The 72,089-nt window shown below is 37.6% G+C and overlaps 1 pseudogene; it reads right to left on the bottom strand.

The window, feature by feature from the left end:
- Window positions 1-20,076: 20,076 nt before the first annotated feature.
- LOC117719641 (large ribosomal subunit protein uL30 pseudogene) lies at window positions 20,077-53,528 on the bottom strand (annotated as a pseudogene).
- Window positions 53,529-72,089: the final 18,561 nt, after the last annotated feature.

Raw genomic sequence — 72,089 nt, 5'->3', positions numbered from 1 at the left:
CAATTATTTTATTTCAGAATTGATTAAGTACAATATTTGCCCTAATGAATCTGTAGAAGCTTGACTGAGATATCCTCATAAGTTTTAGGCACTTGAATATTTGGTCTTGTCATGGACTACTTGGAGAAGATTAGGAAGTGTGTTTTTACGGGGGGCAGTGTTTTCAAGTAACATTTACTCTTTTTGTATGAGCAGATTGTCTTTAGCCTGACAAAGAAGGGAGAGTTTGTATTCTGAAGTACCCACAAATGACAATAGCAATTTAATTTTACAGAGCTTTGTGTGTGGACGTCAGGGAAACATAACCAGTTTATTAAGAAAATTTACCCATTTCAAAGTCTATCTATGAAAGTAGCAATTCACTTAAGATAAAAAGTCAACCTATTCCTTCCTTTGAAAAAATTCTTCCTTTAATACATATTTGTTGAAGAACTAATTAATATGTAACAAGCATCACTGGATACAGAGTGATCTTGGTGAATGAAATAGACATGCCCATCCCAATGTGAATTGTATCAAGGGAAAAAAAAACGGGTCCCAGAGATAAAGGACAGAGAGGGGGCTTGTGACGCATAGTGCTCAGGTAAGTCTATGAAGAGACATGACATTTCAGCTTGCATAGGAAGGCTGGGAGGGAATCATAGCTGGCAAGAACAAAGGGAATAACATGGCCAGAAACTCTGAATTAGAAAAATATAGCAAGTAAATTCAAATTAAGTTAAGACTGCTGTAGCACATTAATCAGGGGACAAAGAGGTAGGAGAGTTGGTGAGGAATACAGCACCTTGTCAACTCTAATAGGTAGATGAGATGGTGTTTAAAATAAAGTAGAGCTGCAAAAGTTACCAGGCAAGTATGTTAACGATGGGTCTATAATGGGTGGGATGGAGTAGCTAATTATGTGAATAAGCAAGAATATTGAAGTCAGGTTAGGTAAATCAGGTAAGAGATGCAGTGGCTTGCATGGTACAGTAGTAAAAACAAAGAGATGTATTCACGTGAAATACACTAATGCATGTACATATCCTGGTATGCATGCATGTAATTACTTGATCCAAAAAGGAAAGAGTGAGGCATGACGAAGGAAAGAGTCAGTGTAGCAGATGATTGACTGGCAGTAGCTTTTCTAGATAAAATGTGGGGACAGAAACTGTGGGTGATTGGAATCTAAAGCTTTCATTAGTGTTACCATAATATATAATGACTCTGAGCCATGTACATGATGACATCTGGTAAACAGAATACAAGTCAGAAGTCCAGAGGAAAGACCAGATATGGGCACAAGTGGGAGATGTTTGTTATATAGATGCCATTTGATAGCACAGTGCTAGGGAACTTTTTTAAATCACAAACTATAGAACAAAACCACCCGTGTTCCAGTGTCATGAATTCTTCAGTGGTAATGCCGTAGCAAACAAAATATTGCACACATAAACTGAGAAATACTCAGATGGTAGAGTTTCAATGTCAAAAACACTAATACCCCAAAGAAGGTATCTTGAGAATCAAATCAGTCAATGTGACATTGTCTCTGTCTACTAATACAATATCACAAAGTTGCAGAGGCCAAGAGTCTTCATCCTACAGTCATCCAAGTGCAATGGGGTAGTAGGAGGATCATGAGCCTAAGGGACGGGAGTCTCAAAGGGTTAATATACTTAGCATCTCCAAGTGTTAATGTCACACAGAAAACATTTTCCAAACATATGTTGTTACTTATCTTTGGCTCTATAATATCCACACTTTGGGTACATTGGATAATTTTGTGATAAAAACATTTAATTTTTTTATTCGAAGTTTGCATTCATTCCTACTAGACAATTTTTGTTTTTGTCTAAGCATATACTTAAATATAGACTGGGGCCAATGTGCTCAGTGAAAGCTCCAACACAAATCACTCCATGAAGAGGAGCCAAATATCCTGTTCCTACTAGGGAAAGAACAATTATATTTATTTACATCATTTTCCCATTGTTCAGTTAGTGAACATCACTGTTCAAGCTCAGAATCTTATTCCCTTCAGTTAGTATAGCTAACAGCTCCACCAAGTTTCTGTGTGACATTAGTCATCCTCACAGGGGCAAAACTTGAAATCCAGAGAAAATCTCACCCCACACCCATCAACAGTGTCACCACATTCAAATGGTTTGAGATTTTCCTTCATCCTTGCTGTGATTCCCCTCCACAACAGAAAAGGCAAACCCATGAAAGTTGAAATGTAGGGTCCAGGTAAGTCTGTGGTATTTGAAATACAGAACCAAATCAATGCCCCCAGTCCGTAGACCCACAATTTATCACACACAATACACCATGCCTCTACACAAGCCGTCCAACTTCTAAAAAAATAAAAATTACCACTGAGAAAGCTGTGAAGGCAGTACACATAAAAGACTACTCTTGATGAGGAAGTGACTATCAATGAGAACATGGACATTTGTTGCATCAAGCTTGAAGAGACACAGGTCATAAATCTCTTTCATCTTTTTGCTAAAGCTAGAGTCAAGTAAAGAAGCAAGTTCATTCATTAAAAAAATGCTTTTGATTGAAATGATTTCATTTGGTAACAAGTAATTTATCATGTTTTTTTTTTCTTTCTTTTTCTTACCAGGTTTAGTTTGTTTTTCCGTCCTTCATGATCTGGGTTAAATCTTTCCTCGTACCTCATAGGTGTTACTTGAGGTTTTTGTTTTTGAAGGGGGTCAGACCAAACTTCTAAGAGAAATGTAGATGTGGGGGAGAATAGTTTGCGGGAGAGAAAAACAACAATAAGAATTCATAAATTTTGAACAGAAAAAAAAAAAAAAAAAAAAAGCAGCTTTGCCTGTGTGCACCCTGCTCCTGCCTTCTATGTACCAATACTGCCCTCTCTCGCTGATTCACAGCTTCGGTTCAACTTTGGTTTCTGGTTACAACCTTACAAACAAGGCATCTCGCTGAATCTCACAAGGCTTCACCTAAGGCAGACAGCAGAGTTCTTCTGTGGCTCCCGTCCAAATCTGTTTTGCTTTTGAGACAGTGTATTTCCTCGTGTTGTTTCTGTCTTCCTCCTCCTCTGAAGCTTTGTCTGCATTTGCTTCGGTAGGAAACAGCCTCTCAGGAGTATGAAGGAGCAAACTTCACTCCCTGCAACAGGAGCTCTGTGCTCCTGGAACACCATTCTGACAGGGAACCGGGAACTGCTATCCCTTTCCTGAAAGGAGGACTAACTCCTCATTCAACCCTTTGCCAACTTGTGTTCCCGCCTCCATCCTGGCTACCTGCTGAACTTTGGAAACCTTTATAAATCAGACTCTAAGCCAAATGTACTGTGTCTGGGTCCTCAGAGTCTCCCCGTTGAAAACAAACAGCAGCCTGAGGTTGGCCAGGGAAGACAGAGAGGCTGCAGTGGCTTCAGTTATGCTAGGAATCAAAACATTTCCACATACTCTAACTTCGTTTTAGTTTGGAAAAATAAAACTTGCAGTAAGAATTGTTTCATGTTCTCTGACGCTACACGAACAACGATAGACACTCGAAGTGCAAGACTCTGACTGACATAGCTCATTAGTCCTCTTGCCACCCACATGATTGGCATTTTCATTAACATCAAAGGGGTAGGAGTCCGAGGACAGAGAGAAGCATTGAAGAACAAAGGATAATTTGAGCATACAGTGTTATAGTTATCAGACTGGTCCCAGTAAGCCAGTCTTATTTTAAGCTGCAAGCTTCTCTTTAGGTACTGAAGAAGGCACAGACCTAAGATAGAACATGAGAATAAGACAAATCTGCAGAGATACAACCTCCTGAGTCAAATGTGACCTTCAGTTAGGATGGAAGGTGAAGGAAATTTTCTGATGGAGAGGGTGATGTGACGAGCTCATTTCTCTGGCCTCTTGGGATTACTCCCTGCGTATTGTGGACTCTGAGTGATGCCTAGCTCTGCTGCCTTGAATGAGTTAACCAGAAAAGGACTCATTTGTTAAATGGGTGATAAATTCCATTCATAGTAAAGGTTTGTATCTTTAGTTGGTACACTGTTGCCTTTTTTTTTTTTTTTTTTTTTTTTTTTTTTTTTTTTTTTTTTTTTTTTTTTTTTGCCCCTGCCTTGAAAACCCTGCTTCCATGCCTCGGGTAGACTAGAGATGCTAAATTTTTCTGTACAGTACAAAAGAAGGATCGTGTGTGGAAGGGAAGGTTGGGAAATTCCAACTCATTTTCTCAGAGAGAAGCAGCTTTTTTGCTCTTCAGCAACTAAGAAATAGAAAGAGGCGCAGGCAGCATCACTAACCAACAGACAGATGACTATGGACCAGCTGGAGGAAGGTAAGGCAGATTAGACATGATTAGAAAATAACTTTGAGAAGGATGCTTCTGATATGCAAGGTTACTCCAAGTTGCCATTTTCTCTGCCTGTCATTTATACATTTTAAGATAGCTTGTATCCTGCCTTGTCTCCTCACTTACTGAACATTTTAGAGAAGCCACCTTTATTGGTCATTGAACTGGCTCATTTTTGCATTGTCATTATTGATATATACCTATATCACTGATAGGATTTTAGAAATGACAAAACAACTCTTTCAAATGGCTAACCCATTGTCTCTCCTCACTGTACAGTGTAGACTATGGAGCTAAAAATGGCTGACTTGGGCTGAATAGACATTGCTGTTTTCTGTGCTCACTGTAAAGAATCAATTTCTAAGCTTGAAGTCATCAGGTGTTTATTCAAATCCTATGGTTGTGTTGTAAGCCATCTGGGTGACCTTGGCTTAGTCACTTAACCTCTCTGACTCCAGTTTCCTGTGCTATAAAAATGGAGGCCATAATTCCTGCCTTGCCCACTTCACCATGTGGCCAACAAGATCAAATGAAAGCCTGCGTGTGAAGGCTCGTTGACTACAAAGCTCTACCCAGCAGCAAACTATGGTCATGAAGCTGAGTCCTGGTGGGCCTCTGTGGCTTGTGAACCATGTGTGCACATGCTGGGTCTGGTCTGTCATTACTTCTAAATATGGCTGGTCTATTGGCTTCTGAAGTTTCCACATGAAATATCATCTGTATATTTGCTCAAAGCCTCTGCTCTATGTCCTCAAATAATCGGCCATTAAGTGTTATACTCTAAACCAGTAGAATCTGCGCTCCTGACCTTGTACCTGCGACCTGCAGAAGTCCTATTGTATCTCAGAGATAAACGCACCAAACTGCGATGTGCTTAAAAGATATATTTAGTGCGCAGGCATTTCATTTGTCACTGAGCAATTTTACAGTGTCTGATATAAGCTGGAGATTTTATGATCTATAATCAAAGGCTTCTGCAGGCACCTCTCCTTAATTTGGATCTGTGACAGTATTAAAAAATGGGACTTTCATCTTCGGATCCATTTCGCTCAGTGGGATGAAAGCAATGTGGGCTTTTAAGTGCAAGTCACTTAAAATTTTTAGACTGTCCTTAGTAACACAAGAACCCTTGACACAGACTTGTACTATTGACAAGGAAAATCTTACTGTTTTTTACCCCTTTTGATCACTTTGGGGTCTACTTGCAGGAGACTGTTGTTACTTCTTAAACGCAATACCCTACGGGTCTCACAGGCAAGGGTTGAAAGGGTTTTTCTCTTGTAATTGTACAAGAGTCTCTGTCTTTGAAGTGGCCAGAGCAAGGTGGAGATGGACTCTCAGGATGTCAGAGCTGGTCAAGAACATTTGGAGATATTTTCTTTCCAGTCTCATTTCACTTATGCAAAAACTGAGCCTCAAATAAGTTGAGGGTTATATCAGAAGTCATACTTACATGCTTGGTCAAATAGATACTAACATGAATATGTGGCAAAAATATATTTTCCCAAATTCAAGAGAAACACTACCTATTATGAATAACCTGTCTGCCCCAACACATTTTCATGGATTCCTACAAGGAATTTGAGCCAAGGAATCTCACTACATGATATCCATCGCCTTTTCCTGACCTACTGGACAGCCCATGAAAGAACAGTGCTCTTTTCTCAGAGATGTTTACCGATCTTAAATCTCACCTGGAATCTGAATTATATTACCTGTCTACTGCGTGAGAGCCTAGCATGTATGTGCAAACAAAGGAAAATCCACCAGTATTACTTGCAAACTCATCTTTCCTCCTCACATTCCCTTTGGCAATCTAAAATATATAGCTTAGTGTGGTGATTAATTCTACATTCATCTCTCCAGTCTCTGTAATACTGGCATTATGTTCTGAGTCTTGAAAAGGCTTAGAATGTCCCTCTTGCTTAGTATGTATAAATGGTCACCTAGCCCCTTAGGTTTGGTCTCACTTTGTAGACTCTAGTCTGTGTTCTCATGGCTTCCCATCTAGAGAAATTCAAGCTGATACAGTCCAGGCATCTTGCATCTAACCTCACACAAAACAAGCATATATTATGTAAAGGTGTAGAAAATAACAGTCTAGGAGAAGAGGCACCATCTTAGCATCTAGATGCTACAATTCACAAAGTATATTAGATACATAGGAGAGCAGATTGAGAGGGATGGCTAGAAGAAGAAAAGAAAAGATGGCAGTCAGGCTGTGTTTGTCATACATCATGGAGAGCACCTAAGAGCAGTCACTGATGAGTTACTGGAATGCTTTTCATAACAGGCAAATACCTCCAGGTCTTCGTACTCTGCTTCCCCAGTTTGATTGCAAGCTGCAGTGTCTGTGTTGCTGCCTTTCATCAGGATGTGTGATGTGTAACCCTGTCCTGAACAGTGCCTCTGAGTCCCACTATTTCATGGTTGCTCTATCTTTGTAGAAATGTCTGCTTCGTAGTACGAATATGCATAATCCCTCTTTTAGTAATGCTTCGAGAATCCTATTAGGAGGACTAGTTGGTCTCATGAAGCCTCAGAAGATATTTTTAGGCTCAGTTCTCCTAGTAAGAGTATGAGTCTCATGGGTCCTGAGATGGTTTTCTGTTGGCTTTGTCTCAGACTTGGTTCCTGAACTAGACCATGAACTAGCCAAAAGCAAGCATACACCAACAGTGAGAAGAACTGCCTCTCTTCTAACATGGTAAGCGAGTTGGTATTTGGCATAGGTTCTTTCATTCTTGGACAACTAATAGGCAGTTTAATGAGAAACTGAATACAATGGTAGACTGGATGAATGACCCGGAGAGACAGTTTCTAGGTAACCAAGTTTCTGTAGTGAAATAGTTAGCTTGGCTATTTAGACATGTAAGAATGTATTTATTCATGAGGGTAACATTTTTTTCTTCCTGAGAATTCTAAAACATGCAAGATGCTTCAGAAAAATGTCAGCATAAAATAATGGACAGAACCTAGTGCTGCCATTCTGAAAGCAGGATTCAACTGGTTGCTGAAAAAAAAAAAAAAAAAAAGTCTTAGAGTGAATCAATCTCCTGGCTAGACCAATCCAGACCTTTCTCCCTTGTTTCCAGGAGTGCTAGTAGCCATTTGGCTGGATTCCACAGTGAGGACAAACATGTCTTTGAGCCGCAGGCTTCACATCTGCATAATGACCAACACACTGAGGAGGATAAGAAAAGCTTGCCCTCAGCATCCTTAACAAGAGTTTTGAACTTGATACCAAATAGATAACAAAACTGGTGTTCCTTGAATGTGAAAATAAGGATAGTAGAGATGAGGTCAGAGTCTTGCTCATTTTAGAAGGATCCTGAATCTGTAGGAGTAAAAGTAACCAAGGCTGCATAATGCAAGATAAGGAAGCTTTAAGCCCTAAATCTACACGACAGGATCATAATCCATGTCTCATCTATCTGTGTGTATCTCTCTAGTCTCTTTTCTTTCTCTTACCCTCTCTCACCCCTCTCTCTGTCTCTCTGTCTCTGTCTGTCTCTGTCTATCTCTCTGTCTCTCTTCCCCACACCCCGTGTATGTGTGTGTGTGTGTGTGTTTTGCTGTGAATTGAACCAAAGAATTCAAGCATATTCTATATGATATTCATCTTACCTTTGAAATTCAATTACTTCTGAACTTGCCTCTTTGGCTCTTTTCTTAATTTGTTAGATAGCATGGTACTATCAAATGCTCAATATGGTCCTTCCCTCACCATGCTAATATTCTATCTTCCCAGTTGTGAAACTATTATACATGTAGATTAGATAGATCGATAGATAGATAGATAGATAGATAGATAGATGGTAAATAGATAGGTGTTACATAAATATGTGGTAGAGAGGAGATCAATATACAATTGATAGATGATTAGTGGAAAATTGATATAGATTTCAAGTTAAATATAGGTTGGCCATGTAGGGTGGGAGGGAAATACTAGATAGTCACAATCATCTGGACTATGGACCATGTCCAGAATAAAAGCTGGATTGGCAAAGAAGGTGGATTATTGAATAGAGGGGATCTTGGTTTCTTTATGACTGTATTATAGTCAAAGAATCCTGGGCTAAGTGTAGGGTGTGGCTGAGCATTCAGCCCTGGTCATCACAGTCAGCACGGTTGCCTTTACTAAGGGAGCCATTTCATCAGCTGTGTATATATGGTTAATCAGAATACAAGATGGAGTGAACAGCTTCAAAATAATAACAAAATTAAAAACTGAGAGTATTGTCTTTTATTATATTGAGAAGCAATGATTTGTAAATCCATAAGAGTATTATTACATTAGGAGCTCATTGTCAATACTGTCTTACCCCTTTGAGAAAAAAAATTCCATTAATGTTTAACAACTCTTCATGTGTTCCACTTTTTCTTAATGTATTAGATTATTACAGTTATTTTGAACAACAACAACAAAAAAAACCCACTTAAATATAGGGTGGTGGTAAATGTAAATGCCAAATGTAGTGGGTAAAACCAGCAGAGCCATCAAAAGTGGAGGCCGTCAAAGCATTTAGTGGCAGAGTCCACTATGTCTCCTTTGACAACCAGTTTATTTGCAGTCTTAAACATGACAGGGACAGTATACTCTCTGGCTCTTAGAAACTGAGCTTTGGATGGTTACATACTCTGGAATACAGCTGGTTAAATGAAATATTCATTTTATCTTTCAAAACACAGACTGTAAGTGTGCCCAATGCCCACTGGGAGGTATCAAAGAAGATAAATTATTGGAAAAAGCAGATTTTGCCTTCTTCTCTCTAGTTTCTATGCTTTCTGAACCAAGCCCCCCTCTCCCCTGAATTTGGGAGCATACTAAGAAGATAAGTACAGATTTATCATTTTAGCCCAAATGGATGTTTTCAAAACAAGTTGCAACATTGGCTGCCAGTCACAGGCACCCTGCACTTCCTGGTAGCATCGTGCCAAACCCTTTGTCCTCTTGGGCACCTTGACATTCTAATTGTCAAAAAGGACTGGGTGGGGATCTCACATCAGCTTTGTGGAAACCAAGGTATCAGCATGCAAAGAATATGCGGGTAAACAGTAACATTTTTCAAAAAGGAAACCTAATTTTCTGGCACAATGATAGGTAAATGAATTTTACTACAAATAATTCTCCTTTCCATGTTAGCCGTTAGTAAAATCACAGCCCCATATAAAAATGTCGCCACATGAGACTTCAAAAGGGCCTGGCAGTGGTACCCACATAGCAGTTTTGAAGCTAGACTCAGAAATTAAGGAGGAATGCCTTTCAGCCTGGGTCCTGCTTTTCTGTGGGACCCCAGCAGGTACCTTTTACAGGGTTGAGGATGGGGTTCACACCTCTAAAGCTATGTGTGTATATGTGTGTGGGGTACACTTAGGAAACATTTTTACATTTTGTTTTAGAATTTTATACATGAATGCTGTATCAACATGTTTTCCATACCATTTTCTCACCTTCTGATTCCACATGTGTCCCTTTCTTTTTTTTAAAATTTATAATCTTATTTTCTTTAACTAATATTATTAAACATACACATATAAATACAACTTGAGTTCATTTAGTGTTTCTTCTATGTCTTTTGGTTAAGAGGTAATGACATAGGATCAGTGGATATGTATGTATGTATGTATGTATGTATGTATGTATTGTGTATGTGTGTGTGTATGTGTGTGTGTGCACATGTGCCTGTGTCTGTGTCTATGTGTGTAGGGGTTTATGTACATGCCTGTGTCTGCGATCTATATATGAGATATGTGTGTGATGTGTACATGTATATATTTGATATGCTATAAATATATAGATTTTGTACATGCTTGTATGTGTTTGTGTGGGTGTCTGTGCATATGTATAAATCCTGTCTCTGTAACAATAGTGTGTTTATAATGGTTTAACGATGTGTATGTTATGTGTGTATTCTATGCGTGTATATTTGACAATCCCATTTCTCTCTAACAATAATACTTTTAAATTATATGTATACAAGTGTGTTATGTGCATGTATTTGTACATATATTTATATATGCATGCATATGTTTAAATCCTGTCTCTCTAACAATGGTGCTTCTGTAATGATTAATATTAGATACTGGTGGCTAGGTAGCTCTATACTGTGTGTGCATGTTGTAGTGGTGGTAGTGTGTGTGTGTGTGTGTGTTGTGTTGGTTTCTGTATGTCCCAACTCTTTAATAGTGATTCTTCTATGATTTAAAGATGTAAATGTGCACATGTGAGGAGTGTGTGCATGCACATGTATAAGCCCAGTATTCATAACAACGGAGCTTCTGTAGGGATTTAATGATATACTGGTGGTCAGGCACCTGCCTCTCTCTCTTCAAGGTATGAATAAAGCAAGCCGGCATCTGTGATATTCAGACATATAAATCTCAATGCCACGATGGGCATTTGGGATCCCATTGCTCAGAAAGCACCATTTATACTCTCACATGTTTTATTTATCTGCCTGAGTGCTTCATTGCACTTTTCTTCTATTCCCTTTCCTTTTGAGGGCACTGACCCATCTCTTTCTTAAGAGCATAAAGAATGAGAATAGAGATTAAAAAATAATAATAACTCAACATTAGGTGCTTCACTTCCTCTCCATCTTCAGTGAAAATTTAATGACATTTTTAAACCTGACTGGATCCCTTCTATCCGGAGAGGTGTTGGTAACTTACCCTTTTATTTCCCCATCCACTACAAATTCTTCTTTCTAAGAGAGGATTAGCTAAGACTAAGGCAAAAACATTTTATTGTACTTCAAAACGGCACTTGGAGAGGGATATAGCAGAGCTGGCCTTCATTCTGCCTAGACGTAGTGGTCCTTAGCAGATCCATACCAGATCCAAGGGGCACCGTATTCTTTCTCTATTTCTGAATCCCCAGGGTGTCACAGGATTCTCCAAACTTTAGGAACCTTATTTTGCCTCAACCAGCACCCCTGCCTTCCATCTGACTGATGGAGATTTTAACTACTTCATCTTCAAGATACGTGTAAGGGGACACCTCTGCTGTTCTGCATACACACCTAGACTCCAAGCATCCTTATGCATCCCAGCATTGCTTTCCTACCACAGAGTTCTATAGTCTCTTGTTTGTACTTTTTGACCCCAAGTCCAGTGCTTTAGCCATCTAAGCTTTCGTTACTTTATGTGTAAAATGTTTTTAAAAACGGGGGGGGGGGGGGAGGGAGAGCTACCATGTGCCCCTATCAAGAAAACATGATCACAGAGATTCAAGACACATTAACAAACATGGCCTTCAGCAGACTCCAATAGTGCTAATTCCTTCTCCTTCACCAATCTTTCTTTCCTACATTCCCACATATGGATCCATGTGAGCAGAGCAATTCTTTTGGAATTAATGGGAAAACAAAGCACTTTCTCACATGTGACAGTGATGCCTTTTGAACCAGATCTGCAGCTCTACAATCCTTCTGATACTCCTTCTCAACATATCCATTATGGCAGAAGCTTATAGCAGAATTTCTGTCAGAGGGCTCAAGGATACCTCCTTCCCCTCACTCATTAATAGTACCCATTAAAGGGCAGACAAAATCAAAGAAGCAACTCCAGGATAAAGGTGTTGAGGGAACACTTTAAAGAAAAAGTGGGTAAAATCTTTCTTCTCTTGCTCAGTGTCTGTAAGCTATGACATCAGATACTGAACTATGATCCTAACTTCTATTTCAGGCAGCTTCCTTTGCTGTGTATTTTGTGAATTTACAACTAGAGTTACTGATAAAGCATATGAAACCATGGAGTTATCTGTGGCTAAGCTTGAAAGTGCATATCCCAAGAATGGTTTTGCACATATTAATGTGCAAATGCATTTCTCTGTCCATGGTGGATTATTGCCCATCTTTACAGAAAGATGTTTTTCACAAGTTTGCCATTTTGTTGAAAAAGAGTTTCACAGAACATTTATCTCCTCTGTTCATTAAAACATCATGTGACTGAGTCCCTAATCCACTGAAGGGAATAACAGGCCAATGACCTAAGAAGCAATAATACCTCGGGTGTCAGGTGTGCTATTGGACTGGAAAGAAGAGGAAGGTTTATTAGATTATATTATATGTCATTAGAGCATTAAAATGGAAGACAGTGTCTCAGCCTGACAACTGTAGTGCTTTTGTGATATCAGCACACTCTGTAGATTACAACACCTCCCTACTCAGGAAGGTATCCCATGAGATGCCCACCACTTCTTTCTAGACCTCATATTAACAGCTATTCTTAGCCCTAATTTGGTGGTAAAACTAGCAGCTTCTGTCCTGGATTATCAAAGAACAGAAGGAGGTACCGTGAATCCCAGATAGAGTAAGTAATGAGAATGTTTGGAGGTGACAGTACCACAAAGCCTGGGCCCACATAGCAGAGATGAAGACAGAAAACTTTAGATGGTGAAAGCTGCAGAGAAGATGTCTAATACCTGAAGCATCTGAAAGGGAAGAACAAAACACAGGGCCAGGGCTAGTCACTGACATGGATTTGAAGCAGCTAGAAAAAAATAGTAAAGCTTTCACTAAAATAATAGAGACTTTCTGGTTCAAGGGTCTGTGTGAGAGAAAGAGTTTGCTTTATTTCTGCATCTGATACTTATTACTTGATAAGGTGTCTTATAAATAAGACATATATAGGTTAATACCTATATTGCTTTTAATTCTTTCTTACTAAAGCCTCTTTCTTTAAGAAAATATTGATTTTAAGTATGTGTGTGGGGGTGGTGGGTATGTGCATGTGTGTGAACAGGTGCTTATTTAGGCTACATGTAGACTTAGATGAGTGGTGTCCCCTTAAGTTGGAGTCACAGATGGTTGTGAACCACCTGGTATGTATACCTAGAATTGAACTCTGATAAAAAAAAAGAAAAAGCAATGTGTGTTCTTAAACAATGAGCTATCTCTTCAGTCTCCCTAGGCCCTATATCATACAGGACCAAACATTACAAATAAAACCACTTTGATGAGCCTGTACCAGAAATCTTGGTGGCCTATGTGATAGAGAAGAGCAGGGTTGGCCAGACTGCCTTTCATACATTTTTAACTACCGAGTGTAAACCTATGTTTAAAATGTCACATACAGCAAAGCCAAGAATAAACTCATAACCCTGAGCAGCACAAGCATCTTACTCCACAAGAAACATACAGAGAAGACACACTTGGACACATACCAGTGCTGAGACGTATATATATACCAAAACTAAGAACATACACACACACATACACCACAGAGTACATACATACACACACACCAGCACTAAGTACACACACACACACACACACACACACACACACACACACAGAGAGAAAGAGAGAAAGAGAGAGAGAGAGAGAGAGAGAGAGAGAGAGAGAGAGAGAGAGAGAGACTCAACAGACAGACTATCCATGCTATTTTATAAATCAGGTGTCAAGATCCATTAAAACAGGTGAGTCCATGGTTTCTGTCTCACTACATGGTTTAATTAAAGACAGCAGTGCAATCTACAACATATCTGAAAATTATTAGAAACTTGTTTTTTCAGAGGCAAAAACAATCAATATCTTTTTGTCTCCTGGGCATAAAGCATCCCAGGTTACTTTGTCCCTGCTCGGTCCAGCAAGTGACAGTCAGAAACAAACACTACTGTGACAAGGGTAAAGTCATATTTTGAAAGTAAACGAGGATTGCTGAAATTAGCTCAATTGTTTACTTGGTTTGAGACATCAGTCAGAAGACCTTGGCTTCAGGGATACAGACAAAGAAACAAGCAAATGATTCCAGAGTAAGGGCTCTCTCCCTCCTCTCTGTCTCTTTCTCTCCCTACCCTTTGAATTATTAGGAGAGTCTGTTAGCTCTGAACTATGCTGCTCTCTTGCCAACTCCCCTACTGTCTTTAGATAGCTCTGTAGGTTCTGAACGTTTTTCTTTCCACAAAATGGGTTTTTAAAGCTTGGCACATCTCAGGAAGTAGAAAGAAAAACACAATGTCAAGATCTTAAAGGAACAAATGCTTCTTCTATGCAAAATACTGAAAAGTCACTATAAGCAAAGGCAGAGGCTCTGTGTTGTGAGAGACATTTGTTGAAGGCTTTTACTGGGGATGCAAGCAGTCTTGGGGCTTTTCAGTATACTATACAGCAGTTCAGAAATGGAGAAAATAGAATGACCCTCCTATCATTATCTATAGGACATTATGCTGATAAATGGTGGTATTAATGAACTGAAATGAATTCCAATCCGTTCTCCCTGCAGTTATTTTGATAATACTGGAATCAACTAAAGTGCATAGAATTAACAATTAAAGGGGGTTAAGCAGACACTTAATACTTGTTCTATTTTGCACAATTTGGCAGTAATGCATCTGCTGTAATCAGGATTTTTATATCTCATTGGGACAAAAGCAGGGCAATGTTTATATTTTTGCAGCAAAGCCTCTGGGATCTGCATCCCCTCCGTGCAGCCTCAGCACGGATGTGTTGGTGATGGTGTATGTGTGTGTGTGTGTTCGTGGCCCCTTCAGTGAGCCTGGCTTTCTCCTTTTACAACAGCTCCACCTTTGGGCTTCTGAAAGGAACATGCTATTTTTGCTAACAGATAGGAAGAGTGTGACAATCAGAAATCAGTACTCCATGCTCAATCTTTTGTTCAGAGAAACGGAAAGATAAAATTATTCTCTTTAGGAGAGAGACCTGGAACAACTGGAATGCTGGGTGGAGACAAGGAAGATAACAGAGAGGATCAAAGTCAGGAGGAAAAGGAAAAGAGGAAGCAAATGTGAAAGGGTACAGGAGAAGCTTTCTTTCCTAAGAGGAACGTACAGAAAGACACAGGCTCTTCCTTCCACGGTGCTCTGCTCTAACTGAACCTGTGAGAGCTAAGTACAACTTCTTTGTCCTTTGCTGTTTAAAAACTATAGCACCACGCTAATAAGTGGGTGCTTGAGAAAGGATTTGGATTTCTGTCCATCATGTTTTCTTACATCCATCCATGCCATTGAGTAAGGTTCTCAAGGTGTGCCTCTAATATTCAGCAGTTTTACATGGCTTCCTGGAGGATGGCAGCTCCACTTCCAGCAAGCATGACCTTAATTAACCGGGGAGCAAAAAGATGAGGCTCACTTCCATTGTATTCCAACATTCAGATGAACAGGAATCAGTTAGGAAAACATTCTACAAACCTCCCCATACTCCATGGCTCAGGTGACAAATATGGAGTGTGAGCAAGTCTTTGTCTAGGTAAATGGAGAGGGTCAGCTTGCTCCACAGAAATGTAGATTTTCATAACACAGACTATGAAAATCAAAGATTTAAAATTAAATGAAATTATTTTTAAAACTAAATTAAAAAAAAAAAAACTACAGAAACTGCTTCATATGGAAAGAGAGCACAAGCAGAGGCTCAGGTGACCCAGGTACCGCACAGTTCCTTGCTCTTGGCCTTGACACCATTACCTCTTACCTTCAGAGTTTCACATCTGTCTTTTTGTCATCATCCAGACTTACTTCTATTACTTCCCTCAAAAAGAACTGCTTACGCCACGTAGATCTCATGACCAAAAGAACATTTTAGTAAAGGAATACTCTGCTCAAAATCGTCTCAGTGCTCCTTATTGTTCATGGGATAAAAATTCATAGTTTTTGACCCTGTGTGTCTGCTTCTAAAACCCCTCCTTTTTTGACAGCCCCACACAGGACATGCTTATTTCATCTAGGTCAGCCATTAGCCCCTTATCCTCAAGACTGCTTGGAGCTTTTCTTCACAGGCTCTTAATCTTCAGTGACACCTTCTGCCTTTTGTCTTGAGGAATGACTAGCTCATTCCTATAAGTATTTTATGAATGGGACAAGCCCATTCATAAACCTTTATTTTCTGTTATAAATCTCCTTTTATATGTATGCATATCTGATATTCTTAATTCCACAGCTGGGTTATAAGCTTTGTGGGAACAACATATATCTGTTTTCATTTTAGTGTAAAAATAAGGATTATGTGTTGTTTACATAAAGTGTTGAATTAAAAAGTGAATTGATTGAATAGCATATTGATTGAAATGACAGTAAAATAGGTCACTCATTTTTGTGTATTTAAATAAGGAATTAAATACCTTTGACTAACATAATTTTTTGATAGATAGTTTGGGTGGCTAATGAGTAATGGATATATATATATATATATATATATATATATATATATATATATATATGATATAGTAAAACAGGCACTAACATATGGTTAGACAAGTAAAGACACTGTCAAGCCTTAGTACTGAAGCCCTTATGGTTGGAGAGAACTGACTTCATCAGTTGTACTGATACCTTCCCTGTCTCTGTCTCATCTCAGATTGTCTCTGTCTTTCTTTTTCTTAATACACACACACACACACACACACACACAAATAAATAACAGGCATTTGCTACTTTTGTATATTCCATATATTTGACATTTACTGAGTCCATAATGCAGAAATAAGTGGCTCATTATACTTTTGTTCTCTTTTCTTTTTCTTTTTGTCTTATGCCTCCAAGCCACTTTTCCATGTTTTTATACTTGTTCTAAGCACCTGTAAATCTTACATAAGCTGAAAACAGAAGAGGAAGTCTGGTTATTTTGTTATGAATTTTCTCATACATCCTACTTCATTGGAAGCACACTGAGCTCTGAGAACTGTTGTAATTTCTAAGTGTCACTTAGGCCAGCATTAGAAACTACCTCTCTCTATTAAACAAAACCACATTTTATTATTTTTTGAATTTGGTAGAAGAATAATGGATACTCCTAAAATCATCATTTGATAAATCTTCTACTTAGAAGTTCCCTATATACCCTTCATGTTCTACGCAAATGTTCCCTCCTTAGCTACTGAACAGTGAATTATGTTCAAAGCAAGGTCCTTGTGTTTCTTTTGTGTTCTTATTTTGTGTTCTTTTTCTAAACATCAGATTTGGTGCAGCACCATCTTCCTGGTAGCATGCCATTCTTTGCTTGTGGAGGGGCAGTATGTATGTGTCTGAGAAATAATGGTATCCTGCCTTTAAAAATCCTCTGCTTGTCTTTAAATGTGACTCAGACAGTGTAATATCACAGGATGCTAAGTTCATATCCAAGACAAACAATTTTTGCATCAGAGATAAGCTAGAACCCTACTGTTCACATTATAAATTCATCCCATGGGCCTCAGGGATAGGAAAACAATTGTTCCTTAGTTTAGTTGTTCCTCCTCCCTAAGGCTTTCTGACTTTTTAGCATATGTAAATAAATATGTTATCATTAAATTTCAGAGTAACAGAACGTAAAATGAAAAGTGGAATGAACATTGGGATATATACCTGTTCATTGTGAGTTTTGGGTATGTAGAAGCAATCAATCAAGCAAACAAACAAACAAACAAACAAGAAGGAAACCTTTCTTTGTTATGAGTTGTGATTTGCCTGAAAGTTTAAAGTAATAGAGACTTGACATATTCAGCAGTGTTCACTATTAAATAAAAACTGCAAACATGTGCACATGCATGAGTACACAAAGACACACACACACACATATACACACACACAAACAGAAACACACACCAGCACAAATTTCTCTTAAAGCAATGGCAGATGTGACTCAGCTGCAAAGCCCAACAATCAACAGTGACAAGCTGAAAACCAACAAGAGACAACTCAGTAACCTTGTTCTGTAAATTGGCTGGTTCAACACAACTCAAGTTGAGTCTTTAACTTAAATTCTAAAGGTGAATAATTGTGCACCCAGCTCAAGTAGTCAGGCACAAAGTGATCATCTATACTCCCAGACTTTTTGCTCTGTCAAGTCTTCAACAGATTGGTTACAGCCCACCCACCTTAGGATATGGAACCAGCTTATTCTTCCTATAGACTCCAATGAAATCTCATCTGGAAGAATTATCATAGATAGACCCAACATGTCTGATCCACTGTCTAGATAACCCATGTTTCAATTTATCAGATAAAATTAATTATTACAGCAGGAATGGCTTATTACCATGGGTAGCTTCTGAATATTTATATACAGATTTATATATGTAACTTATCAATTTAACTATTTATGTCTGTATATATTTGTCTCAACCCAATAAAGAGTTCTTAGCATTTGCATAGTATTTAGGAAATACCTGTCATTCTGTTTACATATATAACCTCATTTTTAAAAGACAATCATTCAAGGTATCAATTACTAACCTCTAAATTGTAGAAAATAACTACTACAGATACAGTTCAAAGTCATAATACTTAAAAATTCCCCAGCTGATATTAGAATATAAACCATTTCAGATTAAGTAAGATGGCTCAGCAGATAAAGCGGCTTGCTGTCAAGGCTGATGACTTGAGTTCAATTCCTGGAGCTCAAATGGTTAAAATAGAAAACCAACTCCCACAAGATGTCCTCTGAGCTCTGCATCAGCACAATGGCACACACATATGTGAACACACACACATTCACACATAAATTATAAATATATAAGTGTTAAAAATTAGAATACAGAAAACCACAACTTATCAAAATACAGAGAAAAAAGTGGCTATGTGTTGCCCATCACCAACTGATAAATCTACAACATGACTCCTGCACCTAAGTCTCAGAAATACTGGAAGAAAGGACAAAAAGACCATAAGAACCACTGAAACTGGAAGATTGCCTTAGATTTTGTCTCCTAGAGATTTCAGAAGAGCTATACCTACGAAATCTGATTAACAAGACCTAAATAATTCCTGAACAAAGACAACATGCAGAGACATGATAACAAGGAAAGGAGAAAGCTCACATGCTTCAACCCTAAACAAAGAACTGCAGGCAAATAAGAAATTTAGGCAGCAAGAGAAATCGTTTTTTCTAGAGAAGAGCGTCTAAATTGGTTATATACTACTACCATATAGTCAGTTATGAAATCGTATAAACTCTGTGTGTGTGTGTGTGTGTGTGTGTGTGTGTGTGTGTGTGTGTTAACAAATAAGCAGAGGCCATGAATTTTAGAGAGAACAAAGACGGATGTGGAAGAGATTGGAGGGAGGAAATAGAATGGGTAAAATCATGTAATTGTTTTAATTTTAAAATAGTTTAAAAATTTAGAATAAAAACCTATTCCAAAATTTTGATTCCAAAATTTTGCATTCTGTATTATATTTCACACAATATACTAATAAATCATGACACCCAAATTCTACATTGTATTCAGGATCTGAACATTTGAATGTAATAGTTTTATTTTGAAGGAAGCCCAATCTGCAATATTATTTTAGAACAAAAAAAAATCATTTAGGAATGGAAGGACTTAGCTGTGAAAAAGTAAAGAAAAATAAGACAATGTCTGTGAGGACAGTGCACTTGGTAAACTCATGTCTGCTTTGTTCTGATACAAAAAAAAAAATATTATTTAATCCAGAGTTCAACCTTCACTTTTCTATAGGAATTCTAAATCATATCTACCTATAGCTTCTATGTAAATAATGCTTAGAACCGTCTTCTACAGGCTGAAGAGATGGCACTATAGTTGGGAAAATTTTGTTCTTTCAGAAGACTAGAGACCAATTCCCAGCCCCCATGTTAGTGAGCTTACAGTCGTCTGTAATTTCTGATCCAGGGAATCTTATGACCTCTTCTGGTCTCCAGGAGACCCATGTATATTCACATAGTCGCGCACAGATACATATATCTATATTTAAATTTTTGAAGGTATTTTATGATACAGTTTTTGAATTTTTTTCAATTTGTCAAACTGTGACTGTTTATTAACTGATCAGATTATAAAACTACCATGGGCAGCCCCTTAGTTCATCTGTCTAATAGGTCTGTATATATGGTCTTCCCTGTTGCCAGCACCTCCACCTTCCACAAAGGGAGGTGTCTTTTTCTTCATTCATTTCTTCACCTTGTTGAGAAGATAATTTAAAGGGCCACAGAAAGTTATTTGCTTCCTTGAATATTTTTTTTCCAACTGTACAGTACAGATATCATGAAGTAGAACTTCCATGCAGATGGTGCCGAACTCTTACCAAGAATTCGAGCAATCAAAGAATTATCTGTCAAGGCAATCCGCTCTTATTGATTTTGCCATGGCCTCGCTTTTATTTATTATTATTATTATTATTATTATTATTATTATTATTATTATTATTATTGGTTTTTCAAGACAGGGTTTCTCTGTGTAGCCCTGGCTGTCCTGGAACTCACTCTGTAGACCAGACTGGCCTCGAACTCAGAAATCCACCTGCCTCTGCCTCCCAAGTGCTGGGATTAAAGGCGTGCGCCACCACCACCCGGCTTGGCCTCGCTTTTAGATGAGCTCGTTTACTGACTTCCAGTTAGAGTAGCCTCACACTTGAACCCACAATCTTCAGCATGTTACAGGAAGTCTTGTTGAGCTTAACACATGTGCCACTGAAGATCTGTCGAAGATGAAGAAGTTGGAATACTTTGCAGACCTTCTGCCTTATTCCATCTGTACCTCAGAATCTGATGTCAATTTTGGTTCTGCAGGCAAGTAGAAGTCCCGGCTTTCTTTGCTATCCTAGCCATCTGAATCTCAGTCCATTCTCCTTGTGATAGTGCTTTGCCTTCTCATAAGTAAGTTTCCTCCTTGCCTTCTCAAACTTCAGTGCAAACTGCTTCCTCGGGGGCTTTACCTTCCACCTTCAATCACTTTGTTTTTTCGTAAGTGTTTATGGCACAGCAGAAACTTTCTCTTTCTTCTCTGGCACAGACTTTATGGCTCCAGCCAAAAGAAAATTGTTTTTTGTTTACTTTTTAAATTATTTATTATTATTATTATTATTATTATTATTATTATTATTATTATGTGGATGCAGACATCTATATTGCAAACTTGGTGGCATTTTTATTCTTTGGAAAGAATAACCTAAGCATACATGAGATTTGTTGTCATTGGACTCTCATATCAAGCTTCTATTGAAGAACCAAGGAGAAAATTCTACAACAGAATGTGTTTGTTATGTACTTATGCCAGATATAGTTGTATTTATCTGCCTGTCCCAAGATTATTTGTGGACATTTAGTTTATATGTAATGCTTATCTAAAATAGATCACCTCTCTATTCTTCATAAGACATATTATAAAAACCAACAGAGACGTTTGCTTTTAGCAATAACACAGAAAGTGCCACTAGTATCATCTTCCCAAGTACATAATTAAGTAAAATATCTGAAGCATATTGTTTTTAAATATAAGACAAGAGGCAAATATGTCTAAAATTTCATGAGAAGGTAAGCAGACAACACTAACTCCATAACTTCTCTTAACCACTAAGCCATCTCTCCAGCACTCCATAACTTCTCAATAGCTTTGCTTCGTCTTCTCCAGTACATAGCATGGGGAAACTATAAACTTAGCAAGATGACCCTGTGAAGAAAACAGTAAATTGGAATTTAAGGTTCAATGGGTGGCTGGAATTTGCAGTTCACTAATCACAACAAAATGAGCACTGTGAATATTACCAGGCCTACTTCAAGCTTTTGATAAATGATAGTCAAATCATGTGCATCTCAAGATAAGACCCTAAAGGGCAGATAAAAGTGACATGGGTTAACTTTCTATGAAGGAGCTGTGGCCAAAGCAATGCCTGAATCCCACACAGGACTAAAAATATTTATAAGTCATCACCAGTGTGGATGGAAATTAGCAAGTATATGAAACAGTCATTAGAGACGCTAGCAAAATAAGATTTGGGTACAGGCTTATTTATTTGGTCTTCCAGGTGGGGTAGACTTTAATGTTTTAAAAGCCCACACTATTTCTTGTTAGGTCTCCCTGCCTCCTGCTTTATGATTCAAAATATAAAATCTCAGTTTATGCTTCACCACCATGCCTGCATGCTTGCTTGTATGCTCTCTACCATGATGGTCATGGCCTCAAAAAATGATTAAAATGATCAAGAATTCAAAGAAAACTGTATGGGGAGGAGGAAGTGGGATATCTCAGCCAAGCCACAGAGACTAAAGAGAAAGAAGAAAATAAAACTAAATCATTAAAAATAAAATATCTGATACAAAGATTATGTATTACTTATTTAGCATAAAAGTCAAGAGAAACTACAAAAAGAATGGTTAACCAGAGGAAAGAGTTGATTCAAACTCTTTCAGGAACCACGAGAAAAACAGAAATTCTTCTAAACTGTTTTTAGATGTTACTATAACCATAAAAAAAAATCCATGTAGGAATATTATAACAAAACAAATTAAGGTTCTATCTATCTACTAAATATGTGTAAAATGTAGTAACTATTTACGATCAGATTGAATCTAGGCAGTTTTATGTACTAGTTTAAAAACAGTAATGAATTGTAACAAAATAAGGTTGATATTAAGACAAACTCAAAGTTGGATTAATAATTTTTAAATCCTTCCAATGTTATAAATTACCTTAACAAAAATAAAAAAAAATTCTACTATCTCAGCAAATGTAGAAAAATTCTTGAAAATGTTATCCTTTATTCGCAATCATAAAAACAGAAATAACAATAAACAATAACAACATAGAAATAAGCAGAGAGCCTAACAGTTGAGTGTAGTGCTGCCTACTGGTAATCCTAGCACCTGAAGACTTAAAGGTGGCAGATCAAAAATTCAGTGCTAGACTGGCTCATACTTAGGCTATGTTCTAGGGGAAAAATAAAAATAATCTCTTTAATGTAAACAATAAAAACAAGGCAGTCTATAATTTCTGTTTACCATTTTGCTTTTATCAGAATGCACAGTCATAGAATGCTCAATAAAATAGAAATAGAAAGTGAACAGATAAAAAAGACAAAATGTCTTATATTTACTAACCACTAATGATGTTCACAGAAAATACCAAGGATGTCACAAAAGAGCACAGCTATGACTGGCAGGTAAATTCCATACAATTGAGGTGCATGTTGGTGAGACTTTCTAGGTATGGGTTTTGATGTTAACATAGCTGTCCAAACATGAACTAAACAAGGATGGCGAGAATGTATACACCAAACTGGATACAGAAAAGCCCACCATACCTCAACTCTATACACAAAATAAAAACTATAGGCAACTGAGGAAACCTAAGATCAGTGGAGGTAGTTTTCTTCAGAGAAGAGGACAGCAATTGGTTATTCATTGCCAAAAGGTCATTCCCCAAACCATACTACAAGTAACATTGTATGGATTCAACAGGCTGTATTTAGGAATATGCATGTATATAAAAGTATATATATTCACACAATAACTATTACTGGAAAAAGAGGGCATAAATTAAAAGGAGAGTGCAGGGAGGTATATGGAAGAATTTGAAGGGAGAAAATGGAAAATAGAAACATTGTAATTACACGATATACTCAAACAACAGAAATGAAGAACAATAAGAAATTGAAATGCACAACTTTAGTAAATGTATCTATGTCTTAACTGTAGTTCAGCGCTTACCCACCAATTCTCACAAATATTACTGTGTATATGGACTCATCTGATTTGGACTGGTGTAGCAGAACCTTAAAAAGGTAAAAATATTCCCTCTACTGAGCTCTATCTAGATACTGATCCAAAAGAAACATTGAAGCAAGTGTATGTGGAAGTAGTCCAGAAGACAAAAGGATGATGGGACTGGGATGGCTCAGTTAGTAAAGTGCTTCTCACCCAGGCATGGAGATTTGAGTTCCAGCACCCAGAATCTGTTCATAAAAACCAGGTATAGCACTGTACATTTGAGATCTCAGAGGCTCAGGACATGCCCAGTCTAGCTAATAAGTAAGCTCTAGGACAGTGAGAGATTCTTTCTCAAAAAATAAAGTGGAGAAAGACTGAGGAACAAAATATCAACCTGTGACGTACACATACACACACACACACACACACACCTATACACCTGTGTACATTCATATAAGTATGTCACACACACACACACACACACACACACACACACACCTGTTTATTCTGTAAAGTATACATCAAATAGTAAAAGTCATAGGGAAAGAAAAATCCATCTAAATATGAGATTAGAATTGGGGGGGCTTAGAATATGCTATTACCTCAAGAGAAAATTATGTACCAGGTCAAAGCAATTACTGATACATGGAACTTCACTGAAGTCTTTAAAACAGTATTTTTCATGAAAATAAGAAGCTAAAGCATGTAGTTTCATTCACATTACAAGAGCAATTGGAGTATTTAAAATAAACACATTAAAAAAAAAAAAACCCAGAATATTTAGTCATATTTGATGGCAGAAAGAGAGTGAGAGGGAAGGAAACTTTTTGAAATGTGCTTATTCTGCCCTTGATATATGTATGTAATGAACAAGGGCAGGCAATGTCACATTTAGAAAGCTACTTTCTCTAAGCCTGTATACTATTGTCTAAAAAAGGCATGCGTCAATCAAATACTGTGATCCTAAAAGCAATCAATAGAGAACATGATGCCCAGAACATGCTAGGTGCTTTGTAAACATGTGCTGAATGACATTATTTCTTGGAAGAATCATACATAATGACTTTTTTCCTTACAATGAACTACAGCCAACATTGAGGAAACAACTCAACAGGAATGTCAGTGGTATCATTTTTTTGTTCATAACGGATGGGAAAATTATTTTTTCAATATTGATTTCTATTCTGAGTGAAACTAAAACGGACTGATTTGTCCAATTTTCTAAGGGATTTAGGTAGTGTTAAAAAAGCTCAATGGGAGAGGGAAAACGCAAGTGAACACATCTCCCAGGGTAACCTCTAACTTTGTCAAACCCAAGCCAGGGCCTGTGGCTATTTCTCAATGTCCATTTGACAGGATCCATCTACAACAGTGATACTTAGCAGAAATTCATTAACCTGTGGACCCTTCCCCTTTGGGGTAATATCTTCTCCGTCTTCAAGAAGCATGCTCATTTCTTGAAGAACAACCTTACATGCACTTCCTCCTTGAAGTCTTTTTTCAGCTTTGAAGTCTGCGATTATCTTTGTATTGTCCAGATCTTACAACCATTTTCTACTGTTCCTAAAATAAAGCCATCACCATCTATTTAACATTACAGCAATTTGGGTACCTGCTTTATCCCCTATTGGATTGTAGACTATTCTAGAGAAGAAAGCGTCTTCTTTATGTTTCCACTCATCATCACACTGTGGTTTTCTGTTCATGTATTTGCCAAGTAAATGCATAGATATGTAAAAAAAAAAGAAAGAAAGAAAGAAAGAAAGAAAGAAAGAAAGAAAGAAAAGAAAAAAGACAGTTAACATGGATAATAAGAGAGAGAGAGAGAGAGAGAGAGAGAGAGAGAGAGAGAGAGAGAGAGAGAAGCACAATTTATGATATTTTTTTACATATTGGTTTTTGATAATGGCCAATTTATTGGCCAATTCTGTTTACCTGCATCATTTAATTTAGACAGGGGCTTTGCTGAACAGTAAGAGCACAGACAGAAATGAGAGGGTAACTCTAAAGGAATCTAGGAAAGGAAGGGTCTTAGGAACATGACCATATTAAACAGAAGTTGAGAGGCATCAACTTCTGTGGGAGGCATCAGGGTTATAGTAACAGCTGGCCCATCAATAGTTCATTAGTTTCTAATCAACTCTGCTAATCCTCATAACAATCAGCAGGGATCTACTGTCGCCCCTATTCTACAACTTAAGAAACTGAGATGGTGAAATCAAGCATTTCCCCAATTCCAATACAAGATATGGTTTGGAATTGTTACTTAAGAAGAAGTTGTTTGAGATCAGAGTCTGTATCTTTAGTCAGAACAACCCAAGTCACAAGACATGAACAGACTGTGTGTGAGGGTGCTCACTATAAATAGAGCAGTTTTAGCCAGCCAGTGTTTCTCACTATTTTACTCAAATTGAGTTGCCAAATAGGAATTTACCAGAGGAGATATCAAGACTTTTCCTAGTATCCAATCAAATTCTGGTTATTCAAACCTCCAACATGAGCAAACCTCCTAATCCTTCCCAAATAGTTCCACTAATTAAAAATCAAGTATTCAAATACAGGCATCTGATGTTGGCCATTGTCATTGAAACCAACATACTAAGCATTAGCATATTAAATGTATCTCATTATGATATTTATATATTCAAGTGTAGTTATATTTTTCTCTTACTTGCCTGTTATAATTCCTTCACCTGGCCATCTCCTTCCCATGTTTGCCCCTTCCTCTCCCCAGCTAGTCACCATTCTGCTTCTTGTCTGAATGAACACACACACAGGCACACAGACAAATACAGACACATGCACACACACACACACACACACACACACACACGCACACATGTACACACACACACACATGCACGCACATTTCTAAATTCTGATTATAAGGGGAAACATGAAATCTTTTCTTCTTTTTCCCAATCCTTGCTCTATCAGTTCCTTTAGGCTTTTCCTCCCTCTCATAGAGTTGAGTGATTTTAACCTGAACTAAAATAAAGACCTTTCCTTACTATATGACATGGAATTGAGCTGATCTATGCAAATCCGATGTATTGCTAGTGGTGTGAAGCCATTGGTTAACAGGAAGCCCAGAGTCTAATTCCACCGTAGAAGCTGTAGGAGCAAAGCTAAGGCAGATCCAAGAGAAGGTTCTTACACTGCTCCCTGTGTCTCATTTGGTTCACCGGGTTTTGTCTGGGGAAAAGGGGACAATGAAAGGGGAACAAGAGAATGAAAAATGGTACTGACGTTGCCATGTGCTATTTAACATGGCTTCTCAAGTATGTTTCCTTTTGCTGGATCTTTCAACTGACATACAGGCTTTCTTCCTTTTATTTTAAAAAATGAAAATCAGGTAGAAAGGCCTCAGGGAGAGCTAAAGCCTCATCTCCCTGTTCTCAGCATCAGCAGCACATGGGAAGGAACCTGGCCAGCTGACTCTGACTTCCTCTCTCATAACAGGAGCTTCAGCTTTGTTGAATTAATTTGTTAAAACTCAGAGTCACTAGCTATCATCTCCCCTCAAGCCCAAAATGTCTTTTACCACAAGGCTATATTAGCATATTCATTGAATTCCAGCTTCCTGGAGAAACTGAAGTTTCCCTCTGGTTGCTCTGTTACTAAAGGGTCTGTAACGATTGTGAAACAATATAATCATTATTTACTAAGTGCAAAATGCTATCAGCAGCTTTTGTCCACTTGTTTGATTCCCCTTTTCTCTGCAAGGTAGCCATAGGCCTCTCCTCTGTGCTGAGGATGGCTAAAGTATTTACTTTAATATTTAACAACACACCACTTATGATGGAGGCAGAGGGAATCAAGATTCCAAGGCCAGCCTTAGCTAGATAGGGAATTTGAATTTAGCTTGGTCACAAACAAACAAAATAAACAACAACAACAACAAAAACTCGCCAAATGGCTTCTTGAAGCTAGAGGCAAAAGTATCATATAGTCCAGTAAATCCTGTCCACGCTGGGAGGAGGCTGTATTTAAATGGTTGGTTTACTGGCTTTGGCAGAATCCTTGAAGATGACGCTGAGAAAATACTGTGATCCCTGGAAATGTCTTAGTCCTCACCTGTCAGTTAGAACAGTTATCTACTCAATAACAATCTGAGCAAAGGCACAAGTGAGATAATGTTTATGCAACATCATAGTGTTTACTTTGGTAAACATTTTAAGACGCCATAGTTTTCAATGGAAGCGGAGAGTGAGAAGGGGAAGATCATTCCTAAGAGACTAGTCAAGAGTTAGATATCACAACGGTTCTCGACCAGTGGGTAGTAACTCCTTTGGGCAAAAAGCAAAGTAGCCATGTTTCTTAGAGACAAGTTAATTTCAGCAGCTCTTCCAAAACAATAAAATAAAACCTTAAGAACACATAAACTTTGGCTAAAAATATTTAGGATTTAGAAAAACCCAACCAAAATGTTAAGATCCACTACACTATTTGTTTGCGGATCTTTGTTACACCTTTGGTGTTTTTGCTCCTGGGTTTCTGCTTTCAGGAATGTTAAGTGACACTGGGAAATATGCAGCCTAAAGAGCCAGACATCAGAGGAAGAATCTCTTCTGACCTGCTTGTGGACTCCACAAGAAAAGATTCACCTGTCTTCCAAGAGTCTGTTTGAAGTAAATGCTCCTACTACCTGAAGAATTTTCCCTCATGATATTTCCAGATTTCATTTTTAAAAAAGTGTTTTCTCACTCATGGAAAGAGAAAAACTAGTTTCCAAGGCATACTCACACACTTGCAAAAAGGTAAAAAAAAAAAAAAAAAAAAAAAGGAGCCCAGTCATGGTTCAAGTCAGAACATCTCAAAGAAGTATTTTAAGTTCACAAGGTGATTCAGTGACTCACAAAGAAAAGCAAAGAACTCCCAAAGAAATGAGAATGGCACACTGAAATAGTGTGCTTGCGTGTTAGGTTTGGAGGGATAGAGGAGTTAAGAGAATATTGCTTCCTAGAAGCAATCCATACTGTCTTGAGAGCCAAATTTTGATGCTGATGGAGGATGAAGTCCATGTAAAGCGGCACCTGCTGGCTGCAGCATGAAGATCATCTAAAACAGCACCTTCTGGAGGGATGTGACCTTCACTGGGACAGAACATCAGCTATTCCTTTTCTTAGCTGAATGGGGACTGTCATCTGTCTTGACAAAAGTCTAGAGAAAAGGAGAAAAATGAAATCTATCCTATCCTGCTCAGAATGGCTTGGTCTCACTGCATCTCAGTTACACAAATACTCTTGAATAGGTTTCTTGGTCCTGATAAATATTCTTGCTTTTGATTTCACAGACAGATGTCCTGGCTGATGAGGAGACAATACTTTCCACTTCAAAGCACAAGGTTGGAGTTGTTCTTTTAACATGGAGTGCCTTGGTTCACTAGAATCTTACACCATCTCTGCAAGAAATCAAAGAAATAGTGAAATCAGAATTTATACATGGGAATGCATTGGCATTTAAATCTCTGGCACTACTACTAATTATTCTAACTATAATCAAACTCAGATTTCAGATCAATAATATAAACATTTTTACACATTTACAAGGTTTTAGTTCTGTATTAAATTATTGGGAAGTGAATTAAAATGGAGGAAGAAAGATGAGAGACAGGGTGCAGGAGCTCTAAGCATCACACTGTGGCCTTGTCTGCTACCAATTGCTCCAATAGATCTTTTTTGCTTGCTTGATTCCACTTGTGCCAACCACCCTGAAGTTACAAGGCAATGAAATGCATCTGAGAAACACCACATGTTCGTTTTTTTCCCCTAAGACAATAGCAAAAGTTGTGGAGTTCTGTCCCTTATAAAAGAGTGAACAGCAGTTGTCCCATGTGCCTTTCAATAACTAGTAAGATTAACCCCAGGGAAACCTCTTGTAGCTTGGACATTGATTGCTCTTTCCCATCTGGACTGGATTCTATTTGAGGAGACTCAGACCCATTTTTAAAAGGCAAGACTATGCGGGAGAGGTCAGGAAATGTAGTCCGCTTTTCTTCTCTAGAATTCCCTAGCACAGTACAGGTCTTTCGTGAAGTCAAGTTGGGAATGGGGCCACTGCCTGGAGACTTTAGTATCTAAAAATGCTTTATTTAAAGTCTTCTATACTTTAATTTAGAGAGTTCTGTGTTTTATGTCTTGCTTCAACTTACCTGAAAATTACCTTAAAGTCCCATTCTGCTTCACTGATATCGATCCTTCCACAGTCTTCTTGCATTATCCTAGAAACTGAAGGTCTGAAACCAGCCAGCAAAATTGAATAGATGAGTTAACAAATGGCAGATGCTAGATAAATGGAATTAAGGTTATCAAGACTTCAAAACGAGCTTTTTCTCACACACCCTTTCTTCTGTCTTCTGAAGCTATATAATTTGAGGGAATCCATGTTTGCTATCATGTACAGGAGTCTCTTATAGCTATATTTGAACTGATCAAATGACCCTTTTGTTATATTAAAATGAAATAGCTGTGGGGTAAGGCTATTAAGATTTTAAATCTTTTTTTAACATCAGAAGTCTATGACATAATCTTTTATGAGGCAAGTGGTTGGATTCAAAACTGGGATTTAATCTGACTTGAAACAATTTTTTTGTGAGATAACATAGAAGAGAGAAGTTATGTAGTCTTTTCTCTCAGTTGGATATTCATAGGCCATCTATATACAGCATATTTCTGTCCTCATCCATGGATCAATACTTATCCATTGAGCCATGTTGCTTCTATATAAACAATAAATAGACAGCTAAGTAAATATGTATGTTTGTTGAACAGTAAAGATCATGCAGAAGCTGGGTTTGGAGTATATATTGAAGAATAGAAAGATTAAAATTTATTAGATACCTTAAAAGTAGCTAAGAGAACCTTCACTATGAACAAAATAAGGTTATATAAAAATCTGAACAAATAAAATTATTCAGTAGAGGTATGGCATACTAAGACTGAAACCAAGAAGAATACATATGTTCTTTAATTACACATTGGACTAAGCATATCATTAGTTCTTGTCAAGAAAAGCTTTGTGAAATAACAAATTAAATTCAGTTGTAGATTGACATGAGAGGCTAGTTAAAAATTAAAAATAAAATCCATAATTTGTTATATTAATAGACTATACTTCGAAGATGAATTTTGATACAACTAGCAGGTTTTAAAACCAAGTTCCTTTAATTCTAGATACATGTGCTACAATTATATATTAAGTAGTACCTGCAACAGGTATTACTTAAAAAACTATCAAATTGCAGCAAACATATTAAACACATCCTATTAGATGAATAGTAAGGAATTTGTTTAAATTTCTCTTTATAATTCTTAAAATTCTTCTGCACACATTACATGTAACAATTCAAAAGCACTACAAATAAAAGCAATGAAGGTACTAATAAAAATTTTAAAAATCCACAACTACAAAGCAAGTAATAGTTCAGATCATATTACATGATTCAAAATATAATAATTTTCTTCAATAATTTCTCTTTGTTATATTGTTATGCATTTTATTTTTTGAGATAATATAATAATTATGTCATCTCCCTTTTTGTTTTGTTTGGAATATAAATAAATATATATGGATATATAGATATATATAGATAGATGATACATAGATACATAGATACATAGATACATAGATACATAGATACATAGATACATAGATACATAGATACATAGATACATAGATAGAGATAGATATTGAAATGGAGGGAGAGAGAGATTTATATTCCTTCTTGCTCTACAGGATTCTGTATACCTGATAGGAATATCAAATGCTATATGTTTAAGTTGTGTGAACTTACTCATTAGTTTCGTATTCACTGCATCTTGCCAGCATAATATGATTATAAAAAACCAAATGTAGAAAACTATAAATATGCTTGGTGAGTCCCAAGCAAAGAGAATGTTAAATTTTCATTAAGTGATGAATGTAAGCACCATATCACAAATGGAATGATTCATAATAGAACACATTACACCTACCCCTGTGGTATGGTAATCATGCCAGAAATAAATGTAAGCATTTTCAATAAAGCCAATATCATGGTCTTTTTCAAAAGGCCTCTGATTGTCTTCTTTAATCATCAACCCCACGCATTTGTTTATTTCTTTCTTTGTTCTCAGTGCTCATGTGTTTGGATCTGTTTGGAAGGAATCTCAAAAATTCTTGATCTACAGATGAGGTACAATCCAGCAAAGAAGTATCTCCTAAAAGACAAAACCACTTATGGCACCCTCTGTATATAAAAAAAACCCCACAATATCCATATTATGCCTGGTTCAAATCTATATCAAGTTCTACATGTTGAATGAGAGGCACCTGTGTATTATAGGGATCATTTATACTGCATCTACCACCATCCTGAAAAAAACGTGTCCTTTGTACAGGCAGAAGCTACTGCTTTAGCCACCACTTGCACAAGGCACACATTTCTCCCCAGATCTGATTACTGGGAACCAATGTATCAGTTGTTGATTAGTATAATCCCTGTAGTCAGATGAATTCATAATTTAATGATTTTTACTATGGCTACAAGACCAGGGAGAGAATCACCAATGACATTACTAGGAAAGGGTTTATTACGTAGTACGAAAAAGGAATCAGGTTCTGTTCGAAAGACATGCTGTAGCTTAGAAAGGAGGAGATATATTTTCAACAGAAGTACTTATTTGTTGAAAAGATTTTTTTTAATTTACAAGTTAGTTTTTAAAATTTGTCTATGATATTCAAAACTAGACATAGTTTAGAAACTGAGCCGTTCCATCTTAAGTACCATGTAACCATAAAAATGTTGAGCAAATTTTAGGTTTCAAATATTCTCCCCATTAACATTATTTACAAGGTACACTAGTTTCCCACATTGCAAGTGATACTCAGAGGACCATGCCCCTGCTAAGAGTGATGTTGGTTGCAGGATTCAAAACTAAATCAGCTTCTTTACATTAATTTAGTGTGTATATGCAGAAACATGGTTGTAGATACACAACAACCTTTTCTTTATGTAGTAATCTATATGATAATGCCATGAGTAGCCCATATTTTATCCTCTTCCATTCTTCAATAATTTAGTGGGAGGACACCTTTTCCTAGCTGCCAAGAAAATACATTCATTTTCAAGGTGATTTAATCACAGGACTCTAGATCCTAGCAGCCATCAAAAATGTGTGTTAGCCGATTCTGGGGAAGACACTTGTGAATGGGGAACTTAATGTCATTCTTCAAATCAACTATAATGTATTGAACTAAGTTGTGTATAAAACTGACCAATGATATATTAGTTTTATTGTTGATAGAGGAGAGGGGTTAATGAAAGTTACCACTGATGTCTTCTATGAATTGCACAAATTTTTTTAAGAATCTCTACAATGTATAAAATTGACATTATCCTAGTTTTATTGCTGTTGTTTTACAATGAAAGACTGGAACTAAGTACGATTAACTTTTACCAAAGCCACATGGATACCTGATGTTAAAGCTGGCATCTCTGAAGCTATTGTATTGACATCACTATGTAGCTCTTTAAATGATGTTCTCAGCACTTCATGATCTGCATGTCCTCTCTAGGCAGACAGGGGAGCCAGCTCTGACATGCTGAAGAGTGAGAGCGATAAGTCCTGAGCTGATGCTTCATCTTTCAAGCTTTTGTCAAAGGAAATAAAATTCAATTTCAGCACAAATGGCCTTGGTTTATAAACCCATTGTCAGAAAAGGGAAATAGGTCTCAAACTGAATTCAGTAGCTTCTTACCGCACGTAAACAACATCTAGATTGCTAGAGAACTTAAAGCTGTTGCCTTTAGAGTGAGTGGTCTTGATCAAATGGATTCAACTAGAAGGTACCTAGCAGACTAGAGAACACCTCAGTGAGAAACTTGAGGGGTGTTCAGGCATAATTAACGAAAACAAAGAGACCAATGAACATGCTGAGATTCCATGAAATGGAAAGTGAAGAAAGAGGATGCCTGCTAAAACTACACTTGCTCCTTCCTCTATCCCCTTCCTTTCAGCCATGATGTATGCAGCTCTGCTTCACAATGATGCTCTGCCCTGGCCCCATAGACTCAGAAATAACGGGCCCAGCTGATCATGGACTGCAACCTTATGGTGTAAGGCCAAACAAACTTTTTTCTGCTTTAAACTGTTCCTTTTGGGAAATTTTCCTAGCAACGAAAATGTAGTCTCCCTCTTCTATTCTGTCTTTGACCACCCCTCTACCCAGGGTTCACCTCCAGTGTTAATATCTGTACGTTGGCCATGCTGACTGCCACTTTATTACTTTCAAGACTCTCCCCTCTGTTCTCATAAGTTCATGCCAGGGAGCATTGTTACTGTGTCTCCTTAGATCCCATTAGCCCATCTAATAGAGCATAGCTCCTTGGAGAGAATGTCATGACCACCAAGGAAAATGTTTCTTTCCTCTGTACTATCTCTTACACATCTGTTCTAATGGACAAGTTCAGTTGCTATTTTCTGTAACATAACAAAATGTGAGATCCAAATCCTAAGAGATTCTAATATTCACACTTCCAGCTGTAAAGTGCCACGATGCCATGGCTAAAGGGGAAAAAACCCTCATATGCCCAACATGTTTATGTCTGATCATATTACCCATAGGCTGGAAAGATTCACTTTGCAAACATTTAAGTTTCCTACGGATAGAGACCGAGACTGTTTGATTTACTGACACAACTTGAAAAGTAAGTGTAAAGCACAGCCTATGGCAAGTGGTCAAAAGATATTTGCTTAATAGAAATTTAGTTCAATAGCTGGAAGACTGAGTCGATAAAATTCAGGATAAATGGCAGGCCATTGGCTGAACATTCCACTCCTTCCTTCTCCAGCACACATACCATGTGAACCATGTTTATAAAACCCTAATCAACTTCTCATTGTTGCCTGCTATACCACTCCAGACTGTAGAAGGCATAGAGTTATTTGTGCTCAGAGATAAGCAGTAGAGATAAACCTGGCATGTTAGATACACAGGGTTGTCCCTTCAAAGGAAGGGGTGGATAGCCTGTTATCTGCCCAGCAGGCTGGGAGTGAGTATGGCTAACAGTCTGGTGACCCTTGCATTATCTTTATGGCTGAGACCACAGCAGATCTCCTCTGGAAGCTTATCATGAGCTTGTGTTTCTCAGTCACTCATTATGGAAAGTATCACACATGCAATCAGTCTATAGAACCCATCTTTATGGAAAATGGCACCTATAATTTACAAAGAGTTTTAACATAGTTTATGTCTGAGCCTTATTTCACTTTCTTTCCTCTAGGAGATTCAAGGATGCTTTTATTGTGCACACAGGATTGAGTTAATTATCACCTGGGAAGTTTTCACCAAATTGTGCTATGCTTAAATATGTCCAAAATTAAAGACTCAGGGTCACAATCTGAAGTTTGAACTGACACTGGCTATTTAGTCCAGTTAAGCTGAAATGACTTCTTAACACCTATGGGTTGTTTCTTTGCTGGTTGTGGTGGTCTCAGAAACCCCCACACCCCAAACCTTTGCTTTTCTCAGGATACAAAGGCAAATCACACAAGAAATATATTCTATATGTAGGGAGTACTATGATTTCCTATCACCCTGTTGTTTTGGTGTTTTCTCCCAACTGGGCTTTGGGTGAGAAATGTTTACCTTAGTCACATGTATTTGAACACATTAATCCCAGTAGGTGCTGCTGGTTTGGAAGACTATAGAGCCTTTATGTACTAAAGCTTTGATAGAAGTATTAGTGAAGGCAGGCTATGAGGTTTGCAAACTAGGCCCTGCATTCCATCTGCTTTGTCCTTGCTAACTTTGGATATTGTGTAACCAGCTAATTCAGGTTCTTGTCATCGTGCCCTCCTCATCACAACTGATTGTAATCCCTTGAATTGCCAACCAAAGAGGAAGCTTCTTTAATATGCTTCTGTCGGGTAATTTTCTGTCACAGAAACAAGAAAAGAAACTAATAACATGATACAAATTGTTAACATTGGTGTAAGCCTTGTCCTCTGTCTCTCTGTCTCTCTGTCTCTCTGTCTCTCTGTCTCTCTCTCTCTCTCTCTCTCTCATGTGTGTGTGTGTGTGTGTGTGCATGCACGCACTGGTATTATTCACTTTTGTTTCTTGTTCCTCCATCCATCTCTCATTATTAACCTATATCGATGTTGGTACATTTTGTGTTGCATCCTTTATAAACCCTTATGAAATGTAGGCTAGACATGTATCCCAATCACTGAAGTGCAACACAGTAAGCATAGTAGTAGGAACAAGCCTTTTCTGTTAAAATGTGGTTTTGAATTAGATTTTCAGTGACTAAAATTATTCTTAAAATATATTCTATAGTCTTCATTGTTTTTGGCATTCTAAAGAAGGTTATTCTATACCTCTACTTTGTGGTTGTCAGACTCTTGGAGAATGTGATGCAGAGAATGCTTACTTCAAGGAAAGTATTAGAGCATCCTTTAGTGTGCATTATAACTTTAAAATAAAATGAAAGCAAGGACTTAAAACATAGACTTTCAAAGTTATCATTCAACAGTATTTGATACAAAGAGAGTAGTTAGAGAAAGTTTTCTTGGTTCTTGCAAACCCTTCTTTTAATAGATTTTTGAGGACATTTATATTAAAATGGGGTCATTAAAAACATTACAGCAGTATAAAAATGTGTGCAGAGTTCACACAATGTGTACAGATAATGACTCACCAAAATAAATGGTGAAATGAAACTCACATTGCTAAGCCTGTGTTTAAAATAACCTTTAAGCTTTGGAGATTTTTATTGGTAACAATTTGGTGGCAAAGTGTTCAGTGTAAAAGAACAGTTTAAAGCTAATAGGAAAAATCTGGCATTAATAATGCTATAGATTATGGTGGAACAGTGAGGTTGCTGCAGAAAGCAATGCATCTAGACAATTAAAATCAGACCATCTTGGTCCTAGAGCATTGTAAGTTGCTGTGCTGTGAACTTAAGAGACACTGTAGGTAAAGCTTATTCAAAGAAAAAGAACCCATGATGGAAATTCTACCAGTAGACTGAGGCAGAATTTGCTCATCATTTAGAAAGATAGTCAGATCACAGAGAAGTGTGCAAGATTCATCTTAACCCAACTTTATTGCCTTTTAACCTCAAAGGCTCTTATTATTGTTCTAACTTTAAATTATGTAGGTAAACACTATTTCTCACTTGATTTGATCATTTTCAAAAATAATAAACAACTTAATGTGAAAAAATGCTTGGAAGCCCATGTCAAAATTAACTATATATGAAAGCTAAAATCTGATTAGGTTATTTCTTTAATAAATTTGTGAGTAGACAAATCCCCTTTTACATCTGAGTCTCTCAATAACTTTGCTAATAAAGCAAATGTTAATCACAATCTGGAGATGGAAACCAAAGATATTTTAGTTATTTTTTTCTTGCCTAAGTGATTTTCGTGGGCTTCATAGATATGTGCTTCTTTATAGTTCATTGCTGTATGATTCTGACTCTAACATGGCATAAGAGGAAAATAAGAATCATAGGATTGTTACTAATAGCCAGAACATGCAGCAGTAGATCTGGACAGATTGTTTCACAGAGTGTAATCATGAATGTTGAGATATTGTGAGATGATGTACTGACATGTAAAATTTGCACCTGTGAGGTCATCTCTTTAATTCTTTGATGGCGCATACAATTATTTTATATCTATAAAACTTTAGTGTTGACAAAATTCCAGATGAGAGACCTGATGACACACATTTCAGATTCACATGAGTATGAACCTCACATTAAAAAAAAAGCGGCAATGCCTTTTGATTATAACGTTTCTAGTTATAATCAAGTTAAAAAATTATTGAAGATTATACTAGACCCTCACTTCTGAAAAAAATTATGTATGTTATTCATGTTCAATATCTCACATGTTGCTCACAAGAACTTTATGATTCCCCATGATAAAGGTGTCTGACACATACCTTAAACAAGCTTAAGTCCAAGAACTAGTGAAATCTTTGGTCATATAAGGTAAAAATCTTGAACACTGAATATCCTCTATGATTAAATTAGCCACATTTCTCTTGTCATAATATGAGTAGAATTTTGAGTCTGAAGTAGGACTTTAGATTAGAATGTCAAGAAATAACTATAAAAATATTTAAAGTAAGGATATCTCAAGATAAGTTTAAAACTCTGGTTACTACTACCACACAGACCCCAGAAAATCTAAACCATCCCCCAGGGACTCAGATGAGGTTTTAGATTTGCTTCATTCTAGGACATGACCCTAAAATTGTTTCTGCGATAGTGACTCACTGCATATACATTACCACTAAGAAAATATTTTTTTATTTTTGCATTCTGCATATGTACAAATACAAATATAGTTGCTGTTATCAACTACATACCCGAGAAATCATTTGTAATAACAAAAGAAGAGTAAGAGAAAAAAGAAGGAGAAAGGGAAGAGAAAGAAAGAGAAAAGGAAAAGGAAAGGGAAAAACTTCCCAAATCTGTGGTTTCTTAAATATTTAAACAACAGATTAAATGTGTTGTTGTTCAGATTCAGGTCACTGGAGTTCAGCCTCTTGCATTTCTGTTTGCTTACTTACAGCAAGAGTCTTCTAAAGGCATTGGCAATAAAGAAGGAAAAACTGTTAGAGGAAGAAGAGAAAAAAAGAAGAGAAGGAAAAGAAGAAAAAAGGGACAAAAGGACAAAGAGAAGGAGGGAGATGTAGGGGAAGAATAAAAATACAGAGAGGAGGGTGGAGGAGAAGAAAGAAGAATAAGCAGTCTGGCTTGAGCCAGTTTTGAAAATTCACAAAGTGTGTGTTTGAAAAATGAAGGTGCATAAGTTAGTGTAGCTCCCGGGCGCCAGCTCCCCTGGTGTTAGCATAGCTGACACACTGACAGTTTATATGGAATTTATGTGCCTATTTCCTTTGCTTTTTATGGGAAAACATGTTGTTACCTTACAGCTGCCCACATCACATGCTGCCAATCCGCCTCTGAGCCATAGCACACCTTTCTCAAGGAAACATCCATACATCAAGGTCTTATGTATATTTTACAATGTTGTAAGGGAAAATAATAAAATATGGGTTATTGTGTACACCATTCCGCCCTTTAATTTTTTTTTATTTCAGTGGTTTAATTGACTCTGACCATCTTTACTGCCCCTTTCCCCACCTCATCTGACCATTTTAATTGTTTATGTGTTTGTGTACAATTGGCTCACATCTGGAAAAGGACAGGAGGTGTAACCACACCTTAAAAGCCAATTGCTGAGCTTTAAAAAGAAAATAAAGCATTTAAGCTGCCACATCAGGGAGAAGATATATGCAGATGTAAACAGAAGGAAATGCACATTTTAAAGCAAAATGCTTAAGATCCAGCTTCTCTCTTTAGGCACCTGCGGGCACTCTGGCTGGTGACAGACTGTCATAGATATACAGGCAACACAGCAGGAGCCTGGGTCTGTTTTTACCCTTATTATACTCTTGAGGGAGGTGTGGTTGCTTTTCTTAAGTGTACCTACAAGCCCGGTTGATTGTGACCAGGAGCCCTTTTCATTTACCACTCACACTGCTACCTGAACTCCCGACCACCTTGTGAATTCCTACCATTAGTACCTAACAAATGAACCGCTCATGCTGTAGTATATCTATCAGAAAATGCTGTATTTTCTCATTAACCTCTATTCTAACTTATCAATAAAATAATAGGAGGAAAAAAAAACCATGTTATGTCAATTTACATTTCCCAGAACTATCTGAACTCAAATTAAGACTCTATTTCTAAAAATCAGTATTTAGAAAAGAAATAAATACAGTATAATGATGGGAAATAATGACAGGTAGAGACTTCTGAGTCCCCAGATGGGGAGTCACCTTCTCTGATACTAGAACAGGCTCTGACTCATCTGTTGACCATGGATAGTGTGAGTCAGAATTAACTTTTGACTCAAGCTTCCCAGGACATCCTTTTTGTGAACCTGTTAGAGGCAGCAAATTAAGAAATAGATTTTCATCAACAAAAGAAAGAGCACATGTATTTAGCCTTTTGGTACATAAGCTGAAGTCTGACTGTGTAAGGAATTACTTAGTTTTAATTCCTGTGTGTGCATATAGGGGTTACAATGTGCGTATCTATTCTCAATATAGTAACAGAATGAAGAACCAGAACTTTCTGTATTGGCTAATTCATTGGGCAGGGAAGATTTTTGCTTCAAATACCTCTCTTCTGAACAACCTTTAGGGAAAGCACTCTATGTTGTTAATGTCTGGGTTGAATTGTCACTTAGTGAATTATTTGCCTTGGAAGGATGGTGTTACAGACAGGAAAGTTAGGAGCAGCATCAGCATCGACCCTGCTGAATTCTGGGAAGCTCAATAAACCTTGTAGTGCCTTATTCTTCTACATGTAGTACTCTATAACCAAACTGATATCAGGCTAGTATAAATAACATGCCTATAAAAGTTTCCAACAGCAAATAGCAAACAAATACATATTAATAAAATAATCTGTCTGGTTTATTCAATACTAGTTGGCTATCTTTCTCACCACATCCTAACCTTGGTTCCTTTCCTAAATGTCTAACGTACTTTGGAGAACTAATGTCCGAAAATTCAAGAAATCTGTGTCAGTTTGCTTAAAATATATGAGACTTGCAAAGATGAAATTTGAGAAACATTTTTTCTATGTGTTTCTGGCAAGTGAATATGACAAACCTCAGTCCAGTTCAACTGAGTGTCTCTGGGTATAACATAAAAAAATGCTTTATGATGAATGACTAAGAAGGTTCTTCTTGGAAGTGAGCAAGGTAAGTGGTTCTCATAGGTGAGGAAGGCCTATCATAGTTCCCTAGTTCCCAGAGTCCTTACATACCCATTACTATCTGCCTATGCCAGTCATTCTATCAGAGCTTCAGTTTAATGTTAAGAATATATTAAAAGAGTTTCAGATGCTCTACAGTGGTTTTAAGTCCTTCCATTGTTGGGTGCTGATGCAGTTTTCCCAGCGCTAGGTGCGGAGGAACTAGAAGGGGGAGTTGATACAGGGAGAGGCTGATTGCTCACAGCACATATGCCTTCTTGATGTCAGAAATAGTTGATGACATTTATTTCTTCATGCATTTATTTAGATAGTGTTTGGGATGCATTCTGCCTGCTTTTATCCATTATTGTTTTAGGTTTCATATCTGTTTCTCCTGTTTATAAAGGATTCATGCAACCTTGCTCAAGCCTCTCTGGACATTGCTGCATTAAGGAGTACAGATACATGTTGTGTTCTTCTTGTTCTTTGATTGTTCTTCTGGATCAGGGATATTTAAAAGAAAAAAAAAATGAAAAATGGACTCTGTCCTCCTGTCAACCTGCATGTACTAAAGGAAAAAAACTAAAATATCAAGAATTCTAGATACCAGAGTATGCATACTGAATGTTTCTGGCATCAGTACTGGCCTGGGCAAAAAATGCCTTTTAATCCATCCTATTCCAGAGGCCACTCTCTTAATCATTGAGCTAATTTTTCTTATGAAAATGATGTGCCCTGGATGATGATCTGTGCTGTAAGACTTCAAATGAGAAATCAGTTCCAGGTTCTTTTTATGGTTTTTGTTTGCTTGGTGGATTGGGGAGGGCACATATGAAAAAGGTACTCAGGACAGATATGTTTTTGAAGATTGGAAGATGATAGCACTATAAAATAATATCCCACAATCCCAATAATATCCCAAATCACAGAGTAACATGGATGATACTAGTGATAAACAAAACACTGAAATTTTACAATAAAAGAAACACTTGATGATCATGCTCAGTACAGATGCATATGTTGACCATGCCTATGGTTGCATCCGGATGTTCTTCCTGGTATAAGCTGTATGGAAATCTTCACTATTGCCTGTGTTCAACTTTCCCAAATTTTCTGTTTAAGATAGTTGTCTTCTTAGTTTTATTCCTACAATTTACAGTCCTCTGTTGTGATGAAGGTCATTGTCCCCTCACCAGTGGTTAGAGGCATTAGTCTGAACACTGCTCTAGATATTGTGATTTGAATACTATTTTATCTCCAATATCTCGAAATTATTTGATTGCTCTAATGACTAATTCCTTAAAAATTTACTTTCCCTGTCCTAGAGTTCAAGCTTAGCCCAAATCTAATTGTAGCCTGCCTTATAAATCCATCACACCAACCTGAGATTTCAGCTGAGAGAGCCACTGGCCCTTCTCAGAGTGTTCTCTACTTATAATTTCTCCACTTATTGTCAGCAGAAAGCCTGCCCCTATCCAAAGATTAGTCCAATGCTGACCCTTCTTTCTTTCCTTCTTTCCTTCTTTTCCACCCTCCTTCCTTCCTTTCTTTCCATCCTTCCTGCTTGCCTGCCTGCCTTTTTAACCTTCCTGCCTCTCTCTCTCTCTCTCTCTCTCTCTCTCTCTCTCTCTCTCTCTCTCTCTCCAGTTTATAATAATTATTAAAGTAATATGTTTCTTTATGACATTTCTCATTATTCATACAATGCACTTAATTATACTCAGACAATGCCTTGTTTTCTCCTCTTTCCTCACCCAATTCCAAAATTGTAGAGAAAATACACAATGTTTATTTTTTTCATGTGGCTTATTTTCTATAAGAAAATACCATCCTGTTCTATGTATCTTACTGTAAGCAACATAATTTTCTTCTCTCTTTTGGCTGAACAAAAATCCATTGTTTATATATACTGCTACTTCTTAAATATAGTCACTTGTCACTGGATACCTAGGCTTATTAGACAACCTGGATACTATGAATAGCACTGTATAAATATGAGAATGTTGGTGTCTTTAAAAATCTGACTTTGATTATTTTGGATATGTGCTCAAAGCTACATTTTAAAACTATTCTATGTATTATTTGAGAATTCCATATACACACATGATGTATTTTGTTCATATTTAATGCTTAACTCCTCCTAACTCCTACCATCCCAACCCTCCAACTTCATGTACTTTTATTCATTTGTTTAATAATCAGTATACACCACTGGTTTTTGCTATCCATATACTCATGAGTGTGGGACTGTTCACTGGAGTGTAGTTAACCAGAGTGAATACCATACTTCTGAAGAAATCTGATATAGTAACAATTCTGAAATTTTGGTTTCTTTAAAAAATAAAAACATAGATATTATCAGAATATGTCTTCATTTTAATCCCAGGTGTGGAGTATGTGTTTGTTTCAGACAGTCCACAACAGCTGAATATGATTTGCCTTGTGCTCTAGCAGAGGCATGGTTTTGCCAGTTATAGGTAGTTTCTGCAAGTGTGTGATGTTTGAAATTCTGGAAACTTTTCAGAAGGTATATTAAACATTAGAGGCAAGATAAGCTTGCTTGCAGTTTCTAGTAGTCATACTCAAAGAAGAAACAAAAAGAAATAGGTTAGATTCAGGGATCCATCTCCCCCTCTATTCTTCTTTCTCACCTATCTAGTGTTCAGGGATGAAACTGGGGTGATAAAGGGTGAAACAAAGAAGAACATACAAAGTAGCGAAAACCAGCTATAGTCTGGCATTCCTATTCTTAGCAATCATTAATATCTTCTCAACTAGAAGTGGGGCTTGTGAGCCTTTTTAATCACCATGCTGGGATGTTGACAGGCTTGTCACAGTCTTGTTCAGGCAACTCAAAATGCCATGAATTCACGAGGGCAGGAGTCCAGTTTTATCCTGGATACACTAAATGAAAGACTTTCTAGAATTGAATGAAAATGAAGGCACAACATACCCAAACTTATGGGACACAATAAACACAGTGCTAAGAGGAAAACTCATAGCACTGAGTGCCTTCATAAAGAAATTGGAAAGATGCTACACTAGCAGCTTAACAACACATCTGAAATCTCTAAAACAAAAAGCAAACACACCCAAGAGGTGTAGACAACAAGAAATAATCAAACTCAGGCCTGAAATCAACCAATTAGAAACAAAGAGAACTGTGCAAAGAATCAGCAAAACTAGGAGGTAGTTCTTTAAGAAAATCAACAGGATAGATGAACCCTTAACCAAATTAACTGGAGAGCATAGAGATAGTATCCAAATTAACAAAATCAGAAATGAAAGCAGAGATAAAAACAACAAAAATTGAGGAAATTAAAAAAAAAAAAACACACATCAGATCCTACTACAAAAGCCTATACTCAACAAAACTGAAAAATCTAAATGAAATCTATGATTTTCTAGATAGATATTAGGTACTAAAGTTAAATCAGGATCAGACCATCTAATTAGTCCCAAAACTCCTAAGGAAACAGAAGCAGTCATTAAAAGTCTCTCAATCAAAAAGAGCCCAGATGGTTTTAGTGCAGAATTCTATCCGATCATAAAAGAAGACCTAATAGCAATACTTCTCTAAATATTCCACAAAATAGAAACAAAAAGAATACACTACCTAATTTGTCCTTTGAAACCACAGTTACACTAATGCCAAAAACACACAAAGATCCACCAAAGAAAGAGAACTTCAGACCAATTTTCTTTATGAATATCAATGCAAACATACTGAATAAAATCAAAAAACACATGAAAATGATCATTCACCATGATCAAGTAAACTTCATCCCAGGGATGCAGTGATGTTTCAATATACAGAAATCCATCAATTGTAATCCACTAAATAAACATCCTCAAAAAAAAATCACAAGATCATCTCATTAGATGCCTTTAACAAAATACAAGAACCTTCATGTTAAAAGTCTTGGAAACATCAGGAATACAAGGCCTATATCTAAACATAATAAGAGTAACATACAGAAAAACAATAGCCATCATAAAATTAAATGGAGAGAAACTTGAAGCAATCCCACTAAAATCGGGGAAAAGACAAGGCTGCCCAGTCTCTCCCTATTTATCCATTATAGTACTTGAAGTTCTAGCTTGAGCAATGAAGCAACAAAAAGAAGTAAAAAAAAAAATACAAACTGGAAAAAAAGAGGTCAAAGTATAATGAGTTGCAGATGATATTATGATATGATTGTATACATCACTGACCCCAAATTTTCTTCCAGAGAACTACTACCACTGAAAAATAACTTCAGCAAAGTGGCTGGATACAAAATTAACTCAAATAAATCATTAGCATTTCCCTACACAAAGGACAAACAGGCTAAGAAAGAAATTAGCAAAACAACACCCTTCACAATAGTCAAAAATAATATAAAATATCTTGGTGTAACTGTAACCAAGCAAGTAAAGTTTTGTATGTCAAGAGTCTCTGAAGAAAGAAATTGAAGAAGACCTCAGAAGATGGAAACATCTCTCATGCTCATGAATTGGTAGGATTAACATAAAAAAAAAATGGCCATGTTACCAAAAGCAATCTACAAATTCAATGCAATCCTAATCAAAATTCCAACACAATTTTTTACAGATCATAAGAAATAAGCCTCAACTTCATATGGAAAAACTAAAATCACAAGATACCCAAAGTAATTCCCAACAAAAAAGAACTCCTGGAAAACTCATGATTCCTGACCTCAAGCTATACTACAGAGCAACAGTGATAAAAACAAAACAAAACAAAACTAGCATGGTATTGGTACAGACAGACAGGTAGATCAGTGGAATAGAACTGAAGACCCAGAATTAAACCCATACATCTATGGTCACCTGATCTTTGACAATGAAGCCAAAACCATCCACTGGAAAAAAGACAGCATATTCAACAGTTGGTGCTGGCTCAAGTGGCAGTCAGCATGTAGAAAACTGCAAATCAATACATTCTGATTTTCTTGTACAAAGTTCAAGTCCAAGTGGATCAAGGACCTCCACATAAAACCAGATACACTGAATCTAATAGTTGAACATATCAGCACAGAGGAAAATTTCCTGAACAGAACACCAATGGCTCAGGCTCTAAGATCAACAATTTATAAAGGGACCCCATGAAACTGAAAATCTTCTGTAAAGCAAAGGACACTGTCAATAGGACAAGACTATACCCTACAGATTAGGAAAAGATCTTCACTAACCCAGAAAACTAATCTGCAAAATATATAAAGAACTCAAGAAATGAGAATCCAACAAACCAAATAGCCCAATTTGAAAAATGAGTACAGAGCTAAATAAATAATTATCATCAGAGATATCTTAAATGGCTGAGAAAAGGAGGACTTAAAAAATGCTCAACATCCTTAGTCATTAGGAAAATGCAAATCAAAATGACCCTCATATCAATCAGAATAGCTAAGATCAAACATTCAAGTGACAGTACATGCTGGGGAGAATGTGAAGAAAGGGGAACACTCCTCCATTCCTGATGAAATTGCAAACTTGAACAAGCACTCTGGAAATAAATCTGGTGGTTTTTCAGAAAATTGGAAATAGTTATACCTGAAGACTCTGCTATACTGCTCCTGGGACTATACGCAAAAGATGCTCCACCATACTACATGGACAGGTGCACCACTGTGTTTATAACAGCTTTATTTGTAATATTCAAAAACTGGAAACAAACCTAGTCTGTAGAGTATAGTCTTGTCTTACTTACAGTGTCCTTTGCCTTACAGAAGGTTTTCGGTTTTATGGAGTCCCATTTATCAGTCAACTGAAGAATAGATGTAGAAAATGTGGTTTGTTTACACAATGGAATAGAACAAGAACATCATGAATGTTGCAGGCAAATGGATGGACCTAGAAAATATCACTCTGAATGAGGTAACCCAGATACAGAAAGGCATGCATGGTATGTACTGACTGATAATTGGATATTAGCTAAAATGTACAGAATACTCATGATACTTCCCCACAGACCCACAGAAATTAAACAAGCAGGAAGGGTCAATTGAGCCTTCAATCACACTTAGAAGGGGTAACAAAATATTTATAGGAGGCAGAGAGAGGGAAGTAATTGGGTGGGAAAAGGGAGCTGAAGGGGAATCAGGAGTCAGTATAGGGATACACCAGAGAACGACCAGAGGGCCACTAGAATGAAAGGAAATCTGCAGCTATCAGAGGGTGGAAAATTGGGAGACTGCAGTGTTTAGGGGTATGGAGGAATGTCTAGGAAGTCCCAAAGACCTGGTATGGGTGAGGTTCTCAGGTGTCATTGTGGCTGATTTTAACCATGATGCCTAACAGTGGGGACATGGAACCTGAAGAGGTCACTTTCTGGAGCCACTCAGGACCCCAGTGGAGGGATGATGACACCAATCCACCCATAAAACTTTTGACCGAAAATTTGTCCTGTTTGAAAAAACTGGAGCAGAAACCGAAGGAATGCCCAACCAATAACTGGCCTAACTTGAAACCCATCCCATAGCAAGTATCAATCTCTTACATTATTAATGATTCTCTGTTATGCTTACAGTAAGAGCCTAGCATAACTGTCATATGATTTACTCTGCCCAACAGCTGATTGAAACAGAAGCAGATAACCACAACCAAACATTGTATGGAGGTTAGGGACCCTTATCGAAAAACTTATTGAAGGCCCTGAGGGGAATGGGAACCACAAAGGATTACCAACAGGGTCAACTATCCAGGACCCATGGAAGCTCTTAGAGACTGAGCCACCAACCAATGAACCTGCATGGTCTGGAATGAGGTCCCTGGTATATTTATATAGCAGATGGGCAGCTAAGTCTTCATGTGTGTCCTCATCAACATGAGTGGAGGCTCTCCCTATAGCTGTAGCTGATTGTGGTATCTGGTCCTCAACAGGGCTGTGTTGTCTGGCCTCAGTGGTAGAGGAAGTGCCTTATCTGGCAAAGACTTGAGGTGCCAGCATGTGAGGATACCCAGAAGGTCCTCATCCTCTCAGAGAAAAAGAGGATGGGAAAAGGAGGAAAAACTCTGTGAGTGGGGGACTGAAGGGGGACAGCATTTGGGATGTAAGTTAATTGATGAGTTAATTAATTAATTCAAAAATGTCTTTAGGAGCCAGTTATAGCTTGAAATTTGACAAGTATGTGCTCAGGTAATCTATTCACTTGCTGCCCTTTTGGTATATAATTTTTATTACATATATATTTTGGGTATTAATCATCTGCCAGATGAGTGCATGGCAAATATTTTCCATCTTTTTGAAGGTTATCTCTTCACACTTAATTGGATTCGTTTGCTTGTTTGCTTGCTTGCTTGCATGTTTTGTTTTTATTTTGATTTTGTGTTTTTTGCTTTGTGGAAGGGTATTTTTGTTTTCTTTTTGTCCCATTCAAAGTTTAGTTTTGTACCACTTAGATATAGAAAGCCAATTTCAGTCTTCTCCATTTAGCTATTCAACTTTCTGACCTTCACAGGTTGTCCTAGCATACATATCTCTTGTCCTATCCAGTGTGTGCTGTTAGTCTAGGTGATAAGACTCAGGTGGTTTAGCTATGTGTGCTTATTTATAGGTCTCCTATTCCATTCCGTTAGTTGACATGTTTAGCTTTATACCAATGTGCTGCCTGTGGTTACTATGTCTCTGTTGTACAATTTGTACTATTGCTCTCTTTGCTCTAGGTTCCTTTGATTATGGGGGGATGTTGTTGTTTTCATGGAAGCATATTTTGAAAACAAAAACCACACAATAAGGAAAAATACATTCTAATGAGTTCTAAAGTTCCCTTTACAACACAATGTCAGTAGACTTTCTTGAACTTTAGTCATTTTGATGTAGTTTTACTGAGTAGGAACTCAATAGTGTCACAACTCCTTAATTTCTGGGTTTACTCTTCTTGGGCTAAAACAACTGCATTTTCCTTCTAAGACCTATGCCTGCTCAGAATTCAGATCCAGAAGGAGAAACTTCAGAAGGACTATTCTGCCAGAGTAGATGACAAACATTTTTCAGTTTGTCACCTGGCAGGTTCTGAGTGACCTCAGAGGATAGGAGGATAGGACATGGGGCAGTTTAGCAAATTTTCATTTTTTTAATTGGAAGGGTCAGTGAAGAATACTTCCTTTAAAGTATATAATTAAGTGCTTCTGCTTGAGTGTGCGAGGGACACTGATTTATCTGCAAATAGAATGTTTATGTAAACATTTAGTGGTTAACTGACACTGCGAGAGGCTTGGCTCTGCAGAAGGTCTACATTTTAAAGTTTGAATGCACAAGGTATACATGCTTTCAGTATGCTCTGAGCATGTGTCTGTTTATATCTTAGGAACAGGCTGAGTTGAAGGCTGGTGAATCCTTACATTTTACTCTATTTTTTTTCAAAATGTCACCTGCTCTATTTTCTCCTTTGAGGGCTGTTTGTTCACGAAGTTTAAGAATACATCTCTTATTTGCCCCATAGTAAAGCTTTAGATTCTAGTTCCATCAGGAGGAAAGAAGGGAAGGGAATGGCAGAAGCCTGGAGGGTTTAGATGGAGGGAAGGATGGCGGGGGAGGATGAAAGGGACAGAGGGGATAACAAGATGAATGGCATATATAAGAGCAGGGGGAAAGCATAGAAAAATAAAGAAAAGTGAAGGCTATGGAGAACAAAAAGAGACCAGCAAACTGCTATGTACACTGTCTGAGCCCACAGCTCTACTTTGAGTGACAGCAAGAGTGAGTAGAGTCTTAATGAAGAATCCATTTATTCATTTATTTTTAAAACACAGGAAACATCGGTCCCCACACAGCTTTAAGGACAATTAAAGCTCTGATGAAATGTATTGATCCATTCCAAATTTCCTTATTGGAGTGATTAATTGCATTTCGGACTTTGAGAAATTCTAAAGAAGATTGTGAGAGAAGAGACTCTCTATTCATAGTGTAAATTTACCCTGTTTTCCTTTTTTTTTGTTTGTTTCCATGCTGTTATTAAGATTGCTATTCTAGATACTCAAAGGCAGGCAAGCATGTCTCCAGTGCTTATAACCCCATTGTGTCTCTGCCCATCAGCATATAGTGTACATTGGGGTGAAGATACCAAGTCAGTAATTTAGTATAAAACAATCAATATATGAACATTGCAAAAGCCCCAGCTAGCATATAATACAGAACTCTCAACAGCTTCTCTAATGATGTGAAGGAAAGTCAGTACTGTTTGACATCTTTTGATACTGCTGTGGCTCAATAGAACATAACCATGGGTTCAAGAGTCCAGACAACAAGAATCACTTTTTCTTCCTTTGGAAGCATTTCCCTTTAGTTCGAGGTAAAGGTTGAGTTTTGTCTCCCAAATTGGCAGTCATTATGAAGTTCAGCAGTCAGAGCCCTTATTTGTATTAGGAGATTGAAAATTGTTAGTCAACTATTAAACACTGGCAGGCCTTGAGCTAAGTGCTCAGGCTGAATCTTCCCATGACCCTTTACAGGATACCCTGCTATAGTTACCACCAGAATAGGGGCAAATAGGTGTAGCAACTTGGTGTTTAGACGCCAGCAGAAATGGAGGAGATGAATTTGCAAGTAGACTTCTCCAGAGTCCATTTTCTTAAAAACAAATGTTTTCTTTATCCATGACCCTGAGTAGAAATCACAATATTTCCCAAGTCACAAACCTAAAATGTTTGCCTCTGAGATGCTTCTTAAGAGAGAGAAGGAGATGAAGAAGACAGTGTACATAATATACGACATCAGAACTCGTGACTCAAATCCAGATGTGTTTACTGGCTCTGTGAGTTTATACAAGCTTCTACTTCTGAGCTGCAGTTTTCTTATCATAACATGTGTACGTGTCTCCTCTACTCAGAGAGACAAAGTCTGTAATAGGCAGTAAATATGAAAGTTAGTAATGAGCTCTCACGGGTAAAGTGACTATCAGATACTATCTTTAAGGAGGCTCAGGGACATTGATTGTCACACAGCTACTAGACTGGTCATAGCTAAAGCTGAGGTACAAAGTCTTTTGACTCTGACTTATAAACATTCCCTCCAGAGAAATCAAGGTGAAATGAGTTGATTAATATTTAATCTTAATAACTGAGCACTATGCCTGAAACATTGAAATTAACCGAACTACTATAGGTGTTATCATTGCGAATACCATGTGTATTCTCTTGTGTATTACTCTGCAGAGGAAATTAGATAAGGAATAAAAAGTTGGTTCCCCCCCCCCCAAAATAAAACCCAATGCACTGTGATAATGCAAGGGAAAGTTGGAGCTATGTTGGTATTACACTTATATTTAACGGCTCTTGATGTAGCTCCTACATGAAGCTGATCATTATGGCCATAATGCTAACAAGAAGAAAATAATAACAAACAAATAAAAAAGAAACATTTTTGTACAAGGGCCTTCCTTCTGGTACAACGTAGCTCCCAGTATTAGCAAGGCCCATAACTCCAATCATAGCAGGCATCCAGCATCTCCCTACTAACTTGCCAGTGCGGTTTGAAGGTATTCGAAATATCTTTACCTGTGCTCTTGCCACTATTGTCCTGCACCTTGGAATTCAATAAACTCTGGAAGAAAAGATACTATTGAGGAAGCCTTTTGATCCTACCTAAACTTGCCATGTCCTCACTGAGTGAGTCTACAGGGCAAAGGCCCAAATGGGAAACTGGTGGAGGTGCAGAGCAGTAGGAATCAGCCAGGCAATCTGAGCCACAGTGGTATGCATATGTTAGTGTAAGATGCTGGAGTTTGCCAGGGCAAAGCTACGAAGTTTTGCTGTCTCTTTTGAACTTCCTGTCACTTCCCCCACAAAGTTCTTTATTAACTTGAATATCCTGATTTCTGACTACTTGTGTGAACCCACACGCTGACAACCAAGGTGTGTATTGTAGCTGTGCAATAATCTTTCTAGGCTGCCCAGTGTTTCATTACTCAGGAGTCAGATACACAAGAGTGTGACTTAGTGACTTAGCCCCCTCATCTATCTATGAAAGGAAATGCTTCCTCTGTGTTCCAGCTTCTCTGACAAAGCCAAGCTATGGATCCATTTTATCCAGCAGTCACCACACCTGGGCTAAGCAAGCAATGCCAGCCTTTTGCTAGAGCCAGGAGTGATTCCCACTTGTTTTTTTTTTTTTTTTTTTTTTTTAATTTGTCGACCTACACTGTCTCACTGCTCCTTGAAAAGGACATAAAAAGTTGAAAAGTCGGAGCCTAGGGAGCATCCCACTGGAGGTGCCTGCCAGGAACTGAAAGGGCCAATTAGCAGAGTCCCCTATGTAGCATTGTAGCATCTTGGCTACCCTCCTGTCTGGCTAAGCACTCATAAATTACCCATGGTGAGACAGACTTCGAGACCCTGGGTACCTGCTCCCAGTTCTTCAGACACCAGAACAAACAGGAACTTCCCTGAGAGATGGCCGACCAGACCTGTACCAAATTGCAGTGGGAAATCACAGACAGCTGCACAAAATTCTAAATAGAGTGAATCTTTTTAGAAAACGATGCTTTATTTATTTATTTATTTATTTATTTATTTAAGGAGCAAGGATTGGGAAAAGCAAGCAAAGAAACCAAAGTTAATGAGGAGTATAAAGGGAAAACAGTAGAAATGAAGGGAAGGAGAGTGGAGGTGGGAAATAGAGCATGAGAAAGAAACAGGGATACTATCAAGATAGCGAAGGAGAGGGAAAGAAGTGAAGGGGCTAAAGCATGTGAAATAAAGGAGGAGAGATGATGGAAGTGGGAAGAGAAGGGAATGAAGACAAGTGAAGGAAAAAAAAAAGAGTATTAGGAGGAGGAAGAAGTTTGTATAGACAGAAAAGAAGAAAGAAAATCTGTGACTGCTATTTGCTTCCCCAAATAAATCCAGATATGTGGGATATTTGACATTTGCCACCTGGTATTTGTTTTAGGAATGAATACACAAGCATTTAGATGTAGAGACTGGGGAGATGACTATGCTTTTATAGGCATTCATTGTTCTTGAGGTGGACCCAAATTTGGTGTCCAACAGTAACATTTTCCAATCTATATAAATTCATGACCTGTAGGAGTAGCATTCACCTTACCTATGACTACTAAGAAGCCAGTATGAACAAGTTGAGGTGTCTTTTCCTAAGAAATCAAAGTTTCTGAGGCTCACCTTCTGTTTTGAAGAAAATATTTAAGAGCTCCAGGATCAAACAAATAAAGGTGAGATCTTTACAAGGCCAAACATGGCCAATGTGCTTTCTGCTGAGTCTGTGTTTTCTGTCTATGCTGTAGGCAATCTTGGCACCGTCTGGAATCATTTTAAGAACCTAACTTTTGTTAGTAATGTTTCTTTCTTTCTTTCTTTCTTTTTTTTTTTTTTTTTTTTTTTTTTTTAAAATACTTATATTTACTTAGTATCAATGTCTTGGATATTTAGGTCAACAATAACACTAGTCTAATTGCAAAGAAAGCTTTCTCCAATTCAACTTTGTGATCTGCCTGAGCCACTCTGGCACAACAGACCTCAAGGCTTCTTGGACTAAAAGTGCTTGGGGGATGAGGGGTGGTGAGGAGTCAGGGTAAACACACAAGTAACAAATGCAGAAAGCAGCTGTGCCCAGAAACACAGACTTTCCACGTTTAGGACTGGAAGGTGTGTGAGGCAGGCCTTCTGCCCGAGGCCTGGCTCTTCCTCCAGCTCTTGTCCCACAGCTGAAGTCATTCCCAAAGCTTCCACCAAGTCCTGATAGTCTCACCATCAGCTTCCATCACTGAAAGTTACTGGAGAATGGAGACAGAGGCTGGGGACAAGGCAGTACTTGGCAGAAACAACTTCAGATAAGGAAGACGATGCCTTCAGACACCATAACCTCTTTATAATCCTGCATGCGGCTCAGTGAAGCCTAGATTTCCTCTGAGGAGAAGGGCTCTTTTTTATTCCAATTGATGGATCATGCCCAGAGACTGCGCGTGAGCTTCCTGGAACACTTCTAAGAGTGCCGCCTTAAAAGCCTTCAGCCTGGACTCACTCAGCTCCACTTTCTGGGATTCCTGGGTCTCCTGAGAATCGTCAGTCTTCGGGGTGTGCACTTGAGGCATTTCCTACTCTGCTTCACTGAAGTCATAAGGGTCATAGGACTCCCCATCCTTGGCATGAGTCTTCCTCCTTTTCTGCTTCTGCTCAGTGTCCTTCTGGCTCTTCTCTTCTTCTTCCAGGTCTGATTCATCCTCACTTGGCTTCTTATGTTTCTTCTCCTTCTCCAGAATCTTCTTGAAATAAGCATACTGAACCAGCTCCATAGCTTCCTCTGCATCCTGCAGGTCCATAGTCTTGGTCATATATGCCTTCGCATGGGCCGTGGCCAGTAGAATCAGTTTCCAGTGTTCGTGCTGTAACTGGAGATGTCCGGGCAGTGTCTGAGCTCTTCTTATATGTGCTTTCACTCCAAAAGAAATATGACAGTAACTCAAGTAGAAGCAGAGAGAGACAGAGAGAGACAGAGACAGAGACAGAAAGACAGACAGAGGGAGAGACAGAGAGAGACCTATCAAAGACAGTCACATGTGTAGGTAAGAGAAAGTTGTGCATGGTGCAGCTAAGGTGAGGATGTGGGGGACTCACAAGTAGCTCAACTGATAAATGTTTGTCAGGTTTTTTTTTTTCAAAAGCAAATGACTATTTTTATTATTGATTGATTGATTGATTGATTGATTTTTGGTTTTTTGAGACAGGGTTTCTCTGTGTCCTGGCTGTCCTGGAACTCACTCTGTAGACCAGGCTGGCCTCGAACTCAGAAATCCACCTGTTTCTGCCTTCCAAGTGCTGGGATTAAAGGCGTGAGCCACCACTGCCCGGCTAAATGACTATTTTTAAATACAGAAAAATTCTTATTCATTTCTAAGTAAGAAAATACAGACTTACAAAAATAATAAATATAAATTAACTATGTGTAACTATATTTTATTTATTATTTATTTTTGCTTTTACACCATTTTAATTACATGTAAGTATTAAGGTCACTTCTAGGTTGAGGAACTAGCAATACAATAGATGCACATAGTCAAGGAACGAACAAGACAATAAACATAAATAGTCAAAGAACAAGCAAGGCAATAAACAAAGTCATGAGATTACTCCCGTGATCACTACTTCTAAGGGCTTATCAAGATGACCAAAAATCTGAGCCTACTTCCCTTTCCTAGCCCAAAGTCATTTTCATGCTTGAAGCCTACTTATTTGTTCTAGCCCAAAATTTAGATTTCTGCCTGAAATTATTTCTTTGTTCTAGCCTAAGATTTAGATTCCTGCCTGAAATTACTTCTTTATTCTAGCCTAATGTCAGATTCCTACCTGAAGCCCATTTTTTTTTGTCCTTGGCCAATGTCAGATTCCTGCCAAGTAGCCTCCAAAGCTCTCCACATATCCCCATTTTTAATTTCATAAACAAGACTAAGCCTGTCTTAAGTTGTTCTGATAAGAATGCCTTTCTTACCGATAATGTAATATACATTATCAAAATCAATGTATTTCTATCTTAGGTCGGTAAGGCTCTGTGCAGAATATTACCCGTCCTTGGCCTGCCAGCCTATTAAATTAATAATAACTGTCTGGTCTATACTTTAGATTTATAGTGTAATTATAAAATATTTGTATAAAGCAGGCATTTTTCATGTGTAAAATATTTTTTACAAGTCAGTCGTTACAAATTTCTACTTTGCGTCAGTGTATTAATATTTTTGCTTTTGATTAAGTTTCACTTATTTACCCATCACTGTTTTTGTTATTGTAAATACCATAACAAACATATAAAATCTTTAAAGAAATTTTTATTTAATCATGTGATTTCCTTGGAACAATTTCCATAACTGAAATTATTATAATAAAATGCAGAAGAGATGAGAGAATGGTAGGACTGCAGTGAAATAACTTATTAGTGAGGTTTTTCTCAGAACGACAAGTTAGGAAAGGAGATGGCTGTAGGAACAAGGAATCCTGGAGCAGTCGAGAGGGTCCCCCACGCACTCTGCATTAGTGTGAGAGATGTGAAAAAGGATGCAAATCTAGAGTATAAATGTGATAAAATCTGGTGTAGTGATAGAAGAGAAGATGGATGGATGCTGCACTCTGAGGCTAGCCTATATTCCAGGGATGCTTAGAGATGAACTTGGAAGGTGGTATATAAGTTCTGAGACAACAGAGAAAGTAAGCTAGCATAGGTTTGGTTAACAGGCTTCTGCTTGATTCCTTCCTTCCTTCTTTCCTTCCTTCCTTCTTTTCTTCTTTTCTTCCTCCTTCCCTCCCTCCCTCTCTCCCTTCTTTCCTTTATTTCTCTTTTTCTTTCTTTCTTTCTTTCTTTCTTTTTTTCTTTTTCTTTTCTTTAATTGAATTTGAGGACAAAACAATTCACTTTATAACAATGAAGTCAAGTAGATGCTTGGAGGGTCCATGTCAGGATTTGTCTTAGGTAAACAGAACTGTCTAGGAGTTATGTTTCAGACAAAGAAAAATGGTGGTATCAGAAAGCAGTGAAGGGTGAGATGAGTAGAAAAATCTTTTCATTTTTTTTTCTAGATAGGATTCACTCAAAATTCAGCATTGGGAGGTAAGGGGGCTTTTTTTAACCATTATTATCTAACAAGCTGTATAAATTTACAGCTAACTCTACTGGCTAAATAAATAATTTCATTCTACACAACTCATTTTATGTTTAATGATTGCTTTGCTTTGCATTCTTATGATACTTGTGATTTTTCTCATTTGATAAATAAACATTACTTTATACATTACTCAACATTTTCTCTCTATAATTTGGTAAGTGGAGGTTTAACGTTACATAATGATAAATTTTTTTCATTTTAAAGTACAGATTTTTCATTTTGGACTCTGATTTCTTCTATTATTGCTTTGTGTAATGCATATTGATCATTAAAAATTTATTTAATAGTACAAATGATTTGTCATAGATGCTCATAAGGAATTATGAAGGAAGCCATACTCCATCAGGTAGTGAATGAGAGTAAAATTGCAGTAACTTGAAAAATGGACATATATCTCAGAATATGTATCTAAATGCTTGGAAAGGGGTATAAATTAAGAAATTGCCTCAGGAATCCAGGGAAATTCAGCAGATAAAAATATAGCATTTCTATTATAAGAAGAAATGATTGATTGCTCAATAAATGATATTGAGGAAGATAATTATACATTTAGAAAAAAAATGAAGTGAAATTTATGCCCTAACTGAGAAGCTTGTATTCTAATAGGGAAACACAAACTGATGATAATTCCAGGCAATGAAGAGAAAGTAAGATAGAGATGATCTTAGTTGAGGTGCTCAGGGATTCCAATGACATGTGTCACAAAAGCTTCTTTCCTTTTCTATTCTCTCTTTTAACTTCCTGCTTTACCCTTCTCCCTTTTCCTCCTCCTCATCTTCCTTCTTTGTGTCCTCCTCCTCCTCCTCCTCTTCTTCTTCCTCTTCCTCTCTCTCTCTCTCTCTCTCTCTCTTCCTCTCTCTCTCATCTTGAAATATAGCCCAGGTTATCCTTGAAATTTTAATCCTTACTTTGAGCCCCTCAAGTGCTTTCTGTAAAAGTGGGTGTCAAAACTATGTTTTCAAATGTATTTTTGATGTTGAGAAATATTGAGTGTCATATACTCAGCATATCATTTTTGTGAATTTGGAAAAGCCAGTTCTAGATCAAGTGATCTATATATTGTAGGCCCTTGGTAGATGTGCACATAGTATGTTTATACAAATTCTATTGTTAATGAAAATCAGAGTAAAATTAAAGAGACAGAAAATTAAAACCCAATAAGAAAACATCATTTTAAGGCCACATTGATAAAATACACAAATAGTTAATGCATAGTTAATACACAATTTGAGAAGTATGCAGGAAAACCATACCTCTTATAAATTCTTTACTTTTTGCTTGCAAATTGGTAAAGTCTACTTAAAGAATAATTTGTTATATCCACAATGATGTGGAAAGTGTATTTTATGTTATCTAAATGGTTCCTTTTTGAACATTTATCTGACAGGAAACTCTTACAAATAGAATCATGTGATATCACTAAAAGTAGACACAAACCATGTGGCACTAATCATACAATGTCATTAAAAGCAACAATAGTACAGACAGTAAGATAAGCCTTAATGTATTAATTAAAATAAATTTCTTTACAGAGTAGAAATTTTGTAAGAAATCAGTTTCATTTTTTTAAATGGGAATACAAAGGAGACAGCAAAAGGGGATCAGCTGTTAGAAATTGAGTTCACTTTATGTTACATGTAAGTGAATATGTACCACTGTTTACATTTTAACTAGAATAGAGGAACCTTATAAATCAACAAATGCCATGATAATTATACTTCCTGTTTTTGTTTCATATGACAGATGTTATTTTTATTCCGTGTTACAGAGGTTTCTTAGACTCTTCTACATAGTAGACCAGGCATTTGTTCTTATTTAGAAGGAATTATGTCATGTATCTTTGGATTAGAACTGCTTCTCACCCATGTTCTATACATCAGGGGCTATAATTTGGAGGCAAGGATGAGACAAATTATACAGATTTTAGATGGCTGAAGTACCTATTTAATGTACCAAAGCAGACCTGGCAATCAGATTCTCCCAGCATCCCTCAGTCCCTACCTGTTATAGGGCCCTTCTGGCTGGCATACTCCCATCCTCTACCCTAAAATGTCCAGCCTAAGAGCTGGGCTTCCCTTTCTTACATAATCCAACCATTTTGGTGACATGGACCATTTTTTCTATTATTACCCCTCTGGCCTCTGGGTTTGGTTTTCCTCTCTCCCATATTCACCAAAGGCTCAGGGTCATGTTTACTCACCTGTCCCTGCCTCTGGCTATTCTTTCCCTTTTATCTATAGTAAACTTTATCTTCATCCATACCTCAGAGTATTGTTCCATTTTTTTATTCATAAAATTTCCTTTTAATGTAGTCTTTTTAACTAAATGAAATATCCATCAAGTTTTCCATTCTCAAATTTAAAAACTATGCCATTTTACTCTATATTCATTACAATGTGTTAAGAAAGAAGTATTCACCTTCCACCGCTCGCCCCTCCTCCAGTCTGAGGCCTGTGGGTGAGTGCACCCTGGATTCTGCCAGACACATTCTGGGGGATCCATAGAACCCATAGCCAGTGCTAGCACGCCCCTTCCACCGCTCGACCCTCCTCCGGTCTGAGGCCTGCGGGTGAGTGCACCCTGGATTCTGCCAGAAACATTCTGGGGATCCATAGAACCCATAGCCAGCGCTAGCACGCTCCTTCTGCTGCTCGCCCCTCCTCCGGTCTGAGGCCTGCGGGTGAGTGTACCCCGGATTCCACCAGACATATTCGGGGGGATCCACAGATCCCACAAGCAGCTTTAGGTAGGAAAACCCACATACTACCCTGAGCTCATAGCTGGGCGCCCTGAGTGCTCAGAACCCAGCAGATACCCCTCCCCACCCCCCTTTCCCCGAGCCCCTGCCGGCTAGCACCCCTTTTCTGCCCATCTCCGGGGTCTGAGTCCCAGACCAGACCTCTACCAGGTCTGCAGTTTTGTGGACCCCGGTCACCGCCTGAGACAGACTGGAAGGTCCGCTCAACCCAGAGCCACACAGGAACAACTGAACTCAGAGTGTCAGACAACATACCCTGAGATATCCAAGAGGAGACACTGCACCCAGAACAGCAGACATCTAGCTGGACTGCTACATAAGAGGCACCATTTCCTAGAGATACCACTGTAATCAGGGCAGCTGGAAAAAATCACAAAGACATCTGGACTCCTAGAAGACCAAACACAAGCAAGACAACTGGAAAGACAGGCTTCAATCAGAGACAGAGTACAGGTAGCACTAGAATTAACCAGATGGCAAAAGGCAGGCGCAAGAACGTAAGCAACAGAAATCAAAGTTACATGGCAACACCAGAACCCAGTTCCCCCATCATAGCAAGCCCTGAACACCCCATCACACCAGAAAAGCAGGATTCAGAATTAAAATCACTTCTCATGATGATGATAGAGGACTTTAAGAAAGACATAAATAACACTCTCAAAGAACAGATAGAAACCCTTAGAGAGGAAACACAAAAATCCCTTAAGGAATTGCAAGAAAATGCAACCAAACAGGAGAAGGAATTAAACAAAACCATGCAGGATCTAAAAATGGAAGTAGAAACAATAAAGAAATCACAAAGGGAGAACACCCTGGAGATAGAAAACTTAAAAAAACGATCAGGAGTCATAGACACAAGTATTACCAACAGAATACAAGAGATGGAAGAGAGAATCTCATGTGCAGAAGATACCATGGAAAACATTGACACAACTGTCAAAGAAAATGCAAAATACAAAAAGCTACTAACCCAAAATGTATACGAAATCCAAGATACAATGAGAAGGCCAAACCAAAGGATAATAGGAATAGATGAGGGGGAAGACTCCCAACTTAAAGGACCAGTAAATATCCTCAACAAAATTATAGAGGAAAACTTCCCTAACCTAAAGAAAGAGATGTCCATAAATATACAAGAAGCCTACAGAACTCCAAATAGTTTAGACCAGAAAAGAAATACTTCCCGCCACATAATAGTCAAAACATCAAATGTACAAAACAAAGAAAAAATACTAAAAGCAGTAAGGGAAAAAGGCAAAGTAACATATAAAGGCAGACCTATAAGAATTACATCAGACTTCTCACCAGAGACCATAAAAGCCAGAAGATCCTGGACCGATATCATACAGACCCTAAAAGAACATAAATGTCAGCCTAGACTACTATACCCAGCAAAACTGTCAATCATGATTGATGGAGAAACCAAAATATTCCATGACAAATCCAAATTTACACAGTATCTCAACACAAATCCAGCACTTCAAAGGATAATTGATGGAAAATTCCATCACAAGGAGGGAAACTACAACCTAGAAAAAGCAGGAAAGTAATCTTCCAAAAACCGTAAAAGAAGGTAGCTACACAAACATATCTCCACTGCCAATAACAAAAATAACAGGAAACAACACTCATTTTTCCTTAATATCTCTTAATATCAATGGACTCAATTCTCCAGTAAAAAGACATAGACTATCAGACTGGATACGTAAACAGGACCCAACATTTTGCTGCATTCAGGAAACGCACCTCTGTGGAAAGGACAGACACTACCTCAAAGTAAAAGGTTGGAAAACAATCTGCCAAGCAAATGGTCCCAAGAAACAAGCTGGAGTAGCGATTCTAATATCAAATAAAATCAGCTTTCAACCAGAAGTAATCAAAAAAGATAAAGAAGGACACTTCATATTCATGAAAGGAAAAATGTACCAAGAGGAACTTGCAATTCTCAACATCTATGCCCCAAATGTAAGGGCACCCACATACATAAAAGACACTTTACTAAAACTTAAAGCATACATTGCACCCTACACAATAATAGTGGGAGATTTCAACACCCCACTCTCAGCTATGGACAGATCATGGAAACAGAAACTAAATCGAGACACAATGAAACTAACAGAAGTTATGAACCAATTGGACTTAACTGACATTTATAGAACATTTCATCCTAAAACAAAAGAATATACCTTCTCAGCACCTCATGGTACCTTCTCAAAAATAGACCATATAATTGGTCACAAAACAGGCCTCAACAGATACAAAAAGATTGAAATAATCCCCAGTACCTTATCAGACCACCATGGATTAAGACTTGTATTTGACATGGACAAAAACATCAGAAAACCGACATACACTTGGCAACTGAACAATGCTCTACTCAATGATAACTTGGTCACGGAAGAAATTAAGAAAGAAATTAAAGACTTTTTAGATTTAAATAAAAATGAGGACACATCATATCAAAACATGTGGGACTCATTGAAAGCAGTACTAAGAGGAAAAATCATAGCTCTAAGTGCTCACAAAAAGAAAGTGGAAAGAGCATACATCAACAACTTGACAGCAAACCTGAAAGCATTAGAACAAAAAGAAGCTAGTATACCCAAGAGAAGTAGACGGCAGGAAATAATCAAACTCAGGGCTGAAATCAACCAAGTCGAAACAAAAAGAACTATACAAAATATCAACAAAACCAGGAGCTGGTTCTTTGAGAAAATCAACAAGATAGACAAACCCTTAGCCAGACTAACCAAAGGGCGCAGAGACAGCATTCAAATTAATAAAATCAGAACTGAAAAGGGAGACATAACAACAGAAACAGAGGAAATTAAAAAAATTCTCAGATCCTACTACAAAGGCCTATACTCAACAAAATTGGAAAATCTGGAGGAAATGGACAATTTTCTAGATAGATACCAGGTACCAAAGTTAAACGAGGAGCAGATAAACCACCTAAACAGTCCCATAACGCCTAAAGAAATAGACACAGTCATTAAAAATCTTCCCACCAAAAAATGTTCAGGGCCAGATGGTTTCAGTGCAGAATTCTTTCAGACCTTCAAGGAAGACCTAATACCAATCCTCTTCAAGTTATTCCATCGAATAGAAACAGAAGGAACACTACCCAATTCATTCTATGAAGCTACCATTACACTCATACCTAAACCACAGAAAGACCCAACAAAGAAAGAGAACTACAGACCAATCTCTCTTATGAATATTGATGCAAAAATACTCAATAAAATTCTCGCAAACCGAATCCAACAACACATCAAAACAATTATCCATCAAGATCAAGTAGGCTTTATCCCAGGAATGCAGGGATGGTTCAATATTCGGAAATCCATCAATGTAATCCACTACATAAATAAACTCAAAGAGAAAAACCACATGGTCATATCACTAGATGCTGAGAAAGCATTTGACAAAATTCAACATCCCTTCATGTTAAAAGTCTTGGAAAGATCAGGAATACAAGGCCCATATCTAAACATAGTAAAAGCAATATACAGCAAGCCAGTAGCCAACATCAAACTAAATGGAGAGAAACTTGAAGCAATCCCACTAAGATCAGGGACTAGGCAAGGCTGCCCACTCTCACCTTACCTATTCAATATAGTACTGGAAGACTTAGCTAGAGCAATTAGACAACAAAAGGAAGTCAAAGGGATACAGATAGGAAAAGAAGAAGTCAAAATTTCACTATTTGCAGATGATATGATAGTATACTTAAGTGAACCTAAAACTTCCACCAGAGAACTCCTAAACCTGATAAACAACTTTAGCAATGTGGCTGGATATAAAATCAACTCAAACAAATCAGTAGCCTTCCTCTACTCAAAGGATAAACAGGCAGAGAAAGAAATCAGGGAAATGACACCCTTCACAATAGCCACCAATTAAATAAATTATCTTGGAGTGAATCTAACAAAGCAAGTGAAAGATCTGTATGACAAGAACTTCAAGTCTCTGAAGAAAGAAATTGAAGAAGATCTCAGAAGATGGAAAGATCTCCCATGCTCCTGGATTGGCAGGATTAATTTAGTAAAAATGGCTATCCTGCCAAAAGCAATCTATAGATTCAATGCAATACCCATCAAAATTCCAAATATATTCTTCATAGAGATAGAAAGAGCAATTTACAAATTCATTTGGAATAACAAAAAACCTAGGATAGCGAGAACTATTCTCAACAATAAAAGAACCTCTGGGGGAATCAACATTCCGGACCTCAAACTGTACTACAGAGCAGTAGTGATAAAAACTGCTTGGTATTGGTACAGAGACAGACAGGACGATCAATGGAACAGAATTGAAGACCCAGAAATGAACCCGCATACCTATGGTCACTTGATATTTGACAAGGGAACTAAATTCATCCAGTGGAAAAAGGACAGCATTTTCAACAAGTGGTGCTGGCTCAACTGGAGGTCAACATGTAGAAGAATGCAAATTAATCCATTCTTATCCCCTTGCACAAAGCTCAACTCCAAGTGGATAAAGGACCTTCACATAAAGCCAGGTACACTGAAAATATTAGAAGAGAAGTTGGGGAAGACCCTCGAATACCTAGGCACAGGGGAAAAGTTCCTGAACAGAACACCAATGGCTTATGCTCTAAGATCAAGAATCGACAAATGGGACCTCATCAAATTGCAAAGCTTCTGTAAGGCAAAGGACACTGTCAACAAGACAAAACGGCAACCAACGGATTGGGAAAAGATCATTACCAATCCTACATCTGATAGGGGGCTAATATCGAATATTTACAAAGAACTCAAGAAATTAGATGCCAAACAACAAAATAACCCCATTAGAAAATGGGGCACAGAGCTAAACAAAGAATTCTCAACTGAGGAAACTCGAATGGCCGAGAAGCACCTTAAGAAATGCTCAACATCCTTAGTCATCAGGGAAATGCAAATCAAAAAAACACTGAGATACCACCTCACACCAGTCAGAATGGCTAAGATCAAAAACTCAGGTGATAGTAGATGCTGGCGAGGATGTGAAGAAAGAGGAACACTCCTGCATTGTTGGTGGGGTTGCAAGCTGGTACAACCACTTTGGAAGTCAGTCTGGCGGTTCCTCAGAAAATTGGACATAGCACTACCTGAGGACCCAGCTATACCACTTCTGGGTATATACCCAGAAAATGCCCCAACAAATAACAAAGACATATGCTCCACTATGTTCATAGCAGCCCTATTTATAATAGCCAGAAGCTGGAAAGAACCCAGATGCCCTTCAACAGAGGAATGGATACAAAAAATGTGGTACATTTACACAATGGAATATTACTCAGCTATTAAAAATAATGAATTCGAGAAATTCTTAGGTAAATGGATGGAACTAGAAAATATCATCCTGAGTGAGGTAACCCAATCACAAAAGAACACACATGGTATTTACTCACTGATAAGCGGAGATTAGCCCAAAAAATTTGAAACAACAAAGATTCAACTACCAGACGACATGAAGCTCAGGAAGAAGAAAGAACAAGTGAGGATGCCTAGGTCTTTCTTAGGAGGAGTAACTAAATAACCAAGGGAGCAAATATGGAGACAAAGTGTGGGTCAGAATCTGAAGGGGGAGTTGTAGGGAGACCATTGCGTCAGGGTATTCATTCCATAGGCAGTCACCAAAAATAGACGCTGATAGGGATGTCCGGATGGGAAAGCTGACAGCAGCCTGATAAGGCTGTCTCCTTAGAGGTCTCTCAGAGTCGGACATACCCAGAGACAGATACCCACAGCTATCCATTAATCTGATCAAAGTTCCCAATGGAGGAGTTAGAGAGTAAATTGAAGGAACCGTGAACCGTAAGGGCTGGTGGCCCCGTGAGGAAAGCAACAATACCAACCAGCCAGAGCTCCCCAGGGTCTAAACCACCAGCCTAGGAGCACATATGGAGAGACACATGACTCCAGCTAGTATATGTAGGGGAGGATTGCCCTGTTGGGCATAGGTGGGAGACAAGGTCATTGGTACCCTGAAGGCTGAGCACTGAGGGGGGGGATCTGAGGGTTGGGAGGGAGGCTGGGGGTAGGTGGGTAAACACCTTCATAGAGGCAGGAGGAGGGGGGATGGGATAAGGGGTTCCTGGGTGGTGGGGGAAATATGGTAAGGGGATAAAATTTGAAATGTAAATATTATATCCAATAAAAGAGGGGAAAAATAGAAAAGCGGTTAGAACCAACATTCTTAATAAAATGTCAGCCCTCTTCTAAAAAAAAAAAAAAACTATCTTGATACTAAAATTTGTTTTGAGAATTGTATATTGCAGAATGATCAGCCTTGGTGTATCTACTCAACAAGTAAGCTGGGCAGACCTGCTCAAACCTCTGAGGTCCGTGAATTCCTTCTGGAGGCAGCGAAGACACAGGATCAGAGGATTGTCAATTTGCTCTCCCCCCCACTCCTCTTCTAATATCTCAACGCCCATAATCAGCTTGAAGAAGCTAATGATGAGTCAGCGCCCCTATTCCCTGGGCATGGGGACTAAGGTGGTAAATGTTGGGCTGTCTCTCTAGGGAAAAGTAGTGGTTTTGTCGGAATAGAGAGGATTAGCTAGGGTTTATTGCATAGCCATAACCTATTAGTAGAAATCTGTATAATTAATATCAAGATGAAGATATAAATTCTTAAATGGCACCAATTTACTTTGTTTACAAATTTTAAGGTTTTCATTGGCATGAGCTTCTTAGTGATATAAGAGTGAGATGAATATTGTTACTCTCATAGGCATTGTACCAGTATAACACACTTAGGAATACAAAGCTTAGACCCAGTCCTTCTTCAACTTTTTTAACTGATTTGAGATGGTCAGCCTGTGAGTTAAGGGACTATAGCAAATTCATGACTTGGAGTTTATTATAAGGGTGTTCTCTATGTTTTATTTAGAAATAGCTGAGTGGAGTTAACAGGCAACAGTCCAGATTACCTTACATGGATAGCTGGTTTTCAAAACATCAGAAATCCTTAGAATTGACATGACAAACATTTCAGTATTAATGTTCATTTTCATTAGAGACCTGTCTGCTCCGGACAGCTTCCTATGTTAAATTCTAAGAAGAAATTGAGCATCCTTGGAGTTACTCCAGTTGTGGTGAGACAGCCACTAGGCAAGAATTGCCACTTTCCTTCTACAGACAAATTACTGTCCAGAAAAGGACACACTTGCAGAATAGTCGACTGATTATATCTGCCTAGACAGAGTAATCAGCCCTTAATAATTCTGCAGCACTAAGGTTTGTCAGATGATCCTGGGCCAGAAGGCAGAAGAACAGATGCTCCAACGTTTTGAAGTAGAGCGAGTGTTCAGGTGTTCAGAGGTCTCTATAAATTGGCTAAGTTTTAGAAGCTATGCTTTGTGCTTCCCACAATTATAGTCAACTCAGTCATTCTGGATTTCTGACGGGGTTGAAAACTTATAGCTATTTACCTTGAGAGAAAAGATCTGAGTGTATGGTCTTCAGCTGACATTCATCCTAAAGCCAGGTTCAGAACTAAATGTTTTAGTTAGGAGAGATGACAGAGGTGCTGGTAGGTCAACAAAAGGATGGACTGGGTATTAGGACTATCTTGTACCTCACTGGTACAAATTGGCATAATTATGCTCTAATTGTATTTTGAGAGAAAAGTTTCCTTTTAACAGGAAGGGTGATGTGTAGGAGGAGCTAAGGTGGGAGGAGTACTGAGAGGAAGAAAAGGAGTAAGAAGAGGAGAAGAAGAAGGAGAGGAGAAGCTAGATGATGAAAGAGAGATAGAGGGGGGAGACAGGGAGGCAGATGTTCATGAATCTCCACCAGTCAAAGATAGTAGATATATCTAGGTTGGGTAGTGGGTTACACCTCTGATTGAACAATACCAAACTTATAAAGCCTATGATTAACATTTTTTAAAAAAATGTATAAATGCAAAAAGGAAAAGGGGGCATGGGATATGGGTTTTCTAAGGGGGGGGAATGGGGAAAGGGGATGGCATCTGAAGTGTAAATGAAAGATCTAATAAAAAATAAAAAAAATAAAAAAAATAAAAAAAAAGAAAGAAGTATTCAGTGAGTTCTTTCCAAAAGGTCCAGAATTTGGAACTCTTATGTACTAAAAGATAAAATAGATTAACTTGTTATCCAGACATCCTACTTCCTGGTATACACTCAAAATATTTGGAAAGAAGAGATTTGGTCAGATACTTATATAACTTCCAAGCTGCCTTGCTAATAATAGCTAAAAAGAATCAACCAAAGGATTCATAACTGAAGCATAGATAAACAAAGTATGATACATCTGTATGGTAGACTATTACTCCATCTTATGTATCAACTAAATGTTAAGTGGTAACAAACAAACAAATCTTGAAAGCATGATGAGATATACTCTAAATAGCACCTATTGTCTGGTCCCACTTATACAAACTACCTAAATAAGCTAAAATAGGCAAACTCATTTGGAAATAAAGAACTTTAAAGTGTTTCTAAAATTACAAGATCGGAGGCATGAGCATATAATGGATATAAATGGCTAGTAATGATGATTGTACAATACTATAAATGTTTAATATGACAAAAAATGTTTGTCTGAAAGTTGCTTTATGCATTCTAAAGTTTCATTTGGATATTTCTACTTGTTTTTTCCACTTTCTTTAAATAAATTTAATCCACACCACAAAATTTTTATAGGTCTTATTGTTTCCTGGGTAAGAAATATGTACTTCTTTGGTCTATGTCTGAGCAGTTCTATGACATGTAACCTCATGAAATATCAACTATACCAGTGCTCAAAGCTTCCACACCCCTTTTTCTTCATCTTTTTTCTGATGGCCAGGTTAAGAATGGATCAGATAAGTGTATGCAAGCCAAAATAATTGTATTAAATTTGTGAGAATGATGGTATTATGCAAAGAATAAGACTTTGGGGTCCAGATACAAAAAAAAAAAAAAAGGTGGATGCATACATATATTCAGAGAGACTTTGAGACCATGATAGGATGTGAATAAGCTCAACTCATAAAAAGTCCAAACATGGAGGCCTGGCACAAAGTTCTACACTTAGATAAGGAGCTTTTTCCATTTGATTGCTGCCAGGTGACAGATAATCAGTTTTCTTCAATGAGATTACAATAGACATTTTAACCACACTCCAAAGAAGATCCCACACCCAGGAGTATTCAGCCAACACAAACTGGACTGCAAGTTTCATTGTTCTCTCTTTTTTAAAAAAAAAAAAAAAAAGAATAAAAAGAACATGAAGTTGGGAGAGAAATTGTGAAGAGTTTAGAAAGGAGAAAATACAATCAAAATATATTACATAAAATCTTCAAAGAATAACTGAAGATACTATTAAATTTTATAAATAAGCTGATGGGACTTCAAGTTTAATGAGATTATTATACAGTTACCTCATAAATTATAAGCATATCCCTTATAATCAAAGTTTCATAGATTTAACTCTCTTACTAATTCTCCTTAGTCTACTGTTGATAAACTTATATTTAACATAAACATGTGAGTTTATGTTTAAATCAATAATTTTTATTTCAACTAAGGAATAATTAATGGTTAAATAATTATATGACTAATATGTGTTAGGTCTTTTGTGACTCAAGCAGACAAGTTTATTGTGATGACATTGCCTGAAAATCTAAACAAGTTTTTATTATTTATTTCACTCTACAGATAAACATTAAGCATTTATTTTCAGAGATAATTTATGATTCTCATTAGTTTAATCATTTTTCTGTCACATGTAGGAGCCAAATTTATAGTGCTTTTGGCTTAGGTGAATTGAAAATTACTCTTCAGTACAATCTTCTAGATTTCCACCCATTTTCAGGAAAAAAAGAAGCCTATTGTTCTCATAATCATTGAACTTCTTTTACTCACCACCGTTAAACACTATGCTAAATCTCACAGCAGAAACACAACTGATTATAAAGTGGAATTTGCTATGTACACTAATTTGACTTTAGATAACTAGCTATTTATCCATAGTGTTAATTTTGAAATTCCATTAACTTAATATGACTCCAAGGAGTAACTATGAAGACAATATATGTGGATAGTAAAAACTTATAAGAGCTCATTTCAATAAATAATTTTTGTATGTGTGTGAAAGGAGACATTATCATCAGCCACAGATATACAATGGGAGAGGGAGTACGAAGGAGGAAGAAAGGCAAAGATTTCAATTAAGGAAAAATAACAGTGCTAACAAATTAAACAATAACATCATGACACAGGGCGGCAAGCTTATGTTATTAGGCATAAATGGAATCTATCCCCGAAGCCTCTTAAAATATACTAGAGGAGACAAAACAGCACGTACTGAAAAGTTGACCCTTTCTAATTACCCTGCAGTTCCTAACAAAAGAAACCTCAAGAGAGACAAGGTAGAGAGAAAGCTTTGTTTGGTTAGTCAGTACTTGTATGGTATCTTGAATGGTGGGCGGTATTTCACGAGAATGGGGGTACAATGTATATTCCAAGGGCACACAAATTCACAACAGTGCTACACCCATGCCAGTGTGACTGAAGGTAATTAGGTCACTGAGCTGAGGGAGAAAGTGAGCTCATATTGAATAGAGTAGCAGAGAGACAGGAAGAAAATTGGCAGGTGCCATATGCCCATGGGTAGCTCTGACTACATAGGGCTTGTACCTTCTGTAGAACTGTCCTCTAGAGACAAAAGATCTACAGTAGAGGAAGACAAAGACTATGGGGAAAAAGGGATAGAGAGAGGACAATATGATTAAGAAGAGATAGATAATGCTCTCTCCTGGCATAAGCTTTCTGATCTAAGTAGAGGAGAAAGATTGCTTTTAATGACACTAATATTTTAATTAATTGTATTTTCAAATGGAGAACTTTGCAAGCCTCAGGTCTAGGCTTGTGAGACTGAGCAACTATCAGATTTTTGGACTTCCCATTCACAGGTGGCCATTGTTGGGTTAGTACAACAGCAGACTGTAATAAATTCACTTAATATATGGAGACATTACACAAGTTACACTGACTAACACAGTGTTCTCCAGATACAGATAATGCTGACCAATTTCACCTCAGAAAGTGGATGTTGAGCAACTTCCTGCCAAGAACCTTCTTCTTCCATGAGACAACTGTGTCATAGAAAGTTCGCATTAGTGCACTATTTTTTTCTTCTGTTTGTTAGTTTTAATTTATAATAATAAGAGGAAGTCTAAAATCTACAGATAACCCTTTGAATTTTAAAACATTTTTAGAGTTAGGCCACTAAAAATTATACAGCAATTACTTATTCAATACCATGTGGTCAGCTCTGAAATCATATCTATAAGTTACATTATACAAGTGGAACAGATTGTATTTATTAATTAATGAAAAATGAGGCCACAAATTTAAAAAAGAGCAAAGACATGTTTTGTTTGGAGGAAAAGATCAAGGATTGTTTGGAAGAAGAGTAAAGAAAGGGGAAGGGAAATTAATAGAGTTATACTATAATTTCAAAAATAGAGGAAGCAATTAAAATATACATACATATGGAAAACCATGATATAGTAGGTATCATGTATTAATATTTGCTGTGGACTCTGACCTAGTTAGGACAAAAATTGACATAAAGTTATAATCTTTACTTTTCAGATAATGCTTGGAATAGAATAAGAGCATGGGAGTTCTGCCTTTGGCCCATGATGTTACCAATAAGACAATCTAGCTACAAAATCAATAAAGCAGAAAAATCAATGCCAAGTGTCAAAACTCAGATGCTCTAAGAATCACGTCCATGCACAGTGGGCACTAGAATGGCAAAGGCTTCTAAACACTGCTCTCATTGGTATAATCATGTCAGGATTCTCCCTTGTTGTTCTCCCACAAGAAAACTGTGGCAAAGGAAAGTTGTTGAAAAGAATACTATACAAGTACAGTGATTAAACATGAACTTTTCCCAGAGTTTTAACATGTTTCTAGTTTAGTTACCAACAAAGTTCAGCAATGTAACAAAAAAAGGAAAATATTTTGAAAAAAAAAACATATGCTGCAAGCAATAAAGACTGAGAGGCACGTCAAAATTAACAAAGAACATTAGCAGAAAGTGAATAAACTAGGACTTGCAATGTTTTTATTATTTTAAATTGCAAAATTACTAGTTCCCCCTACTCACTACTTACTGTACCTCTAAAATTATTAATTCTATCTTGACTGCCTCTTTAAATAAGATTAATTCATACCATTTTCCATTTAATTGCTTTATCTGTTTTGGTCCATTAGATTCTATGTGAGAATATAGCTTTTATGATAAATTAAATTCTAGGGCTTTATTTTGACATCAAAGTTAATTTTTAATCCAGGGAAAAGTTTTATCACATGCAATTTATTCCTTTCACATTTGCTAAGATGTATGAAGTATGCATTAGTGGGAACTTTATATGACACAGTTGTCTCATGGAAGAAAAGGGTTCTTGGCAGAAAGTTGTTCAATTGGTGAACATCTGCTTCCTGAGGTGATATTGGTTACTGTACTAGTCAGTGCTCTCCAGAGTCACAGAACTATATATTAAGGGAATTTACTGAAATGACTTACAGTCTACTGTTCAACTAACCTAGCAATGGCCAGTTGTTAACGGGAAGTCCAAGAATCTAGTAGTTGCTCAGTCCCACAAGCCTAGGTGTTTTAGCTGATCTTTTGTTTATACTGGAATCCTGAAGAAGTAACCTCCAATATATGTGCTGGCAAGTAGTGCAAGCAAGTGAAGAAGAATGAACCTTTCTGTCTTAGCTAGGATTTTGCTGCTGTGAACAGACACCATGACCAAGGCAACTGTTAATTAACATTTAATTGGGGATGGCTAACAGATGGAAATGTTCAGTCCATTTTCGTCAAGCCAGGAGCATGCCAGTGTCCAGGCAGATATGGGGCTGAAGGAGCTGAGAGTTCTATATTTTCATCGGAAGGACACTAGGGGAAGACTGACTTCTAGGCAGCTAGGATGAGGGTATTAAAGCCCCCACCCACAGTAACACACCTACTCCAGCAATGCCACACCTACTCCAACAGGGCCATACCTTCTAATAGGACCACTCCCTGGGCTGAGTATATACAAGCCATAACACCTTCTTTCTCCCATTGTTCTTATGTAGGCCGTTAGTAGAAAGTATGCTCCAGGTTAAAAATGAGTAGCCCCTTGCCTGGACTTAAGCTTTGCTTTATTTGGAACTTTCTTTGTCCCAGGCTAGCCTTGAACACAGAAATCTGCTTGCCTCTGGCTCC

The sequence above is a fragment of the Arvicanthis niloticus genome, chromosome 14 (assembly GCF_011762505.2).
Source record: "Arvicanthis niloticus isolate mArvNil1 chromosome 14, mArvNil1.pat.X, whole genome shotgun sequence".
Lineage (NCBI taxonomy): Eukaryota > Metazoa > Chordata > Mammalia > Rodentia > Muridae > Arvicanthis > Arvicanthis niloticus.
The sequence above is the reverse complement of the archived record's forward strand: the minus strand, read 5'-3'. Positions and strand labels throughout refer to the sequence as shown.